A 66,417-nucleotide genomic window follows, 5' to 3' on the forward strand; every position below is an offset into this window, starting at 1 on the left:
CTGTGAAAACATCTGCAAAATGACCAAAAATTAAAGGCAGTCTGGTGCGAGAAGAGGGAATTTCCACGATGGAGCAAATGCTCTGCTGCTTGGTTGCCTTTCCTCTCCCTCTACCCTGCCTTTTATTTAAGAAGCAGACAAAGACAAAGTAAAATCCGCTTGGAATCCACCCTGCAGCTGACCCACCAGGGCCTCTCTCCCAGCCTCAAGCAACCTAAGCAATTGTTTTTCACACATTGCACAAGGGAGCAGGATAAATCCCACCATCGTATTCAATCACCTCTGCACAAACACCACGCAGGGTCTGAACTGCTTTGTCAGATCTGCCAGGCACCAGCTGGGACTCGGGTGAGGCAGACCCTTCTCCAGGTGCTGGCTGTGCTGGGACCTCACCTGCTCGCTGTGGTCTGAGAACAGAGGTGAACTCCCACTGCCCAAAATATCTTGGGAGTTCTTTGCTTGTCACCTACGGCCAGCACATACCTCAGCAACAAGCCTAACACAGCTTGTGCCAGACGTTTGGCAACTCCAAGATGCTTAAATATTTTACAACTAACTCAGCAGCACCAAAGGCAGTAGAGATCCAACCTTCCCAGTTAGCAGTCAGATGACACGCTTGCTGCTATATCTCTGGAAAACACAGGAGATCACAATCATTATCCACACTTATGAATAAAATATTCCTTTTATTTTAGTAAATCAACAAGGCTTATTTACACATAAAATAACTGTACATTGCAATTGAAAAACAGCTTGTGCTCAAAATGGTTAAAGCAAGTCACACACAGTCTGTCAGGAACACAAACAACCTCAAACCTCCCAGCGCCTTCGGCTCCCATCCTCTCCCAGGAAATCAGCTCTTTTTGTTCTGAATGATTTTCTGCTGATTCTCAAGACATTCCTTCAGCTTGTCTTCAGTGAGCGTCAGCCTCTGTTCCAGGATAGCAACAGTCTGCAAAATAAAACGAAAGCTGCTGTTGAGCTGCTCACCAAGACAAGCTACGTACTGTAGTCTCAATGGTGTAATAAAATGCTAATTCACAGGAGTATTTTGAGGTATTTCAGGGCTGTAACTCCACTTATCAGCATTTCAGCAGGGCAGAGCCCCACACAACTTCAGAGAGGAGCAGAAGCTGCCAGGCATGAAGCTTTCCTGCAGACAACACTGATCACCTGTTCCAGCACTCAGTGCTTTCAAACCAGGCTCTGCGTTTCCTTTCACGGACAGGTTCCGTCCTTCCATGTTCATGAGCCACCAGACACTGTTCTGCTAACGAGAGACAGAAGTCTGGAACAGTTTTGCCCAGTTTTAGCTTTGATATTGCCTCGCTGTTTCTGATTCTTTCCTCCTTTCCCTGAGTGCCATTGGTTTGATGCAATTAAAACACACAAAACTTGCTGGACAAGCATGATGACAAGCAAGAAAACCCTCCCAGCACAAGACAGTGCAAGAGGTGATGGAGTGGAACTGAAACCCAAAGTGGCAGCATCTACCCTCACCATAACGCCTGAATATTTTTGTGTAATCCAGTTACCCCACAAAGGAGTGTTACATCTCTCTCCTCAAGCTGAAGTCATCATGTACAGGATGCACAGGAAGAACATTTTAACCACGTGGCAATAAAAGCTTCTGCTGAAAACCTTTTATTGATCACTCCAAGGTAATCAAGGGACCTGGCTATGCACAACTGCTTTCAGCTTCCAAAGACACCAGAACAGCTGATAATAGGCGGTGATGATTTAATGCTTTAATATCCATAAACTTATCAGCAACAATCAATAGCTTCACATTTTGAGCATTTTTACTGCATAAATAACTTCCTGTGTTAAAAACAAAGGATGCTCGGATCCTTGGACTTTAATAAAGTAATTCAAATAAACTCGGACAACTGCTGTTTGTATAGAAGTTATACATAGAAAGCCTTTTAATAGCACATTTCGTAAGCACATCTCTAAGTGCCTGACAAAAGAAAGCAGGTCTCATTATCCCCATTTTACAGCTGGGGAAACGAAAGCACAAAGAGAGGAAATAGCTTGGCTAAGGCCACTTGAGACTAGGAAAAGTCTCCCATAAAATGATTCAGGGAATGAGACGAATGGGTGGCAGGGGGAGAAAGCAAGAAATAGTAAAAACAACACCAAGCACCATGGCAAAGCCATCTTGCAAGACTGTGTATCCACAACGTCAGAATATAATGCACCCTAGTTTTCCTTCTGTTCAAAGCTTATTTCTGCTTCACATGTACCACTGACCTGTGACAAGGCAGAAGTGCTAACTCCTGCTGCCTAATGCAGCATTGCTGCAACTGTAGAAAGCTTCACCTGAAAGAAAAAACCCTGCACTGCTTAAATATTCCTGTGGGCTACAGCATTAGCTTCATTTAAGTTTTTTCCTCCTCTATTGCCACCCCTCTGAGGCACAAAAACTGCAGTACACAGAGAAGCAGAAGAAAAGTTGTGGAGCTGGCAGGTGATGTCCCACATGTCCTGGAGCCAGCAGGAGCCCTCCCGTCTATTCAAAGGAGAGAGGAGAGGGGGAGGATTTCATCTTTTTCTTATCCAGCCATGCTATTGCCTAGTGGCTGTCCTACAGAAGTCAGGAGCAAAGCTACTCAGGGCAGAACACAGCAGGCTGAATGTCTACCAGGGGGTTACAGCAAAGATCCTATCCTGCAAACAGCCAGACAGAGAATGAAAAGCAGTAGGGATCCTGGCTTTTCCATTTGAAAAAGAACTAGTAACTCAAGACTGTTCGAAAAAGGGTCTCTGTGTGTGTGTGAAACATTGCATCAAATTTCCTTTAGAAAGATAATCAACTGAACTAATGTCCTGGTCACACTGCCCTGTTAGAAGCAAAGCCCCAGATTATTTGTGGTTCCTATATCCCAAGATTTACTGCCACCACAATCCTGCCATTACACACAGCACTGTAAGACTAAGCGCAAGTAAAGCAGATTTCAGAAAGCGCTGGATTTGTGAAAAAGCTGTAAGGAAAATGTTTATTGGAATGGAAATTGCTTGTAAGTATAAGCAGAAAACTCATAGTGAGTATTTTTTGGAAACTAAAAGTGGAAAAGTAGCAGTCAGAAGCGAAATCCAGGAAGTCCAAAGTAGGAACTGATGACTACAGTCCATTTAGACTTGAGTGTATGATGCCCAAAATACACAGGGCATCTGACATCCTAGGAAGGTAAGGGAAAGCACAAATACTGCCCAGCTGCTCTTAGTGCTATATTGTAACTTAGACACAAAAGAAAAGCTCCTTTTATTAGCAGCTGACAGTTTTACAATATTTCCATGTTACTATTTATAAAGCAAGTCCTTGTCGGTAGGCAAATTAAATTGCGTCCATTCAACTCCTGTATGTTTTTGCTATTGCTTTTCAGAAGATAACGAACCAAAAATTAAGCTTGATTCAGCGAGGATTCACTGGAGCCAGGCTTGCACTGGAGCTGTTTCTCTGTGGCAGGATCTGGGCTTCCTGTTGTGTCAGAAGCACAGCACATGTCTCCATTACGCACCGGGGAGTAAATGCTGGATAATTTATTAAAGTCCTGGCTCAGATCAGCAGAAGGGTAACAGCTTAGGCTTAAATGAGAAGAAAAATCTTTTTCTTTTTTTTTTTTTTTTTAAAAGGAGTATTTCTGACATTACAGTAATATCCTGAGCATCACTATGGACACCAGAACAGAATATGGAATTTTTCACACAAAAGAAAACTTACTTAAATCACTCCTACCAACGCTTCCTGCAACATTTGTCTTCATTCATCTTCGCAGACTTAGCCTAGAAAAAAACTGCTCTTCTCTTTGGAAACATGAAAAAGAAACTATGTAGAAGAAAGTAAGTTGCCTCCTATTTACTTTTTAAGTTCTAGGGAATATTCAGCTCCATCCTCCCCCAGGACACCTGAACTGAAGCACCCAATAGTCTTGATGACAAGCCCCCTATGCTATTCCTCCACGTTATTTTCACTCCCTCAACCCAAATAATAGCAATTTGTGACGCTGTTCCAAGATGCCTTCATCAATATATTTCCCTTAGTCCCTGTTATACATTTCCCTGTCTGGTTAAGTAGCTGAGACAATTTAAGAACCTCTAGCCGCAAGGTCGAGGCTTTTGCAGTGGCCCTGGGGGGGCAATCTGTCCTGCCTCTTCTGAGGACTAGATAAGGGAACCAGGTGCTAACTGAATGCCAACAGAAACCAGTTCTACAACTGCCAAAGGAAACCTGAAAAGCCCAGGCCAGAGCGAGCAAGCAGGAGGCCATCAGCAACCCTCTGGAGTGGTGGTGGAAGCCCCGGCCGAGACACCCACCTAGACAAAAAGCTCCTCAGTACCTAAAGCAGTACTTAACCTGGAGCGGGGGCAAGGCAGGCAAGAGCACGGGAACAACGTTAGGCTCACCCTGCTAAGGGAGAGCTCTGCAAACAAAAAGCTGCAGCTCCTGCCCTGCCAGCATGTGGGTTTTCAGTGTGCCACTCACACTGGCTTTGACTGAGGTAGCACACACACCACCATGGGGGGTGTAACACTGCTCCGGTTGATCCGCAGTACCTGTGGGATGCCCGAAAAAAGATGTATTGATACAACAGTTACTCACATCAGGTAACAACAACTGGGCTGAGCCTACAATGGACAAGCCTGCACACCAACTGCAAAGAAGATGAGCTTTTAGCCATGTGCAGGCGAAGTATTACACCTGCACTCCTATTCCCATCATCATTTCATAACATATAATCCCTCTTTTCCATTATCTTGAAGGAGGCAGAAGTAGCTTCCTAGCTTTACTTAAGTAAAGAAGATTCTTAAAGGTTTGCTCCCCCATTTTTACTAAGCATATGTTAAAAAAGATTTTGCAGAGCACTAACATACCAAGTAGCCCAAGAAAAAACTTTACTTCTACCTCTTTGGATTTCTCTTTCCAATCTGACATGTTAATTTATGAAGACAGCATTTTCTTTTCAATTTAACAAAAAACGCACCTGAAAAAGTATACGCAAGAAATGCAGAAGTTTAGAAGTTTCTGTGCACTCAGCTTTCCTAGTCCACTGTGTTAGTACAAAGAGAGACTTAGGATGCCTTTCAAGAGCTACAGTGAAGACTACAGATGGCCCATGGATTTGCAGAATAAGACTTGTCAAGTTTGACCTCAAGCTGCACACTTAAGAGCTCTGCCCTCTGTAACAAACAACGCCAACACTGGTTTGTTTTCAAAGAGCTAAATGCCCTGCTATAACTTCTTATGATTTTCCCCCAAAATAGTAATTTCAGAACCCATGTCAGTCCCAAACATGGCCAAGAAGTACAGCAAGTAAACTGCATCACAAATATGCTGCCTTAGCATCCAAGGGTCTCTCAGCAAGTGCTAATGAGCGGGTTCAGAGGTACCTGTGTACCTCTAGGGCACAAATTATGACACCTGGACCACAGACGGCTGCACAGCATTGAGGAGACCTGGTGGCGCTATATGGGAAAGCAAAAACAGCCTTGCAAGAAAGAAGTACAGCTGCCAACCTTCAGATGCACCAGTTAAAGCCAGTAATACGGACAAGAAAAGGTCCTAGTTACTGTATGCAGATCACTAACATGGTACCTCCAACACCCACCAAATACAGTCCTGAGCATAAAAGCAGTCCTATGCAGGAAGAGGAATAAACAAATAGCCAGGTAAATTAAACTTGGGAGCCCTTTCTCTAATGCAACATATGAAATAAACTACCACAGGAACAGTCTGCACTGAGGTAGCTCTACCTACCTTTCACAGGAAAAAGGTTAACTCCTTCCACCACCAGCAGTTCAAAATACCAAACGCCAGCTGCAAGATTAGAAGGCTCATGGGAGAATTCATGCAGCAAAAGCCACCGAGATTCAAGCATGAACCTGTCTGGTAAGAAGCAGCCTTTGCTCCTATCATACTAAGTTTTGCCCTGACTTGCTGTCAGCCTCCCTTCAGTCTGAGCAACTACACCTAGTGAAACTCAAAGCAGACCCCTGCTATTACTAAGCACGCTTAAAGCAAGCTAGGCTGCCCTCCTCCTGGGCAAATCGTACCTTAACACAGTTTTGAGACGGGACCTGACACAGCTACCGATGTTCAGTATGCTCTGAAGCACGTTCAGCTAAAGCTGGCAGTTCAGGCTCGCCAAGGACGTAAACCTCCCATCTCACAGTATAACCAGGTACGAAGCCTTCGCAGTTATTAACACTATGCATGCACGGCTCTCTGCGTGTCAGGACTAGCCCTACTGTAGTGGTCAAAGCCTTAATCTCAGAGATCAAATACATAATTAGGTGGTTTGTGGTGTTTATTGGTTTGTTTTTTTTAACATGAAATGATTTCTAAGAGAAATGATAGCTCTTCAACTGCTTAGACTAAAACAAGATCTGCTACCCCAGAGACATTTAAAGTAAGTTCTGTAGCTCCTCACCATCTCAACTGCTTTGAATGCAAACTCAAAGGTGAATTCTCACAAAACCTATTTGCATAGAATATTTCACACCAGGCTGGTTTACGGATAGCATATTGATTATTTCAGAATGAAGATGACAGCTCATCTAGTGTTTCAGTCTTCCCCTCAATCTTTCTTTAACACAGCATCATGAATTTTTCTGGGTTTACTTTGTAACACACTTCCAATTACACAAACTCTTGCATTTGTACTAGAAAATACTTGACCTCAGCATGGCTAGGCAGGAAGGTATCGGTCAGTGCTGCTGCCCAGCTGCTGGTCAGGAATTCCTGCACACCCCCTCAGTTTTTGCACATTCATCCAATGTCACTGTTAGGTCATAGGGATTAGGAATACATGACAATGCTTGCAGAAATCCAAATGCTAGCACTAACCCGGCCTCATCAGGATCCCTATGCAGAGCTCCAGATCCTAAACAGCCTCCATGTCTTGTTCTCCAGTGCACAGCATAAGAGCTCACAGTGCTACCAGCTCTCTTCAGCCAACAGACAGGTGCTACTCACAACACTTGAAAAGTAAAGGGTTTTTTTTTTTACATTTAGCAACCCAAAGCACTACAAGAAGGAAGTAGTTTTAAAAATCTGAAACCAGCATTTCCCAGCTAACCCCACCTTACTATTATTGGGAGGGCGGCGAGGCGCTGGCCCAGGGTGCCCAGGGCAGCTGTGGGTGCCCCATCCCTGGCAGCACCCAAGGCCAGGCTGGACGGGGCTGGGAGCAGCCTGGGCTGGGGGGAGGTGTCCCTGCCCGTGGCAGGGGTTGGAACTAGATGATCTTTAGGTCCCTTCTAACCCAAACCATTCTGTGATTATCAGCTGCCATCTCTCCAGTACGCTCCACTTTCTGTAGATGCTTGAATCACAGTTAACCAATCTTTAACTAAATTATAGGAGCAACTTTGGTCTACTGCATGAGTCTATTCATGCAGCAGACTCAGTACAGCAACGAGCGATCACTTGCAGTGCTCCTTGTGCTTTTTACAGTAGGAAAACCATACAAGAGTAGCTAAAAATTCTAGAATTTTCTATTTTGCCAGACCAAGCAGCATGGTCAATACCAGTATCACAGTGATCAAAGGGACCCTGGAGGACAGAAAAGGATGTCCTTTGTATTAAATCAATCCCGGCCACAAAGATGAGCCACAGGCTCTGCCAGTTTCTTCCACACAGTGCGGGGACAAGGCACACAAACCATCTGTAACTGAGCCTTTCCATTTACAGCCCTCTTACTAAAAATGGTTCATCACTCATCTCTGCTGCTTCTGTCTTGACAGTTATCCACCAAAGCTAAACTGATAGCACTTGCATCAGATCCTGAAGTTTCTGGAAGGAATAGATGCAGGCTTCTGCACAGGTAGGGGCAGCTTGCTTGGTGCAGAGCTCCTAGACCTCTGGGGCTAGACCAGCACAGCAAAAGGAGGCAGGAGACTTCAAGTTTCATCACACAGTATGAAAGTTATGATGAACTACAACAAAATATCCAAGCACATACCATGACAGCAACTGCACAGTATAGAGGTTAGAACCCCAAATGACTAGAGGTCTCCCCCAACCACAAAGACTTCAAAGACCTTCCATATCCTTCCCCTGACCTACCTCTGAAAGGATGCAAATCACTCTGCTGAATTCACCCAGCTGCTGGTACCCAGTGACTGAGTAACAATTTATATTTGTCTTTAAGGTCTACTTAAGAAAACAATCCTCCCCATTGAAGGATAATAGAAGGTGAAGGTCCTGTGGACCTCTAGAAAGATGATCAGCTGAGAATCCAGCCTTTAGACAGTGTCCTGCTAATACAGCAGTATCCCTAGAAGTTAATTTAATTTAAACAGTCTTAGAAAGAAAAAATACGTATTTGCATCGAGACTTAAGAGATTTTGTAACAAGCATATTTTTGAAGTGAATTTTAGAAAAAAAGTAGCTCTAATATTAAACAGAGGACTGGCAACAACCATGGTACTTCATTTGGTTTTGAGTGAGAGATCAAAGCTACTGTATCTCCAAGAGATGGCTTTGATTCATGAGAAATAGCCTTTATGTCCTTTAAATTAAGATTTAAAAGGCAAGCTTATCTGGCATTTCACAGATTTTTCAGATGGGAACATGTTTCTATTAGTGTTTTGGTTTTGAGGCCATTTATTTTGAAGTAAGAACGGCTTGCACTTTTTCCCCCGTGTGTTGGGTCCACCTGTAGCCAGTGGGTGTTCAGGGCTTGAGAGCAACACAGAAACCAAGTCATTTGTGTAAGGCAGAGGTAGCAGTGCTTATGACCCAAATGAGAAAAGAAGTTCTTCTTGACTTGTAACTACTTGAAGTCATAAAAGCATTTATTCTGCTAAACCAGTTGCTTAACTTACATTCAGTACCTCACAGAAGAGAGGGGCCACATTAATTCCTCACCAACATAGGCTTTGGAGACCACATCTCAAAACAAAACAAAACAAAAAAAAGACTAAAAAAATCTGCTTTTACTTGTTTTCTTTATAAGCATTGCACACACAAACATCTTCAGTTTTAATTAAGCAGCAACTCACTTGTATCCAAATCTTTTTTTATGCTAAAGAACTTTATTTAAAAAATTCTTCTCCTCCCTCCCTCTGCAATCTTTTCTGGAGTGAAATAATCCTTTAATCTTACATGAGCTTCAGTTCAGGCTTGGATTATTTTACATATTCATCAAGCCTTCTCTGTTTCACTGTTGTGTTTTCTCCCAGCTTAATGCAAGATTAGTTTGGGGAAGTATATAAAGCTGTTTCCTGTGGGTGGATTATCGCAGCTATTTATGAATTTTTATGCTAACCTGATTCTGAACTCTTTGTTTGGAGCAGACATCTTCCTTCCCATATAAAACCAGCAGCTTTTGCCTCAGTGCCCACTGCCCACCAGTGCTACAGATTACCAGAGTGAACATGGCAGCTGCAGGTGTTTGGAGCGAGCACGAGAGTACACAAATTTTTGAAGATGTCATTGCAAATGCAGGTTTTCCACTGCAGCCAAGATGGTCACTCACAGATGATCGGTCTTCTTTCAGAAATGCAGAAATTCAGCTGCTAGGGCAAAAATGCACTTGACCCAAGTAAACTCTTACTATGTGCTCCATTTTTGTTTCAGCCAAAACACGCCTTTCTGTTCCAGGAAGTTATCCAAGAGATAAAATCACCTTGTTTAAGGGAAAACTTTAATATTCAGCCCACCTCTTTATATAGGCACTGAGATACTGAGATCCAGCCTTTGATAAAAAAAATATAAATTGACAAACAATTTACATTTTCTTCCTTTTCACATCTCTAAAATGCCAGTAAAGAACAGGATTCTTCAACATGGAGACACTGACAAGATACTCTGCTGCAGGAAAGGTAGGAGCAAAGCATCTGTATTATTTATTACTCTCACCTTCCTGATTCCTTTGCCAGATTTGAACTGCCTGCTTTCCTACAAAGGGGCACAAGGGCATCTAAGTAATCCAAAACTACTGGAAATGACTGGCTTATGTCTGGATCCCAACTTCACTCCGTCCTTCAAGGCAGCAGCATTAAGCATGTGCTGCTCTTCTGAAAAAGGCAGTCAAACATTAACTTCTTTATTTGCACGTGAAGTATGGCCAAACACAAACCACATTTAGAAAAATTATCTGAAGACCCTTGTCAGGTCACATTAGACCACTTTCTTAGAAGTAAAACAAAAACGTCCTGACAGAGTTCTGGTGAAGAAGAAAAGAGGAAGGTTTTATTCAAAGACCAGTTTAAAGAAAGTTGCCAACACTTTAAAGAATGAAATAACAGCACAAAGTCAACAACATAAAAATGAAGCTTTATAAATCTGAGAGGGCCATATCTATTTGCTAGAGCGGTTAATGCTAGATGTGGTACCCAGCAGCCATGGGTTTCCTCCGACCCATCCTTCTCTAGTAAGCGCTGAAGTGCCGAACTGAAGGAGCAAGTCTGCTCAGGTGCATCCTGCTGCGCAGGGCACAACGCCTCAGCGCCTCTACTTGTGGTTGGTGCCTGGCAGGAAGAGACCCCTTAATGGAATAAACACAATCCTGCTGTCTCTAAGTACATGACACCCCACTTCATCTGGAAATCTATTGTCAACAGAGGGAAGGTACTGATAATTGGTGAGCGGCAGAAAATGCATCTTCAAGTGTGCGGCTCCGAACAAAGCTGTGCACTGGCAAGAGATGACAGACTTCAGCTGATGTCTTCCCATTAAATCTTCCAGCAGAAATTTAATGCATTTTCTCTCCTTTCCACTTTCACATCATACTACATTTAGCATGATAAACCTTGAAAGGATAGCTATGCAAAAAATACTAGGAAAATAAATCAGGTTTGTTATTTGCATGATTTCCTGAAGTAGTTTATCATAACTTTAAGTTTCCCTTACTGGTACATTACATCATGTTAACAGTGCTGGAAACTATGACAAAAAGAGCACAGGAACTCAAGGTACCACATCAGAAATATAACCAAGCTCCCATACAAACTTTAAATTCCTGAAAAACCTACGAATGTCTCTATCAAATAGAGGGTTTCTGGAAATATCGCAGGCACTCTGTCCTCTTCCTTTAACCCATATGGCCCTGCTTATGCCATGGGAGTTCTCTTTTAAACAAACAGCACTCAGGAATTACGAACTAATGATTTATAACAGCGTACCAGCAGCATCCTCAGCCCTCCTCCAAGAAAGGAAAAATACTGACATCTATTAGGTGTCTATTAGGTGACATCTATTATTTATGAAAGCTTTTTGTTCCATTTTCAAAGCAGCAGTGGTGTCCCCCTTCGACAAAAAGAAGTCAGCAGGCCCAAATCTGCCATATAAACCACACAATGTTGGTTTGAACCTGCTGCTAGGGAGCAGCACCCAGTTGTACCTTGGCAGAAATGGCTAGGAAAGACAACCAACGCACCACCACCTGCTGCTGTTTCAATTTCATTTGGATCTCTGCTAGCCATCTGCACGCTATGGCTCTTCCCAGTCACCAACTGCACAAAAGAGGGATAACAGGGGCTTTCAAGGTACCACATCAGAAATATAACCAAGCTCCCATGGAGCTAACGAACTATAAATTCCTGAAAAACCTACAAATCTCTCTATCAAACAGAGGGTTTCTGGAAATATCACAGGCACCCTGTCCTCTTCCTTTAACCCATATGGCCCTGCTTATGCCATGGGCAGCCAGAGCTGCATTCCCCTCTCTGTTACACACCATCAGCATTGGAAAAAACAAAGTTTAGCTATGCAAGCAGATGCCCTCCAGAGTTACCTTCCACAGCTCTGTCTCGCTACCTGCCAGCATCCCTCCTCTTTGAGGAACCTCCTCCCTTACTCTAGGAATAAGGGCTTCTTCCGGGCTCATTTGCTTAAGTTTGTTTGGTGTTGGTTTGTTTCGCTGTTAAATATAAAAACCTTGGCATGAAAATGAAGAATTATGAAACCATTTCAACGGTGCGTCAGGAACATCTACTTGTACAAATGCATTAAGATGGTGTTAATACAAAATACAACATACAAAGATTAGAACCAATGGGAAATTAAGTACTTCAAGGATGGCAAAAAAAGCTACAAAAAAGGTAAGAGGCTGCTGAATGCAGAGTTACTCAAGGCAGATTTTTCGTTTTTTACTATTTCAGGCCTATTTCCAATTTTATCCTATAACCTACTAATTTATTCCTCCCCCACTGATCTCAATTTCTCTTTCTGCTAGGTTTAAAATAACATTTGGAATTTTCTACAGTTACATCTTCAAGAGATGTTTGCATTGCTTATATCTAGTTTAAATCCCACACATACTGTTTACTGCAATATTTGCCTTCTCTAAACACCTATGAGGTTGAAAAAGAGACATTACACATTCATCATCAGAAGCGGGGATCTGATTTATGTAATGAAAGATAACGATCACATTCCAAACTTACTAGGGAGAGGTAAAAAGGGTAAGAAAGTATTTTGTGTATACACTGGGTTGCATTTTACTCACAAGCATGAGGGCCCAATGTCATACAAGATTTTTTCCTCCCCCCTCCAGCATTCAGCTTTTTAGAGATCACAGGAAAAGTGCTTTTTTGCATTTCTGCCAAATTAACTTAAATACCTTTTGGTTTTCACCCTACACTATTTCAGACTGTCTGTAGTCCTGGAATGTTTTTTAATCCTTCAGTCAGCCCTACTTCAATCCCCCAATGGGCCCTCCAACCCATCATCTCACACTTTTTGACAAGTACTTCTTCTCAAGAGCAGAGAGCTAACTCAGACTAGTTATTAGTACGTTCAATATCGAGTGTTCAAGACCTGCTTGTTCTGCCTCAGAAACAACACTCAAACTCACAGAAAAACACTCCCACACAGATTTTTCCATCCTACGACCACAGTCTCAGCTACAGGAGATTACCAATGTTTACTATCCCATGCTTTCTCCCTGCTTCTCACATACCTCAAAAATACACAATGAAATTCAGCCCTAGACAATAATCAGATGGTATTTCTTCACAGGAAGAATGAGAAGTTATTTAAACAAAAAACAGCTCTATCCCCACATTCTTAATAAGTAAACACATACTGTGATGATCACCATTAATGGCTGGTACTGTTCAAGCATTGCTTAGTGACTCTGAGGAAGAACTGCATGTTAACACTTCAGCAAGGGATTAGCTGTCTGCTAGCTGTGGGTGAAAAGCATGTTTCAGAGATGAGGCACAGAAGGGCCCAGACTTGTTGATGGGAGGAGAACACTGCAGAAATTGGACTGTGTAGGTGAACGCTGGGTGGGGGAGAGGAGCGGGATCTGAACAGAATTTACCTGGGAGAGAGGAGACAGAGATTATTCACCAAAAGAGAGTCCTACTGCCAACCACTCCTTTAGGCATCACTTTAGATAACTCTTGGCTAATAGGACAGGGTACCAGAGCTAGCTCAAGTAGCACTCTGCTACACTGCAGCATAAAGGAATTCGGGGAAGAGCAAGACGCAACCTGGAAGTCAATGTGAGGGAACTGACAGAAGCTGACAAGGATGAAGACAGATTCATTAAAAAAACTAAAAGGCAGAGGTTTTGAACTAGTCACACTCATTCCATGAAACTACTGCAAAACATTCCCAGTTCTCCCAGTCAGAGGTTCCCCTTTTATTACAAAATTAAACGGCAAACCATACCTGAGTCAGAACATCCAACTGTCCCATAATATGCTCCAAGGTAGTTGCAAGACTGCTCTCCTCCTCTTGCTGCTCGTGGTTCCTACCAGAATCCTGCATTTTTGTTTTCTTAAGATGAATACCACAATCCATTTCTGATTGCTAGAAAAATAATCAGACATAATCTGTTATTGAGATGCAAACAACTGGAGAAGGATTTCTGTTTCACGGAGGGTAAACAGTGAAGAACAGTTTATGTTGGGACATGCTATTAAAAGCAGGCAAAGGAGAAAAGGAATTGGTCTTGCCACAGCTGGAAAAGGAAAAGTTGCTACAGAACTTCTCTGCCTTCCCCAGGTGGAGGGTTTTTTCCTGGGTTCTTTGTGTGTGTTTTTGTTTGTTTTTAAATCTCCATCAGGAAAGGCAAACCTTAGATAACAATCTTGAAGCAATCCTGCAAGGTTAAAGTCTCATATGTGCAAAGAGCTCTGGCATGTTCATGTGGTACACAGGCATAGACTGTACAGGTAAACGAAGACTTACTGGAGCCACATAGAATCACTACATCCAAATTATAAGAATTAAGTAAGCTTCACAGAGGAGTCCAATTACTTCAACAGTAAAGTAAAAGCCTCTCTCCGTGTTTGGTAGTTGTAAGAAGGATGCTGTACCGCAGTTAAATTCAGCAGAAGCAAGATGTTCCAAGATGCATTAAAACAGGCAGCTTTGATTTAGTAATTTTAATTTTGTTTGTATCTTGAACTGGTTTTCCCTCCTCAATGAGGTTAAGAACAAGTTTACTTTGAAGTTTCAATTTCAACTGTTTTAGATATGCAAGCTCAAGTATTTCATTCTGAATAAATTAAGTGTTAAAAGCACAAATAGATCTCTACTAGAGAACTTATTTTTCTTTCCTTTTCTTTCAAACTGTTATCTTTATCTTTCTTCTAGAACAAACACTATTTGCATTATTTACTTGCATTACCACCAGAGGTAGTTCAGAGAAGTTTATGTAACTAAACAAGGTAGCCAACAGATTGAGCAATTGCAGATTTAAATTTCTCAACTTATGCTAACAGACAAGATTTGAATCTAAAGCCAAGATCACAGCCCTCAAAACATGGTTCTCCACGGCCTGGTGCAGCTCCATCCCATGCACTTACTACTCACATATATGACTGAAGTTTGGAAGTCAACAAAGCAGCAAGGAATTCTGACAGACTGAAAAATGGTCTCTAGAAGTTCTCCCACATGTGCTTTTTCTATGCAAGAAATGAAGAGTTGCTTCCATCTCCTCTCTCATATGCACTACTACAAATGCATTTCTCATCAGCACTGTACCGCTTTACCTGCTCACCTCTACATTTGATGCCAGCTGTATGCAGATCTGCAACTAAGCTGCAACAAGACCTTTGACCAGCTCAAAATTTTAAACGCAAAACTGTTTAGTGGGTTATGAAGATACATACACACACATGTATGTGCATACACACACAACAAAGATATGTATTTAAAAAATAAATACATATAAAAAACCTTGTGCTGGTGGGAGTCACTGATTCAGGCCACAGAAAGGCTCCCAAGGCTGAGGTCCAGCTCACCAGTTACACAAAATAAGCACTAAACAGCGCGAGGAACAGAAATGTGACTGCACAGGGAAGCTGGAGGTGGAGCAAGGAAGAGAAAAACAAAAAAAGGCCACAGCAGTAGTAGGCTCTGACAGGCAAATGGCTTGCTGCTGTCCACCGACTCCTAGTATGGGCCAACCACACCTCCTAGATCCTGCCAACCAAACCACCCTCACACAGCTACGCATCACAAGACCAGTTTCACACAAGGAGCAGGAAAGGATACACTTAACTGCTCCACAGGGATCGCTGTGCTATGCCACAGGCTTGGGATGGAGCTGGCTATCAGGGGGTAGCAGCCACACCAGCCTCTGCTAATTTGCTTCCTCCCACTTACTTGGATAATTTGGATTATCTGCAGGCCCTAGGCCAACACAGCCCACAGTCCAGGTCACATTGCACAGCCACGGCATGGGAGCCACACTCAAAACTACTCCTGTGCAGCCTGAAAGCCACATGTTGTTCACTGATACATTGATTTAATTAACTAAAATATGTTCTTGCAGAGATGAGATAAAGCCAGCCTTACAAAGCTTCTATTTGCTGTTTAAATTTAAAAGTAAAAACAATAACCCCCAAACACTGCTTTTCAATGGATAGTTAGCATTAAAAAGCATGTTTTCTCGTTATTTTAAGGCTGACTATTCTATTTTGATGATGTAACTTTAGGCCAGTCAATCATGGCACAGCAGAAATTTGAGTGAGCTAACACTGCATACAACCTGCACTTAAAAACCCCAAATGATGATGAGCTATCTACTTCAAAACCCATTAGAACAAGCTGACTCACAGAAGCAGAAAAATGACTGTACCAACATATTTTCTCCCTCTATCTTTATAGCATATGTCAGACAGCTTTTCATAAAAAGCTGCTGGGTTGAACTCAGTTGATATTATCTTTGCTCCAGTCCACAAAGTTTAAGAGTCTGGCATATTCGCAAGGGTAATACTGCAGAGATGTTCCCACACCCGATGCTTTAGGGGTCAGGTGATTCCTCATCATGTCAAGTTGAAGCCTGGGGCAGCAGCAGCTGTTTGTCACAGATGCTACATTCTGCTGATCAGCTCACAGGCTATGTACCACCTCCACAAGCAGTCAAGCAAGCCACCTCCACAAAGCCCATGTGGGTTCCTGAAGGTACTCTGAATGGTGGCGACACCCCCAAGAACAGAAGTATATCTACTTATAAAAACAGAAGCATGACAATATGGCATACTGCCCCATTTCAAACACCACAGCTGCCTGAAAGGTTCATTACAGCCCGTCATCAACAAGAAGACAACCTGTAGCTACAGCCTTCAGCAATGAAGTTCTGGGTTAGTTGATCTACCTAATGAGGGGCACATCCAGCCAGCAAATAAAAAAACCTATGTCAATGTGTCACGGAGTATGACTTCCAAAAGGGAGGCTTTCAAACTGACCAAGGTCTTTGAATATTCAGTTCTAGGAACAAGCACATCCTACCTAACCTACCCTGTCAGAGCAGGTGCAAAAACCAAGTACCCAACACGCACATCTACAGACAGCACTGAACTGCTGCCCACAACCAGGCACAAAAACTGAAGTCAGTTTGCTCTGGCTTCCTACTCATCCCACCCACTCTGACAGCATCAAGGTGCAGTCTGAAGTCCGGGACCTGTCCAAGCAGGCTTCTCAAAAAGGAGCCCTACATACAGCATTCAACAAGGCTTAAGCCTGGATTTGTCCCACACAGGCATGTCCAGGGCAAGGGGGAGCTCACTGAAATGCTGCACGCTCTCAGCTGGACACACAGGGCAACGCTGCAGGCCGTAAGCACGGCCCATCATGGACGGAACAGCAGAAGGACAACAGCAAAGGCTCCGCCGATGGCCAACTCAGCCAAAGCAAACACCACACTAGCGCATCTCAAAGGCACAGCACTTTTCACAGGTTTAAACAGAGCATTTGCATTCACCTGGATCAGATTCACTAGCCTAACTTCAGCTCACTTTTTCTGAAGAGGCTGAGGAGTCCAAGTAGGTAACTTGTATTGGCACTACCCAAAGCATATCCCGCTGCTACTAGCTAACAGAAGCCTTCTGAACACGGTAATACCATGGCCTTCCCACCACGGCGTCAAGGAGAAAGGCAGGGGTTGGGGTTTGTTGTTGTTGTTGTTTGTTTGTTTTTAACACTTTCAGGTTTTTCATGCCAGAGTCTCCAATTTCTACAGTCAAGGAACGCGTTGATTGCTAAGAAAACACAGCCAGGATTTCACAGGGCAGATACTGAGGTAGTTTATAAGTATCCTAAATCCAAATGGACACCCAGAATTGTTTGACATTCATTTTTAGAAAGCTGCCAAACATCCTGATGAGCTCAAACATACCCATCTTCATTAAAAAAAAACTGGAAAGAGACTGCTCAGAGGGACAGGTCGTCTGCCAAAGCACACACCTGGGCTTCTGCCACAGCTCAAACCCAGCAGGGACACACTGAAGCTGTGTTACAGAAGCAACCAGGCTGCATCTACCGCATCATTCGTGCAATTGCCAGATTTGACAGTGGTAAGCATCACTGTGGGGTCCTTCAGGGGAAGATTTGCCCTTTACATTTTAAAAAGAGGGAAATGCTTGGAAACTTTCCCTTAACAGCCACACTACAATTTGTACTTACCGCTACCTTAATGGCCAGTACATTTGAAAGGAAGCGTGCACCTAAGTGAGGAAGAACTGAACTGTCCCTAGACTGAAACCTTTTCAAATTTTGTAAAAGAGGATTAAAGTCAGCCACTGCTACTGTCCATAAGAATGAACAAGAGAACCTTCAAAGACCAAACTACAGCCACCCTTCTCCTAACAGCAACCTGTATCATGTGGTGAGCCAGCCACTAGTGATTTAAATTCTAACAGATTTAAAAAAAACACTGCAAAAATATAGAGTCCTGAAATACACACTGGCTTTTTGTCAGTCTCAGCACTGATGAGCATCATGATTACAGAGAGACACCTGTACTCCTGTCTGACTCACCTGCAAGGTAAAATGCTAGCTGAATCCTGGGGACAGGCATCAGAAACAATGACAGTATTGCAGAGGTATTATTTATTTTAGTCAAAGTTCAAGTGCACAATTTATTTGGCAAAACCGAATAAATGTATTTGCCATTAAATATCTTATTACAACATCTGCGTATTAAGCACTTTGTGCTATAGCAAGAAGCAGCTGAACATTAAAGGAAGAATAGATGAGCAGTTTCAGAATACAATACAGCTCTCAGTGACAAAGGGAAAACAGAAGTGATTTATTTATAGCAACCACTTAAAGACAGCACAGTGCAACTACTTGGGGGAAGGGGAAAATTAAACAGCCTTCATTCCAGAGGTCTCTTACAGAGCCTCATACAAAAATTGTTCTGGCTAAGCAGCATACTTGCCAGCTAATAGTGCTAATCGGGGGTGAGGGGGGCAAATATTAACTACACAACACATGCACACCTGTAGTAAAACTGCAAGGGATAAAAAAAAAAAAAAAGCCATTTTGCTTTCTAAATGGTGATACTTAGAAGATATATTGACAGGATAACCACCTACCCGAATTTCACACCTACTAATAAAAAGTAGGATTCTTATAATTCAATGCAGAGGAAATATTTATTTTCCCTTCTCTTCACCTCTCTCCACTGGAAGAGAAGAACTGAGCAGTGAGAGGGGGGCAGGTTCAGGTCTACTGTTAAGTCCCTTTAAACCAATTTCCACAGTATATCTACTCTTTAGGGTTTGTTTGGTTTTGGGTTTTTTTTAGAAAGAATATGATATTATCAAGAATTAATTTTCAAGTATCTAGAAAGACGGCATGCCCTTTAAGCAACACACACATCTAATGTCTTCAATTCCATACAGACATCCAATTTCTAATTCACAAAGTGCAATTAAATTCACTGCCTGAGCTGAAAAAAAAATCCCCTAGAAACAACAGAGGAGCAGAAATCTCCCAGAGGTGGCATACACTGTTTATCTGGACCCCAATTCTACTAATCCAAATGAGAGAGAAATATCATTAAAAGTCTTCTATTTCAAGGAGTCATTTTCACCACAGGTAAAGTGATATTTTAAATGTGTTCCCAGAGAGCAACAGTGACATCCAGTGGAAGCATATTAGTTTCAAGGTAAGCTCCACAGAAGGTCAGATGGAGTACACCATGCTAGACTGGAGGACTCATTAAAAACTGAGAGGTAACCTCATTTCTCCCTGCTACACACAAAATTTCATTGACTGAACACAGCTCTCCAAGGACAAGCACATTTCTCTGACTGGAAAAGCATCCCCTCTTCCAGGTAGCACTACTGGAGCAATCAATGTTCTTTTAAGACTTGCGTTACTCTACATCTACTGTGCAAACCAGCATAGTGCAACAACTAGAAATAGGATACAAGTTAAATTAGCTTTGTGAAACAATTTATAGGACCATTCATCCCTGCTCACCTCTTATTTCAGGATTTAAGTTGCAATAATGGACAGGTATTGGGGGGCGGAGGTGTGTGTGTGTGGAGAAGAGAGGTGAAAAGAATGTTACTTCCCTTTTATCTTTGCTTCACACGGAAAGGTAAGTTGGGTTAGATACGCAAGAGGCCAGAAATTACTTAGATAGGACCCTTCTCCCTATTGGTGCTACTACAAATACCAAGTTAAAACATTAAAACTTGGCACCCATAACAGCCGTATTTTGCCATAAGCCAGTAAATATTAAGTCTGCGATAACCCCAAGAAGAAATTGAGTGAATAGGTATATCTCAAACCCCTCTAAATCCTCAGGCACTCCTGTGCCAAAGCCTAAGTGAACACCTGGCAGAGGTGGGCGGATGGACTAAGGTTTGTGTATTTTAAGCGAAGCAGCATCATACCATCCCGCTCTGCTGACCAAACTGCCAAGAAGCAAAGAAACAGGGGTAACAGCTAACGGCCAGCTACAGTACTCAAACATGCATGAAACCAGCCTGGCTAGACACAGAAGGCTGCACTTGGACTGACATTTGTATGTGCTTACAGAAATAGTAACACCTTACCACCGCAAGTGACACTTTGGCAATCTGGCCAAGAGCAGGTCCTAACCCTGCTCCTGCCTGCCTGCCAGCAAGGAAAAGCTGTTCCTCTCCTCTCCTGTGTTTCAGTGACCTTGCTCTTTGGTTCACTGTCTGTTGGTCCACTTCACTTACCTCTACATTCTGTGTCACTTCTAAACTGGGACAGACATTAGTATCATGGCTTTCAAGGTAACTTCACGTGACAAGTATCTATGCAGACTGCTAAAAGCATCCATGCTACATGCTGTCCATGCTCTTCAGCTGGTTTATGCTGAGCATCATGGCATCAATTGGTTGTGTGCCAGCTGAGATCAGGCTCACTGTTTTTTGTGCTACGTCATCTTTGTGTTATACAAAACATTGAAGGAAAGTAGATCCCCTGCACAGATTCCCAAGGACGAGCATATCTGGCACCGGAAGAAATAGAAGTCACAGTTCCTGATAACTTCTGGCAAAGGGGATTGCCACAACCCAAAACAAGTAAGGAATATAACTCTACACAAAGCTAGGGTTTCCAAATGATTAGTAATTAATTCAATACTACATTAATTCACAGTCTTACTAAGGGAAAATGATAGAACAAGACAGAACAACTACCTTCAGTAGTCCCCTCCTTTCCAATTCAAGTTACATTTTAAATACCTAGGAAGCCCTCTACAAACATTGAGGAAGAACGTGAAAGTTTTGCTTGTATTACATTTCCAAAAGCACAAACAGCATTGCTGTGATGAGTGAAAATCAGAAACAGTAATGCCAGACATTGAAAGCCCAGTGAAAGAGCGCACAGACAAGTAGAACGTAATGACTACCAGCAGTTTAAAACATAAAGCAGGTCTGTATTACTTGAGAAGGAAAAGCTAAGGGTAGTCTTCAACATCTTAATTTGTTTTTTCCTACTTTGCTTAAGCATTTTACCTCTCTTAACCAAATTCTCCCCTCCTATCATTCCTACTGTTTTGTTAGGAGATATGATGAGGTCTTCCAGAATTTAGTACGGAATAAACAAGCATTGTTGCACGGGTGATGCTCAGCTGGCTATCCTAACACTGGCTCCTGGAGACCACCAAAAATCTCAAAGGAACAGTTTTGTGTGGAAACAAAACATGAGAACCATTGGTAAAAAATTTCACCAAGAATTGAACTACTGTTCCCTGGCCCCATTTAAGATCACTCTTGGGAAAAGCTCCCAAGAAAGAGCAGCCAAACACCAAGAGAAGCGTTTATTCTCAGCCTTGGGTTATCCAGCTACAGGTTTTTACACCAAATGCAACAGTCTCCAAGGCAAGAAGCAAAACAGACAGTGATCTCCTGAAGTGTGAACAGCTTCCAGCTCATTTTCTTCATCAGAATAATTTGCCTCTTTCTGATGAAATTGGTATGTATATGCTGTGTTACATACATATCATTTGCCTGTCCGTGTATGTTACGTATAAATAATGCATGCTATGTATACATACACATATGTAAAGATATGCAGACAAACATTATAACATGCTCATTTGTTATTACTCTTGAAGTTTGAATTTCAGCAGAAAAATTTGAGATCTTAGAAACTATTCAAGCTTGAGCTATCTTTTTCCATCTCAAAGCTGACACAGAATACCAGCTTGGAAAAAAATATAAATCTTGCCTCCATCTCTCCTCTTTGAATTATGACTCAAGCATTAACACAAGCCACATACAGCAGCAACCTAAGTGGGTGAATTTACATTAATTAGTCTGAGTGCTTAACTTAAAAGGCAATTTTTATTCTGACCAATAATGACTTGTCAGGACTTGCCTTATTGTTCCAGAGCCTTAAAGAACAAATCCATTTGCTGTAAGATGACAGAAATTAAAAGCTGATCCTCTTACTTCTGCAAAAAATCTTGTCAAACCAGAATATAAGGGAAAACAGTTGTAGCAGCACAGCTGCTCCCATCCACTAACAGACAAGGCTGTTGGTTGTTGCAGTCATTTTTAGTCTCTTGGAAAGCCAAGCTGAGGGTGCCTATAACCCTGCCTCTTCCTCTCTCTTAGGTCCTTCATCAAAATCATAAAATTCTGATAAACAGTCTGCAACAACGGTAGGAAAATGTTAATGCACAAAATCAGAAGACATAAGCTTTCATTTGTTTGTCATGCACACCCTTCTCCTTACATCAACCAGATCAAGAGAAAAGCAAACCCAAAAGTTTCAGGGGAAAGAGCAACAACATATGGGCAAAACCCATTAGCTTGTGAAAAATTCAGTTTCACATAGCAACAACCAGAAAAAGTTGAAATAGAGTATTAGAGGGCTAGCCATTAACAGAGGCTTCCCAGAGTATCTTCCAGAAAGAAGCTCTGCTGTTAGCTGCTTGCAAGGTAGATACTCATTCAGTTGAGTGAGAGAAAACCATGTTTTTTTCCTCTGCCAGTCAAATAAAGATGCAAAAAAAATCAGTGAGACCAGCAGTGAGGCTCCACAAAGAGCCCAGTTAACCAATACATCTATCCCATTCCACTAAGATGAACTCTGGCATCCTGTATGAAGAAACCTGGTACTGTTACTACACTGTATTCTCCAGTGAATTAAAGCCAGGCTCTAGAACTCAGTTGGATCAGCCTTTCAAATGATGAAACCGAGGGGTTGCCCCACTGAGGGCTACCCACAAAACAGATGATGCAACCCTGATGCCTTCCTGCCCGATGTTCTGGACTGGAACCAGGTTATCTGTACCAGAGTGAAGGAGTTAAGATAGGCCTGTAAACACACAACGTAAGGCCAAGTTTCTATCTCTTTTGCTAACAAGAACATGTGTTTATAAATGAATGGGCAGCATGCCCTTTCTGGCCCTCATTAGCCATAGTTCCTACTAACCATACTACCACAATGGGCAAAATTACTATTTTCCCAAAGTCTGAGGATGCTGAACCAGGGAGAAAGAGATGTAGCAAACATTCTCCACTAGCCAAGCTGGCTCACCATGGCAGCTCCCTTAGTCAATTAAGTGTCTGATACCTGTTGAGGGTTAGAGTTCATCCCACTCTAAATCTCTGGTTTCCAGAAAGATGAATGGAAGACACCACAGGAGCACGCTTCTTGCACAGAAAGAACTACTAGCTGCTCTTGCTAAAAGGAGGACGTATGCGATCAAAGAAAATGACATCCTTCTGGCTCTCCGCAGGTTTACAAGCACAGCCTCTTCAGCTGCAGGCCAAAACAGAGACCCAGCTTTGTCCACACCCCACAGGAGGGAGAGGAAAGTAGAAGCTTTTTCCTCTGTTCCTGTTGAACCTCTGTCTCCTTACAAATCACAATTACAAGATCACGTGTTGCAACAGGCTTACATGAGCAGGCTTCCTTCAACGAACAAAAAGTGACGGTTAGGCAGCTATGGGTAACCATCTGCAGCTGCACTGCTTGTGAAGGATGGGGGGAAGAGCTCCTGAGCGTCCTGTGATCAGTCACAGTAAGTCTCCTACCGATCCCTATAAAGCTTCTGCTTGGACAGCCAAGCAGGGTAGAGAGCAGTGGAAACATCCTGAGCACTCATCACACTGTTGTTCTTTTAAGTAAATAATCTACCTACTTATTCCAAGAGGAAGACAATCAAGTACCACGCTAGCTTCCTGGAGTGGGAACGCATCCTCTGAAAAACAAGGTGACAAGCAGATCAGAAAAAAATAATCATTTTGCAGACCACAATTATCCTGAAGGCTGGATCCCCTGCTGTTGAATACAGGACTCCTCCCTTACAACACTTAAAAATAAATAAATAGAAGGGGGTGGAGGAGGTGCAAATGACAACACACATCCACATCCAATTGCAAAAAGTTGCAGCTCTGTGCAATGAAACTCCTTCCCAGGAGGGGATTTCACAGCAAGTACAAAAAAAGAAAGGAAAAAAACACCCATATAGAAGTATTCATAAGTATTAGCAATTGCCAAAATTAGAGATAGTTACCAATTTGGAAGCTAAAAGGTCAAAAAAAGAAAAGGCACATCTGGCCTATGAGTAACTCCAGAGGAATTTATTTACACAAGGAATGAGTGGCTGACAGAATGAACTGCTGCAGTCAGCACAGAGACCAGGGGCTGAGCACAGGAGGCACCCAAGGTCACCAAACACAACACAGAACCAGCAAAGGAGAGAGGTGGGTGGAGGCAGCTGGGGACATTCAGTTATTGGCCTCAGACAACTTTATGATCGGATCACATTTTTTGGAATTAGTCTCCAATCTTATTCAACAGAACTGTTTTGGAAAAATTGCCACTGAGGAAGCAAGCATAGTCCAATGGCTGGAGAAAATTTTAAACCCAGCAGTGCAGAAAGAGGCCTAAGTGCCTGTCAACTGAAAGATGCATTTGAAGAGTCACAGGCCTCTTAAGTCTTTTCTGCTAAAGTGCTGCTCCTCCCAAGCTTCACTTTGTGAAGTCTGCTATGCCATTAGCTTTCACATTTGTTAGCTCCACAGATAAGTACCATTTAACTTCAGAGGAGCTAAAGATATTTAAAACATCTGTGCTCTTGAATTTTAAAAGAGCAGAAAGATTTCTTGGCAAGAGAGTGACAGAGGACAACTCTGCACCTCTGCCCATGTCTCCCAAATTGCCCTACCAAGGGATTACCTGCTTTTGACTCTGTCTGCACACGCACTCACGTGAGCAGGTCTCCCAGAGTCCTACCAGCAGCTGAAAACTAAGCTGCATATATTTAAGTTACATGGTTGCAGAATTCACAACTGAAGTGGCAAGAGAAACACTTCCCATCACCTGTAAGCTTATGTCCTGCTGTACCTATTACCTCTCTCACCAGAAAACCCCTAAGTTTGAGACAAACAGACTACACACAACCCTTGCAGACTCTGCATTTCACTCTTTTGGACATCTCAAGCTCCCACTCCCCTTGTTCAAGACAGCTTTGCCACTGCAACACAAACAAGCTTTCAAGTATTTTTCTTTAGAAAGCTATATGCTGAGGCTTAGACTGAAGTCTCCTTAACAGCCTCCCTCTTTGCAAAGTAGTGTTTTGCACAGTTACAGCATACCTAAAGAAAGTTTAAGTTTACACTCAGTAAAGAATCTTTATATCAATTAATATTTCCTATTTTCCATAATTATTGCATGAAAAACGGTTTACCAACTTGGCTTATACTACCATGTTTTTATTCCTACTTTGCAGTGTCCAGGTTTATCTGAGCACCCAAGCACTTTCTAACTGTCCATGTGACATCAACTGTTCAGCGTCTGCTCATAACACTTGACCATACGTAGTTTTCTTGGAATTAGTCAACAATCGGAGCAAATCTGTCTCATAATGAAACGAGTGTTCTTGTATACTCACACCAGCTGTAACTGCATGTACGAAGCTTTGCTTGTATCTGGAAAAAACCCAACCAAACACCACAAACCCCCAAAATAAAACACATTGCCTGCCCTCTCTGGAAAGAGCAAATTTTATGATAAATGCTCACTGATTTATCATCAATCTTACATAGATTTGATATGTTGTGAAAACATGTCCTTTGATCTGATCCTGCACAACTCTTCATATAGACAGAAACTCATGCTTACAGTGACTGACCCCAGAACAAGCATAAGAGCCACATGCAAAGTCCATACCTCCTATTCTGACTTTCCCTTAGGTCCTCACCACTCAATATCACAGCTTAAAGCATGAATTTATTCTTACCCCTTGGATTCTAGTTCAAAGCGAACAAATCCTTGTATGATCAATATGCAGGACTGTAAGACTTCACTTCTTCCCATCAGCTTCATACAGTATGTACGAGTGCTTGCCCTTCAGTTTTCAAGACAATTCTGCAACACTTAATAGCAACAAATGCTAGCTTATAATTTAAGAGTAAGCATTTATTCCAGAGCTACTGTAATTCTAGTCTAACATTTGAAGTCTCACAACCATGCTAACAGGTATTTATAATTCACTTCTGGCAGCTTTAGTGTTTTATCAGACTTTTGTGTCTATGCTTTTACACCATAGTCACGACTGCAATTCCTGCTCATCATGAGCTTCTCTTTCATTGGCATTAGCCCTTGAATGGAGCAATTTCACTTTCAAAGCAAGCTGCATCTCCCAAGCCTCATATATTTACAGAAAACACAAGCAGGTGGGCAGAGCAACTTTGAAGTTCATGCCTATTGTTGCAAACAAGCCCAATACCCTGATTCATAATGAACTTTAACCAACTGCCTGAGAAACCAGCATCTTCTAAAGTCTCCAGTCTCCCTCTGCCCATGGAAGTGAAAATTGTTTTAGAGCAAGTTTGTTTTCAAGCTCACCAACCTTGACAATGTTTCATGCCTCTTTCATCCCACAAGTCATTTAGAATTCTTTTTTCTTCCTATTCATCTTCATGACAAACTAGTTTTGATGCCTGTGTTCAGTTATTCTTTAACACTTGCATGTTAGTCTGACTCTCCCCATGAGAAACCAGATACTAAACAATTTTTACACAGCCACTGTTTTGATTAGTATTTGTGTTTTCACAATGTTTAAGAAAAAAAATTATACAACTACACATGAGTGCATAAGCTCTCCTTGGAAAAATACTCTGACTTAAGTAAAGGGAGAAAACAGATTAAAGATGTGTCAAGAACCATGCTCATGTGTTTTAAGGGTACCAAAACCAAATAACAACTTATCTACCCGTTTTAAATGTAGTTACATCCCAAAATGTCTGCAAAATCTCAGTATTACTCAAGAGAAGAATCCTAGCAAGCTAACACAGCAGTAGAGATAGATGAAGCAGCTTCACTTTTCATTGAAGGAAAAAGGAACCTTGGCATGAAATCAAGAGCCACAGGTGGCAGTTCCAAGCCTGATTTTGATGGGAAAAATAACTAATTTCAACTACACAAAATCCACCAAAATAAGTACTTCGTTATTAAAAAGCAAATGTTTTGCTCAAAACAAGGAGGAACTGAATCTATAGGGAAATTTAAGTCTTACAGTAAGTTGTAGCAGTGACAGTACTCTTTAAGAGTCCAATATAATACAATTCTAAAAGATGTAAGTAATGAAATTCAATTGAAAAGTAGACTGTCATGAATAGACAAGTTATTATGGAGCCAAGGTCTCTATGCTCAGGTTATATTTAAAATTGCAAACAAAGCCATTTTCAGAGATATCAGCTTCTTTTTAACAGCAAAGAACATGTCATATCAATTCTAAGTTTAAACTTAACATATGGTATTCAAAACAAGCTCTCAAACTACATTGTTTATTCTTCCCCTTCTAACTTTAGCAATTATAACTGCCTTAGCATTAAAGCATCGCACTCCTAATAACCTAATATACAAGGATAGTGAGTACTCATTCCATTTTACATTTCCATTCATTTTACATTTCCATTCTCGTGAAGCATAGGGAGCTTTTAGATGAGACCAGGTACAAGCCCCAGTATGGTATATGATCATTCCTGTAAAGGGCAGCCACAATACAGCTGATCCCCTTAAAAAAAAATTAGACTATATTGGCTTTGACAGCACCAATCAGACCATGTGACTTGAGACAAAAATCGAAACTCCGCTCCTTTATAGCGGGTCAGAGCTGCATCACACTTACAAGGCAAAACAAAGTTCTTCACTGCATAAAAGAGAACACATCATTGCACTGCATCAGCAGACTTAGTCAACTAAGATGCTGGTGTCAGCTGTGCCAGCTAGCACCCAAGCTCTCCATTGCAACCAGCTTCACCCCTGCTTTTTAACCAGGGAGAATTTTACTGTTGAAAGCAGACAAAGTCTGAATTTACAAGTCTCTATTCATGCTCCTAGCTAATTTGGCAGATCTAGTGGAAGCATCATTTGTGCTATTCAGACCAAAAGGTAACATCACATTTGCACAAGGAGTAAACAGGAAGAGTCCCAGTGACTATCATTCAGTTTGATCTTCTGCAAGTGGCACATAACTCAGTAACTTTCCAACACTTTTTGTATTCAGGTGGCACTGCTGGGATCAGCAGCTCCCATGCCGCATGCCCAAGCCCAAAGGTTGCATTTGGGTAGCAGTTCAAAACACTCGCTCCTTTGAAGTAATTTAGGTTCCCAAACCAGAGTATGTCTCTTCCACATGACTCAGCACATATTCACTTTGCCCTCTGCAAAAACACAGCACCTGGTCCAAACCAATATATTGTACCCCAAAGAACACGTGGTGCCCTGTTTCCCATAGGCTCAGAGCGTGAGTAGAGCAACTGCTTGTCAACCAGCACCACATGACACGGATTTGCCTGTCAGTAGCACAAACTGTTGGTCCCAGCTGCATCTATTAGAGGTTTTGACAGGTAAACCCTCTTCCACAGGGGAATAGTTTTGTTGCAAGGTCAGACGTTCAGGGTGGTTAGCTGCTGTTCAAGGGTTTTGTTCAGCAGCTACCTTCAATGCACATCTTAAAAAGTTTTATAATGAAGAACTAAGTTGTAGAAGAGCTCAGGATTTCCTTCTTTTCCTTAAGTTACTGGTGGATAATATGCTCTAGTAATAACAGCAGTACAGCTGGGGACAAACTTACCATAATCTCCTATTAGCAGCCACCTCGGCTACACTATTCAAGCCATTCCATGGAACATTACAAACCAAAAAAAGTACTTCTTCCCATAAAAGCTTTCTTTGTGCTGTATCTCAGCCCAGAATTATACTATACAATATCTTAAATTAAAGCAGATAAAGTTAGTCCAGTTCAACAGGCTAATAAACAAAGAAGTCACTGGACTATTAGTTTCATAGCCCACATAAATTTACAGTTAGAACACAGGAGACGAGGAAAAGGAAGAAGTGTCAGTTTTAGCCAAAACCAGCAGAGGATCAATAAACACTTTTACCTCCTCCTTCCTTATGTGATTGCTTCCTACCAGCCTCTCCCACCCACCTAGCACTAATATCCTCTGGTTTGTTTGCTTTCTTTACAGAACACTCCACATAGTGAGGCATCATTTAGAGCTGCAGACTCAGATCCCATTTATCACAAAATACTATGGCTATTACAACACCTCCAGCAAAGGACTGAATACATATTAAATAAAAACACTACTATGTTTAAGAAAGAACATAAGTTTAGTAGCCCAGAAGTCTTAGAAGATCTAAGAGATCTAACTTGGAAGATCTAAGTTGATAAGATTAAAGGCACTGCCACAGAGCAACAGATGCTGGCTAGAAGCTTATCTTCCAACTGAGGCAATGACACAGGCGTAAACACCCGGATTCACAAACTGCTTTTTAGCTTACAGCTCACATTGAACAAGATGCATCAAAAAACAGCCACAGTAATAACATATTTCAGAATCCTGTAGGTATTCTCAAATGTATCAAAAATATCCAAAGATTGACAAGACACAATATGGACATTTCAGTGAAGCATCACCATGCGCAAAAATTGTAACTCACACAGGCAGGAACTTCAAAGGGTTACTCTTGTAATAGCCATGACATCCAACATCAGCATTACACTCAGATCAGTGCATCATACTGAATTACTTGGTTAGTGGATTTATCCATTTGATACAGTCAGAAATAAGATGTCTCTTAACACATGCTTCAGGGAACAGAAATGATCGAATGCCTCCAAGTATTTAGGAAAGAAGCTCCAGTACAATACACCACCTATTTCTTATGGGGAAGTCTATGCACAGATTTGTCTTTGTTGACTGTCAGTGAAAAGGTATCATGAACAATATCCACTTCCAGGACTGACGCCAACCTAAAGGAATCATATCAGCTAGCAAAACTGACTTCACCTGTTACATCTGTGCTTTTTCTGTGTGGGCTATCATGCAAGCCTACCACAACTTCATACACACAGGCTGTTAATAAAAAAATGCATGTACACATGCACGAAAATTATTTCCCTTTTAAAATCATTAAATGTCATTTTCCTGTAAAGCAAGTACAGTTAAACAAGAACAAACAATACAAGATTGGTTAAAAACAGACATCTTGCAGCTCAAATAAATATCAAGGAAAGATGGTTCTATTGTTAACTGCCTGAAAGAGTCACACTCTTTGAAGCTGAAGCGTACTGAAAAGGAACTCTACACGATTTCTGTGTGCTGACCTACCAGAGCGTGATGGGTCCCATCCACACTAGTGCCAGACTTCTGTGTTTTCAGTACATCACCATAATCTGCCGCATCAAAGTTAGTCTTCCACACCATCACCTGCAGAAGAAAGCTTCTCTATTAAAATTTTCCATCTACGTTTGCTTAAAGGTCAATTTTGTCAACAGATCAGCGAAAAGTCAGCAGATGCACACAAAGTTAACCTAAGTAAGCTTTGCCATTGATTAAATTAAGGATGGTATTTGTAAATACATTACTGAACACAGACATAGCATAACCAAGTTCTCAATAAATGACGTCTTTCAACATTCTTTGGGTCAGGAACATCGTGAAACTAGACCTACCTAGAGAACTCCAAAGCAACATGCAGAATACACCATTAAAACCAAAAATATATTAAAATACCATGCTTAGCATTACAGCACTTATCAGCCACATCCCAAACAACTAGCCACTGGTTTATCATGAGATTCATTCACAGGAAAAGGAGAGTTAGCACTTTGAGACTAGCGTTAGAGATCTTGAGCTAATTTGTCAGCTGCATACCAAACTCAAATCCCACTTACAGGCATCTTCTCTCCATAATGCAGTATTTATTTCAGAAGAGAAGAGAGGCCTCTAACACATAAACCACTTCAACATATCAAGAGCAAATCTATGGAGTAAAATCCATAGCAGTGGCTCTACAAGTCTAAAAAAAGTTTAAGAGCAATCAATCAACTATTTCAGAAGCCTGAAAAACACCTACAAACCCAGCCAGCTCATCTTGGTTATCAGAAACATCAGTGTTTATTCTTCACTTGCAAGTTTTCATCCCTGCTTCACATGAAATAAAAGCATTTTTCTTTTGTAGTTGCATAGTTAACCAACAAGGGCATTCCATTGTGTAACAGAAAAAACTGAGGCTCTTTCACTGTATAGATTGTCTCTTCACAGCTAGCAAAGGTGCTACTACAAAGATAGGCACTGCCACCTAGTCTAACCTGGGGGTAACTAGCAATGCAACACAGCTCAGTTGACAGAAAAGCAGATACTTACTCAGACCACTACTTTGAGTTGAAGTTTGTCCACATCTTCAGCAGGGCAATTCACACTAACTGTGTTAAAACCAGCATATATTTGCAGCACAGGGTGCAAATGGCACCTCCCAATGCCAGCAGGCTCATTGCAGTTCAGTAATTATGTGGTTTTAGATAGGTTACATGTCTAAATCACCACACAAAAAATTTTTTTTGACCTGTAGTGATTTTCTTGATTATTATTTCTCACATTTCTCTTGGATTCAGAACACCAGTATTCAGCTTTCTGACCATGGCAGGAGGGTTGGAACTAGATGATCCTCCAGATCCATTCCAACCCAAACCATTCTATGATTCAGAGAGGTCCACTCCACTGGAAAAGCTTCTCGTAAATATACAATTGGCAATTTAAGAGTAATACTGGTTTTAATACATACATATATTGTATGTTTTCCTCCATGCATGAAAGGAATCACTGCCTGCATTTTCAGAAACAAATCTGAGAGAGGCAGCTCCTTCACAGCAGCTAAGAACAGGAGAGCCAACAGCCACCCTTCCCAATACACATGTTCAGAAACACACAACCCTGAGCTACAGTAGAAACGCTGCCAAAGAAGTCAGTTATGACCCCATGCCACAAACGTACCTTTACAAACACCCTCCTGGGGAGGCACTGCCACTCAGCATTTCAGTTTAACAATACCAGCCAATACTCTGCAACGAGCATTACTTTATTCAAAGAAATCCCAACCACAGCAAAGACAAAGAGGGAGCTGATTAAAAAAAAAAGCCTTTTGAAGGAATCTACGCAACAGAGAAACATAGGGCAATACATCCTCTTAAACTAAAAATGAAACAAAAAGTCAGCTTCTTGGCTATGTCTAGAAATTTAAGACAAAATTTCTGAAGTTTGCTATCAAAAATAAGTAATAATGAATTACTATAACTGCAACCTCCAGTGAAATCAGGGCTTTTAAGGAAGACAAACACCAAAAATGCATATTTGTGTTAGATGAGCACTCCAAGAGCAAACCTTAATCTAGTGACCCAATATAATTTTGTAAGACAAAAAACCCAGATGTATCTCTTCAAAACAGTGTGTTTAAAGCCTTAAATAAAAAGCAGTCTTAAAGCAACAGGATGACAAGCTATGACACCTATCTCGACAAATCTATAAAATGGAGTTAAAATGCAGCACCTCGTGAAACTCAGGAACCACAACCCTAGGACTGGTTTCTTCCTCAATAGTATACAACTGAAAACATACATTGTGTAGAGAACCCAGCAAGTCACTTCAGCATGGTCCAGACATACTGGGTACAATTTTACTTTCCCCCACTGACAACAGGAAACAAAGTCCAGCAGCTTTTAGAGAAATGTGTATCTGGACTATAACTCAGAACCAGAAGTAAAAGGAAGAGATCTCCCATCCTGTCCCAACTGCTTCATTAACAAAAAACCTTTATCAGCAGTACAAGACACCCAGGCTCTAAGTTCTAGTGTACACACCAAGGTCAGCAGAGAAAAGTCCAATTCTGACCCAAAAAGCTGTGCAACTGCAGCACTTGTACAGCTTTGCACCAGGCTCCCATTAATAAAGAGGCCTACAGCCTATATTCACATTTAGTCAGACTCAAAACCATCTGATCCCAGCCGCTGGAGATGGCTTAGCCCACAGCATCTCAAGTAAGACTGAGGACAGATCTGTGGGAGGGAGGAGAGCATTAAGAAACATGAAATACAGAGCACTGTAGACCACTGGAACCTGGAAGAATATTCAGGGGAAGCATCCCTGCTTGCCTGCCTTACCCTTACACCTGTGTCTCAGAACTAGCCAGTGGCAGATCAAGAGATGATCCAACAGCACAGCCCGTGATATTCCAGGTATCTCAACACAGGCATTTGCACACCCCTCTAACTTATTCCCCAGCAGCAGATGCCTCAGAAAGGCATATAACGAGGGCCGTGTATAGGGCAATATTTCCTCTGCTGTACATACCCGTTCCCAGATAATGCAGCTGCAGTACTTCCTCAGTAAGAAAAGTCTGTTTAACATCTCTCACTATTTTTGTTTTCTCTTTCAAAGCAGCAAGATACCAAGAAAACAGTAACAACAAGGCACAAAACTAATGAATTGAACTAGTAAGATACCTGCTCATCAGAACCTCCAGAGGCAAATAAGTCTCCAGCTCTTGAAAACGTCACACAGGTAGCTGGCCCCTGCAAACAGATTGAAAAGACAGGTTTAAAAAAAGTGAAAGAAAACAAAGTGTTATAAAGCTCCATTCATTACAGCTTTACAAGGCATTTCTCACTTGACAACAGTAATTAAAGGCAAAATTTAAAAAGCTCTTACCTGTCTGGTAAGTGGGCCACAATTAACATGCTAAGCTTGGTGGCACGCACTTACCATTTCCCACATTTTAGCCCCCAGTTCAAGACACCCATTTTTCAATATCCATGGCCTTAAGACAGAGACAGGAACAAAGAGAGTTTTACAGCTTCAGGCTTTTCCTTGTTCCCTCTCAATCATTCATTCTCTCTTCCCTTTAGTACGAGAAATTTACAAAACTCCTGTTTATTAAATGCGGTGAAATAGTTGAGTTTTATTAAATTCAGCCTTCAGTTAGCCACCCGATGGAAAGGTTTAAAGCTGAAAAGGAGGTTTAAACATACAGATACACACAGAGCAGCACCAAAAGGAATACTGAAAAATACTGTTAGACGTAAAAACGCTCCACTACTGACATTCTAAGCATTCATGAATCATAAACCATGTCCCATGAAAATTTAAGTTTTTTAAAACAAATTTGAGGAGTGATGAATCCACCTTTCAGGCTTCAATTGCCAAGCCCTCAGAATCCACAGTTTCCAAGCTCCTCCTCACACCATGAATACTAGAACCACAAAAGGAAAATGCACTAAGCCAAGATTTTCACATATTCATGGAACTCCAAGGACCAGAACTTCAAACATTACACAGAATCTTCAAGACACTGACACCACCAGAGAGCAAATTTTATGGACCTCTGTGTGCACCAGATTCACCATGGAAAACAGCATCTTGTCTCCACATGCTTTCCAAACAGCCTTTCTTTGAAACCACGTAACTGTCACTAAGGGGCAGCATAAAACACATGACTGATGATAAAAATAGCCAACAGGTAAGGCTACAGGCAAGAAATCAAAGAACCAGTTTTATCACTAAGGAAAAGGCAGGGGGCAGGGAGAGCAGTTGGTTGGTTGGTTTTGTGTGTTTGGGAGGGAGGGGTGTGTTTTGTTTTTTACAGTTCTCACATGCTCTGCAATATATTTCCAGGGCAATATATTCCATACAAACTGCTCACTGCAGAAGACCCAAGGCTTAAAGCTCTTGTTTACTACACCGTGACCTAACTTTAAAACATGCCTGACCAGCTATCAACCAAAGCAATCAATTAGCATCAATTAATTTAGGCAGGGTTACAAGCATTTTAAGTCAAAAAAACTGCACAAGCAGAATAACTGAATGCATAAGATTCAGTATTCAGAGCAGAATCCAATTACTCGTTTTATTCGAGACTTGGCAGTCAAGAAGCCCACAAAGTTTTCAGTACAGGAGAAAGAAAAAGCCAAGGCTGAGGAACACTGATTAAAGGAACAGGTCACCCAATGGCTGACAGAGCAGCATCAGCAGAGTAGACTGTACTTGTACATCAGCTTCTATATACTGTATTCTGTAGTATTATCTAGAGTTTTGCAGGAGGCAGCTATTCTCTTTGGATACCAATTAGCTGGACAAAGTCAACACGGGGGGGACATCCAAAGGCATCAGAAACAAATCAGAATCACTGCTTCAAACCCCCTTACATGTGAAGCATGTAGCCAAGCAATGACAGAGGCCTCAAACCAAACAGGCACCTGCAGCAGCACAGGAGAATACAAGCAGCAAGCAGGCACCCCTTACAATACCATCGTCTGCCATCCTTAAGCTACAGCCTAATGATGTATGCAGGCTTATGTTAGCTGTCAGGACTTTAACTGAAGAACAGGAGGATGGCTTAAACTGCTTTTCTCTTAGTTTTACAGAAGAGATGCCAGAGTTAACACATCCAGGATCATTTTCATACAGCACAGGCACTTGCATTTTGAAGAAGCCTCGCTCTTAAAACAAGCAAGTTCTGAGAGGCTATGGTTTCTCTCTAATGGCGCCGACTGCTGAAGTACAGCTTGAGTAAAAGCATGCATTTCACACCACATGTCTATTTTAATACATTTTCAACCTTTCAGAAAGCACAGAGGACAACGCACATGGGGAGGATGAGGCAGGCGCTCCAAGATGCAGTTAAACAGCTGAGAAACCGTTAGATGTGTTCAAGTGCAGACACAACAGACAAACTGTTCTGCTTAGAATAAACAGCTGAGAACCCTGATAGTGAAGTTTCATGTCAGCTACTGAACCCATTACTTTGCAGTCTGTCCTAAGCCTGAGCTTTTGCCCAAGCTGAAATAGGCAAAGGCAGCAATGAGCATTTCCAGATGCTGCCTATGGCCAGGTTTGCTGGGAAAAGCAACCTGAACTAGCGACAGGCTGAAAAAACAAAAAAACAACAGAACAACAAAAACCCAAACCCACAACAAAACAGCAACCAACCCCCTCCCCCCAAACCATAAAAAAACAAAACTAAAAACACAGCCAGAAAAGCTACAACCACCACCACCAAACCCCACCACACAAACATACACCTCCTAACAGGAGTTACCCTCTTTCAAGATCACCTATCTCGGAAGGCAAGGGAAGAAGCTTCTCACCTTGTACCAAGGACAGACTATGCATTAAGAGTTCACATCTTCCCAATGGAAATTGCATGGAAATCTGAAATCCTGATTCTTTCTGGCTTCCCTTCTTTCTCTCCTTTGTAAAAGTGAGCTCATTATTATGAACCCTGAAGGTAGACAAATACCCAAAGATTGCACTTGGGTAAGTACCCAACTCTATCTGCAACCCGTGTCCCGCAGCCCCATGTGCTTTCAAACGTGCTGGTGCAAGGTTATGCCAGCAAAAGTACAGTCCTAATGTGGTCACTCCCAGTGTGAAGTTTTAGCTTCCTTAAAACATATTAAGGTATTTCCATATTATCATTTCACCTGCAATGATTTCAAAAGGGTTTGAGGCCTTCCAACAGCAACATCTCACTCAAGAGATCTTGCCAGAAATGACCTAGTAGCAGCAATTTCAGAATGCATGCACAGTCATCAGTGTGACTAAGCTAGTTCAACTAACACAGTGTTATGTAGTGCAGATATTTCAAATCAAAGTCACCGCCATCAATCAGCTGAGACAAAACGTGCTTCTGCCTTCTATTTCCACCCACCTTCCCCAGCAATTCAACCCTCTGACCACGCTGTCAGGAATGGAGACTAAAAATATGCAAAAGCAAAAAACAAATAAGCCATAAGAAAGGGCAGAAACAAGTACATAGCCAGAAATCTCCACAGTGGTGAATACTGCTCAAAGATAACAGAGCTGAGTATACAGAAGCTGCACTGACTATAATAAACCAGTCAGAGTCGGGAAGGGTGGAAAAAAGCTTTCAAGACATTAAAACAAAGTTCAGGAAGAAGCAGAAGTGAGGAATACTGGAGAGGAGTGATATTTCACAAAATTATTTTTTTCCAACTAAATATTTCAGTGTATTTAGACAAAGTTTAGCACAATACAAATCACATTGAAACAGGCAATGAAGTGACTCCAAAGTCATGGCATTCTGAAGTGAAAAAAAGTTCAACAAAACATATTCCTCCCAAAATCAGAAGTGATACCAAAGACTGAATGTACCTTTATAAACTAAAGGGGGAATAAACAAGTCTATAGACACAACATCCTCTACAGATTTGTTGACATAAATTAAGTGAAAAGTATTTTTGCTACATGCTTACAGCACTCTTCCCTGATATAACAGGTTTGCTATAGCAACATACAAATAATAGTTTGCCAAATACTCTCACAATTTAATATAAACACACAAAACAAAAATAAAGTTACACTTGCCAGTGATTAGACACAGCCTAACTGCCATTTGTTCCAGGTAAGCATGGCAGAGATCCAGCAGATGCCTGATGCAATCCTGGACAACGTGTCCTGAGACTGAAGAATTAAAATCTTCCTTCAGATTTTTTTTTTTTCCCTCTGTAAACTTACTGTTTGCATCAAAAGTGTCAAAAAGGTGCAGCTGTATATTCTATACAAGTTGTAGGGAGAATTTTAAGCTTGTCTCCCATGCAACTAGAACACGTGAGATGCAGCAACCTTCTAAAGGATCACTTTATTCTCCTCTTCCTGTAGCAGGATACAAATGCCCTTCTATTAGTATTCCCTGGGTGCTCCAGTTCTGCATCCTCATTGTGCTAGGTGCTAGCATCAGCCCCCAAATTCCTACAGCTTCTTACTGTAGATTAAACAGCAAGCTGCAGAGAGATAGGAATGGACAATGAGATACATCACGTTAGCAATAAGGAACATTTCTATTTAGTCCTCAGCAATCCAACATGAACACTGCTGAGCTTTTGTGCATGTCAAATAGAGTTTGAAACTACTATAGTAAGGGAGAATGCTGCAGAAAGTTTGAGGAAAATACAGAAGAGAGCAAAAAGTCATCCACTGGAAGTGTTGAGTGGGAAGAACATTGCCACTAATCAACATTCATCCCCTCTAGTTAAAGAGGGGTACCAGGCAGGGAGGGCATAAGCCCCAGGGAGCCTTGAAAAGGACAAATGGCTCACACACTGGATGCAGCAAAGAAACTGGAAGGAAAACGGAAGCCATACAGAAAGAATGATAACAGGATCAAACCTAGTCCTTCGCAGCAGCATTCTCAATGAACAAGATACAGGCAAGGTCAGACAGCCACACCATGGTAGCTGAAACACCTGGTGGCACGCCAGTCCTAGCTAAGAAGGGTGGGGCACAGCATGCTACATAATCTAGTTTATGTGCAGACCATCACCCAACCCAGAGACAGAGATTATACCTTCGCCTCTTTTTCCCCCACTTCCTACAGAAGGAAGCTAGTGATCACAAAGCCTTTATTGCCCTAGCAATTCACAGGTGGATCAGCTTACACAAAACGTTAAGTGTGAGGTTCAGAACTATGCTGAATGGCTTGAATGCATTCATCACCTAGAGAGATGGGATCTCAAGCCAGGACACAAATTACAACACTGAACAAGTGACTGGCAGGATGCTAAGAGCATCAGTAACAATTGACACAGGGATGACAAGAGACAACAGGAACAGCATCCCTGAACACAAAGCTTTCAAAGGTGGAGTTAAAAATAGATTTCTCTGAAATAAATACTTAAGAGAAAGGCCAAGAGTTTAGTTTGTAGAAACGGAAATATGCCTGGAGGAAACAGTCATAACCGCATGCAGATAGCAGATGAATGTGTACCATCTATAAATAATAAGCAGACAATCACAGCAAAAGCCCTCCTGAACACCATTTCCACTCCCATAGAACTGCTGGAGGACAGAAGGCACACTATTTCAAGAACAGCAGGGCCAAGAGCAACAGTCAATTCAAGAGAGGCCAGACTTGCAATCTTCAGCTAGGAACAGAGCTAACATTTTGGCTTCAGCATAACATAAGAAACAAGAGCCAGGCTGGAGAGGGTCCAGGAATAAACCTGAGGAGAGTAGTTTAATGATGCACAGTCTGCACAGTGAAAGGAGAGGCAGAGGGGAAAGTAGCTGGAGAGACAAGTGGGGCCAAGGATGCAAGTAGATTTTTTTCTTGTTTTATGTTTTAAATCCTGAGAGAAACTAACGCATACCAGAGAAGAGCCAGGTAAAAGAACAAGGCGTATCTAGAGGATGCAGAGAGTCAAATTAAAGGAGAGCTTCCTCTTCCACTGCCCACAAGGAGATGTAAAAGTGGGGAGATAGGAGCCAGTACATTCAGTCAAACTGTCCCTGAACAAATTAACTAGTGCAAAGAGAAAAAGGAGATACAAGCGGTGACAAAGTCTGAGAAGCAAATCCAGCAGCAACCATCACACTGGGATCATCAATTCAAGGTATAAAAGAAACAATAATAAACAGAGCAGTCATTGTCACTGTTCACAATGCTCTCAACTGCTTCATGGCATTGGAGAAGGCAGCAAGTCACACTTGGACAGATGGACACTGAAATGACAGAAGGTAGAGGTGCAAAAGATGCAAAGAGTAAGTGATCAAGACAATTAGGAAAACACCAAGGGCTGGTAAGAAACTCGATAAATGCATTCAAGTGCCAAAGAGCACAGAGTCTGAAACAAAAAGGTGAATGTCATGTGTCTTCCACCTATCACTTCGTTCCAGCAGCAGAGAAAGCAGTGAAAAGAGTTCAGTGAAGACCGATACAAACTAACAGCCCTCTTGGTACGGTGGGAGTACTGAGCCTGTATCCCAGCATCAATGATGAACATGCAGCCAGGAAATCCACAGCTACGAAGATCTATTCAATCTCATCAGAATAGGTGAAAGACAATAGCAGAATACTTAGTAGGAAAAGAAAGATAATGCAGAGAAGACGACAGAGGCAGGAAGAAATACAAAGGGCAAGACTGGTGACAAAGTTACACCCACTTTGGTACGTATCCTGCAGAAGAAGCATCAGACAGAAAAACCCCAATCTTACAAAGAGATAAGAGCTAGGAAAAAAAAGTAGCTACAAAAGCATGGATATTTGTTGTATTTTTTACTAACAACACAGATATCCCAAAGATGTGAGAAGGGGAAAAGGTGTCAGTCCTGTTATTGCACATTTGCTAACGAAGAAGTGCAGGACAGCACCAAGTATTGTCCTCAAGCAGGGACAGAGTGCAAAGCTATAGGGACTGCAGAAAGAATCCACATCTCCAACAGTAAGGAGAAGAAAAATGCTTAGATTAAAAAAGCAGATTCCTAAGAACTGCAGAATGAGAGTGGTAACACAAAAGGAGAGAAAGGGAGAGGAAAAGGGAACCAAGGAGAAAAGCACTGGGGACAGAGACGGCAATGGCAGCAAGAGATGTTTTCACACAGAATACCTCTGACAAGAAGTCAGAAGGATTCTCAGTCCACTGAACTTTGAAAAATACCTGTATTACTACACAGTGCAAGACTGTCATGCCTGCACCTTCCTTCATCAAGGAGTAAGGGCTACAGCTAACACAGGGAAAAATGTATACTGGCACCCTATAATGAATCTTGGGTAGCTTTTTAAGTCCTGAAAGCTTCAGTTTAAAAAAATACCAGGGAAGACTAGAGCACTCTTATTTCCTTTTAATACTCAAAACCACTGATCTCAAATCAACTACTTACTATTTGCAACACACCTTTCTCTCCCTTTGTTGGTCCAGTTCTGTGCAGCCCTGAGATGTCCTCACATCGTTCACAGAGGACTAGGCCTGCGTGGAAGTTTAACGCCACCTAGGTAGAGCTGGCAGCAGACCGTAAAGGAGCACATTTGTTTCCTGCGCACCTGCTCAGAAGCAGACAGCATGTATGCCACCCAGGTAGGTAGAACGCAGCTACTTCAGGGTTCAAGTCAAGCCTGCTTAGAGAATCGTAATTTTGCATTTTCTGTCTTCCTATTTATAAACATAACCATGCAGATGTTTTCTAAATATTTACTGAGAACTTCCATTTCACTAAGGAAGTCAGTCTGGAAATGCTTTAACCAAACCACCCCAAAGGGCAGACAAGCACTGTGTACATACCTGCTCTCCTCTAGCAACTCTCCGGAGGTGACTTATGAGCCCCAAAACATTCTGTTCCCCAACGATGATTCAGTACCAGAGTTGGACCTACATACCAACCCGGTGTCTCATCTGTATGGAATTAGGCAAGAGTACTTCACAGCCTGAAGCACTCCAGAACTAAAATATGCAGCACAATACAGAATGATACTTTGCAGCTGCAAGATGTCAGCTCCAAGCTGCAAACTCCCGTCTCTAACAATCCTTCTGCTACGAGGGGGCCAGCTACATTACAATTAAAGACAGCAATGTAAACTTGGCAATCCTCCCTATGTAAACTACAGCTAATCAGCTGCTAACAAATTCCTGGCACTCCAACAGTTGCGTCAAAGTATGTCTTAAGGACATTAAAGTTTTTTTTCCTTCAAGTGTCCACTCGCATGCACCCTTCCCAGAACAACATAATGGCAGACCGCTGTCAGAGCAGGAACAAAGTCTCAACCAGCATATTCACTCACCCACACGAAGTCACAACTCAAGAATGTCTTCAGAACAGGCTGTTCATTTGGTGACTAACCTATAGCCCTCACTTAAAAAGGCAAATCTACTTAATGACCAAAAAAAATCCACACCCACTTCATTTTTAGCCACTTTGAGATACTGGCAGAAATCACAGTGAGAATGGAGGGGAAAATAAAGCCCTCAGCACTAAGCAGCCTGGGTTTATCTATGAGCAAAGCAGTCAAAAGCTGCGGCCAGTGCAGCAATCCACCCCAGCAGCTTCTGGTAAAAGCAGGGCTTGTTGTCACTGCCAGTTGCTTACTGTGAATGGAGCACAGGTTATCATACCTTATTTTTCCACTAAAAGTGTATCTGTTACATCAGGCATCAAAAGAACTAACCCACAACAAAACAGGACATGCCAACAGAGGGAATGCCAGCCAGGGCTATGCTAGAACTGGTTCCACTGCCACCTTGGCGCAATACCCTCAAAGATGACCAAAAAGCACAACCAGCCACTTTCATACTTCTGCTTGTTTCCAAATTGAAGGAGGCAAAATCCCACAATGGCAACTACCCTTCAGCTGTTCCACTGTCAAAGCATTTCCAATACCAGTTAGATGCCTAGGAAAGAGTGGCAGAGGTCCTACTGATCTGAAACAGTGGGGGAGGGGAAATATGGAGCTTTAAGTTTACTTCTGAACAGATGACTCACAAATCAACTGTTTCATAGAAGCCCTGAGTTAAGTACAGCATCAGCCTTAATGGCCTTTCCATTATCTAATTCTGAAGACCTCCACCACCATAGACAGTTTTGGACTCTCACTCAAAGCTAAACTCTGTGGGGTGTTTTGTGCCGCTGCACTCAGTGAGAAGCAACCTACAGCTCAGAAGGGAGGAAAATGGAAAGCAGGTTCAGCTTCCTGCTGAACAATAACCAACCAGGCACATCCCTTCCTGAGGGAAGGTTGAAAGGTGCACAGATCCACTGTCTTCCCACACTAATCCTTTTCCAGAACACAAAAGACAAATATGAAAACAAAATTAAGACAACAGTTCGAAGCTTTGCAGCCCCAATCTGATAAGAGTATCCACTTAGTCTAGTTTTCAAAGGAAGAATGTTCTACGTAGTTAGGGTTTACATGTTAGGATAACCAGGATTTGTTATCCTCCCCCCCATTCTTTTCAACATTTGAACCCTTCGGTCAGTTTTAATCACATCTTTCCATGAAGTAGAGTCTTAAGTATGAGGCTGTCCTGTTTTTCCATTATTATTACAAAAAAGGAGAAAAGTTTATCAATAGACAGCAAAAGAGAAGTTACAGAACAAACTTGATCTTTCCAGACATCAGACAAGGCAGTCACTAAAAGCTACTAGAAGCCAGAATTATCAGTTTTCCAGCTTACACAGCTACTATTATTGCCCAGAACCATGCCCATGACCCGCAACAGCTTCAGGCTGTTATTTTTGCTGGCTAGTTTTGATGTTGTAAGACTCAGCCCCCATTTTAACAGAGATACAAGTGGGTTAAGAATTGCTGTTCTCTGTCCCTGTGGGAAGGGAACCTTTAAAGCAGGTCTGCTTTTTTATGCCTTTGAGCCCCACTCAGCATGAACAATGAAATTGGTCTATTTATTTTCATTTAACATTTAAAAAGAGAGCCCCAAGGTTTCATATAATTAACCTTACAAGCAACACATCCAGCAGCATAATGCTAATAGGCCAATCAGTTAAACTTAACTAACCAGAAGCATTTATCACCTTCAATTATTTAATTCAGTCCATTAACAAAATGGAAACATGTTCCAAAAATCACACCCCAAAATGGATTTCCTCCATTAAGTCCTTAAGTCTCCTGTCAGATGAACAGCATTCACCTTCACAACACTTACACCAGGGGGCCAAGTGTTATTTGCACCACTCTAGAGGGGGAGACAGTCAGAGCTGCACAAAGAATGCATGACAGACACAGGATTAGAGTCTAGGGCATAGCTCTGACTGTGCCCCTTAGGTCTCACACTTGCATCCTCAGTACTGGAGCTCCCTTTTTGTCTTGCTTTCTCATGCTTTCCATTCCTGCCTTACCTCTTTCCTTCACCCTGGGCCTCCCCTCCAAAACAGTGATGATCTCAAAGATTATTAGTAGTACTATCATCGTAATTTTATGCAAGAAAGTTTTCAAAATATTTTTGGCCATGAAGAATTAAAGGCTCAAGCACAGATCTGCCCAGTTTGTTACGGGCTACACATAATGTGTAAAAGGCTTTGCCTCACCTGGTGACCATGAAGAGTATACAGAAGTCTTCCTTCCAGCAAGTCCAGAATTTTAAGAGTTGAATCATTGGAAGCAGTAACCAGATAGTTTCCAGAGGGGTGAAAAGACAGACTGTTTACCACTGCACTGTGCACTACAGATGGAAAAAACATATATAATAGTCACTGAGACCAGTTTACATAAGCCCAAGGCAAAAGAATAAAATAAAGTACAAGTACATTCCAATTTTCTGTTATAAAGTTCAACAGGAAAATTATCATGGGAGAAACATTCCACAAAATCTCTTCAAAGCACTGGCGAAGGAGGGCAGTACTCAATTCTTGTAAAAATAGGCACTACTTTATTGAAAAGAAAAAAGCTTTGCCAATTATTCTGGGAGATTTAAGGCTACAAAAGCTTCCAGCATAGCCCCAAAATGTAAATATATGCAAAGTGAGCTATATGATTCTGTGAAAGAGCTGGACATTGACAAATTTTACTATTGTGGATCTGTTCTTCTCGCTCTCAAGTCATTCTAGAATAAAAACTATATGCTGGTGCATTAAGATGATGACTGAAATTACAATGAAAGAAAAACTGAAGCTTGGCATTGCACAGGTTCTTCTGTTTTCCTACCCAACTCTAACCAGGATTGGGTTTAAGAGGAACTAGGAAAGAAGAATCAGCAACTTGAAAATGGACCAGTATAAGCAGTATTTCTTCAGACATCCAGTTTGACTCACCGAAAATTTAAAACAAGTATGAACAGACAAACTATCAAGGGTATGAATTTCCAATAAATTAATCCTTCCTGTATGAAGATTAAGAGTTATTTTGAAAAGAGCTAAAGAAAACGCTCTAGCAAAAAAGTCAAACTACACTTAAGTTCACTGTAACATTAAACATCTAACTAATGTAGGGCTTTTTCCCCCCTCCCTGAACTTCTACAAAACAGGCTATTGAACATATTTATTTATGAGAAAAAGCAGTACATTACACATGCATAGCTTGCTGAGCATGTCTGACATTAAAGAATACTAAGACTATGCCTGAAGAGGGTTTTAACTATCAAATTATTCTCAATTATACTCTGTGTCCTCCAAATGCCCTGGTATCTTGAATCTACTCCTAGTAATACATCCCCTTCTCAACTAAATTTACAGTCCCTTGAGAGTCTACTGTGCATTTCAAATCCAAACTGCACATCAAAAAACCTCAGAATAAATTCTGAAAGACAAAAGAACCAATTTTTTCTTTCCCCCAGATGTTGATTTTAAGCAGAAATCTGAAATAATCTTGTTCAGTTGTAAAACAGAATGCATCTACTTTTGAAACTCTCAGGAACACGAGATACCTCAGCTTAAGTTCTGAGAACAAGTTCTTGACCTGTATGACTAAGAAAACACCTTACCACAGGTAACTTCTGAACAGTTACTCTTGTTGGTGAACACTGCTTCTACCACACTGCTAGATCTTCCTGTGTCTCCCCCAGCCCTGTACTGTACTATGTATTAAAGGATAAAAATTCTATGTGGAGTTTTTCCCCCTGAAAGAGTGCCAAATACATTTATCCTTCGAAAGTTTTATTCTGAATGATTTGTAATATTCCTCACTCCATTAGTGTCTATATATTCAGGTAAAGGCAAACATATTTTCTTGACTAAGGCAAGTCCTGAAAAGAATCGCACAAATTAATATATCCTCCAAGTTCCAGACAGCAAATAAAGTATTTCCAGCTTCACCAAAAAACCTTTTCATAACCAAAAGAAATCACACAGACTGTGGCTGTATAAGCAGTCACAGCTGCTGCATCTGAGGAGTTCCTGGCTGTCATAAGCTCAGAGAAAACTTCACCTCTCCTCTGTCAAACCAGCTCATACCTCCCACCCGACCATTCACAACACCTCTGCAAAAACTTGCCTACATGTCCTGCAACCTCAGTTGATTTCATCTGGCAAACAACAAATCCGGTGCAGCATGAGGTGGCATCTCCCAGTGACTTGCTGCTACAAGCCTACCCTTCCACTAGCCAAGCCCTAGAAAAATAACAGTCAGGTAAGGGACTTAGACTGGGGGGTTAACAACTAAAACTGAGTCATGCCAGCCTACAGAGTGACTGAACATAACTGTCCCAAGTCTGACAGTACTAATTGTATGTAAACAGTGAATGCAACACCTTAGTAAACACCAGTGAGAAGATAAATTAGGATGGACTTGAAATAATCACAGTCCCTAGCAAAGGGAGAACTGCTATCCAGCCCCATCTGAACTGTGTAAGAGTACCAACTGTTCTTTTTAAACACAGTTGTTAAAAAAAAAAAAAAAAAAAAAAAAAAGCTGTTTTCAGATCTGCAACAGAGGTGCCCCACACACAACTTTGCACAGGGCAAAAATGTCAGGTGATAAACATCAGCCATTTTTGTAGGGGGATGATCTGCTGTACGAAAATATTAGTGCCAAGTAGAAGACTGAATAAAGCATCTGTCTGTTCTGTACAGTAAGCGTGACCAGAGCATACTTTATTTCGCTAAAAAAAAAAAAGGAAAAAAAAAAAAAGAAAAAACCCCAAACTACACACTACACACAATACAAAAGTTTTGCAGTTTGCTCTCTACCTCCAACTTTCCTGGAAACTTTCTTGTCCTGGCGACAAGAGCAACACTACTAAAAGACTAATCAGTTTTGGAAAACAACTGGCAGGGCTACTCATCTATTAACTCCTCCATGCAACTTAATCTTTAAAATGGATTCCCTTGACATGAGGCAGCTGGAACCAAAGGAAAAGATGCCATCTAGTGGGACTGAGACAGCAGCTTCATATAGGACAGCCACAAAGCTAAACCCGGTTTAGCCAAAAGGCACGGGTATAAACCCTTAGAAGACTGGGACTTAACAAACACATCTCCAGAACACATTAAAAACGCATCAGTTTGCAGCCACAGGTGCATGCAATGAGTGCATGCAGGTACCACTGCAATTGTAGGTCTCTTTGGCCTTTATGACTATTTCTAGTTCAAAGTTTAATAGACAATTAGGATTTATATAGTAGCTGTTAAAAATAACACTCATAACAGGAAAAAGATCTCTTCAATAGCAAGTGTGTCAGACTAAAATGCCATTCAGTAAGGGTGGGATACAGGGGAAATGTGTAATTCCAAGACAAAAAATAAACCTGGCAGCCAAACCTAAACCACACTAGATTCAGACAATTTAATAGCAGTAAGTGGAAAGCAGGAAGAGACGATTTTTTGAGCCAAGTTATACTGTGGCTGGAAACACACTGCAGATCTTGCCACTGTTGAAAAGCTGATAAAGTAGGTTAAAGGACAATCTGACACTGTTCAAGTATTTAAACACACTACCTATTTTAGCAACAAGACTTCAAGAGGGCATTTCCAACTATTGATATGGGTCACAAGTTAACAATACTTATTACACAAAGAATTACACTTCAGTATTCATCGTTGTAATTGTACCAGCTCTATACTGATGACTTGGAACAGTCATTAGAAGGCTTGATTTCCATTGGATCTTGTTAACTATCAGAGAACTGGGAGTGATTCTGAGTCCGTAAGAATAACTGAAGAAATAAAAAAATAAATCACATTATATGAGAGTTCAAGGAGCTCAGGCAGGATTCCAACTGAAGAATAATTCAAAGACTGCTCAGCTTGACTACGCAGGGAGAATACACTTGAGAGGACCACACCACAAGCCAAGAATAAAAGCACAGTGCAAGTCCAGGAGACTGATGCTAGAAGTAAGGAGTAAGAGTTTATTTTTTTTCCTACTCAAGAAAAAACCCTGTTCCAATGATAGTGGTGTCACCATCAGTGCTTAATAGTCAGATCAGATGATCATAATAGTGTTTCCATCTATATGCAAACAGCAGAAGAACAGCCCTCTACATACAGAACTACAAAAGCATTCTGAAGTTATTGCCAGACTGTTTCTATTCCACAGCAACCTCTTTTTGAGGAGCTTTTATTTTCTTTTTTATGGAATCCAAATGACTTCCATGATAATAGTTTCTCTGCAGACAACCTGCATTTGCTTTGGGATGAGTAACCACCATCGCTCTCATCTACCAGAAGTGGTCTAGTCTTTCACAGGTTGCTGTGAAGGAAGACAAACCAAAGAACTCTGCTCCTTAAACATCACTCCAGTTTCTCTGCCTTTCTGTATCAAGGGAAACTACAGAACTTTTACTGAGAGCCTGTAAATTCTTTCGCCACCCTGTGAGTAAAGGGATACACAGTCAAAAGCACCTTGAAAAGTGATTCTTGTTACGTAAAGCCAGCAGAAGCTTTAATTTAGAACTCAAAAACTAACTTGTAAAGTTAGCAGGAATCAACCACAAGCTATTTTACTACGTATTTTCTGCCCAGCATTCAGTTGTGAGGCTGTGGCAGCAGGAACCGACAGTATTTGATGCGGATGGCAGAAAGAACACAGCAAGCTCCAGCCCAGTACCTCTGATCTGCTTTACTAGCATGCCAGAAGCAGTCTTTGTGAAAAGTTAACAAAATTAAGTTTAACAAGCTATCTATAGTGGAAACAGTACTTGAGAATGCATGGATTTACAAAATACTACAGCAGCCTTAAGAATTGGTAGAGTAAAGGAAAGAAAAGCCTCATTTAGGCTCAGGAAACTAATATTCACAAAACGGGACAATCAAACTCACAAGGAACTTGCAAGGCCAGGAAAGCACATTTTTCGTACCCAGTTCTACCAAACAGCAGCACTAATCAGTTTGACAAGAACAGGTAATGGCAGAAGATGCCATTTGGAAAGGGGTGGGCGTGGAGATTCAGACTCCTAAATATAAAAACTAGCTAATCCAAGGACAAGCCGATCTGGACAAGTCATAACAAGGTCAAAACTAATTCTAGAAGCTGAAAACCAGATAATGCAGGAGGAACCATAAACAAGGATCATGGTATAGAAATGCAATTGATTGATTTTGGTTTTCCTCTTTTGTTAACTTTTCCTAATTTTCTCACAGAGAACTTAACCTTTTGCTTTGCCGGAATGCATCTGACTTGTCCCACAGGCTTATACAGAGGCAAAGACCACATCCTTTTCACTACACATCATCTCAAAATCAGTGAATACGAACCAAGTGGCATCACAAATAACACCCACGCACACCTGCAACATGGTTGCAGCACTGAGGCTTTTTTATGGTGGATAGTGGAGGAGAAATCAGAATAGAGTTGGTTCTCACCAACATGTGAGAATCAGTCTTGGAGCGAACACAAAACGAAGCATGATATTTGGTGAAAAAATGCTTCCACTGGCAGGCCTAACCCAGTGCCTTTCTGGAAAAGCAGCAGGTGATGGAGAAACAGTCCTTGGACTTCAGAGCAATTCATATCAACACATGGAAAGGTCCACCTTTTCTAAGATCTTAACTTGCCTTGATAATGCTGAAGGAGTCTATTCATCCTAACGTCCCACACCTTCACTGTGTTATCTGTACCAGCCGCAGCAATGCATGTACCACTGGGATGAAAATCCACATGATTCACAAACCTGTAAATTGCAGTTAAATCCAATTGTTTACATTCAACTCTTGCTAAAGATCAAAAAGATCTTTTCAAGAAGGGAAGCTACATCATGGTGCATTGAATGCTATGGAAAGGAGATAACCTGAAAATGTATATTGCTGAATTCCTCTTAAGGCCTTGCTTATAATCCTGCAGTCTATTTGGTGTATATCTAAGCATACTATCTTCAATGTTTAGCATTTCAGGTGTAGGAGCTATAGGTACAAGCCTCCCAAAATCTGATGGATCCAACTGTCACAACAACATTTTAAAGTGTTCATTTAATGTTTGCATAATATACATCTTTACTAAACAGGATTTCTAGAGCGTGTACAAGACTGAACAGTTATTTTTCTTCTGTTAGGCTTAACTAACTTTAAGGTGGAACTTACTCAATTTGTGTCTGAAATCGTATGTTGCCACTTGGAAGGTAGTGAGACCGAGACCAAATTCCTTTCTGGACCTGTATGCAATCAATTTTTATTTTGACCTCAGAAGTAAAGTAAAGCCTTCAGAACCTTCAGTGAAGAGCACCTTTTAACTCCTCACACAACCTATGCCAGAAATTCGATAAAATTAATTATCCTTTAAGTATTCCTGTATCAAATGCTGAGGAAGTTGACATATTTCAACAGGTTGTTTGGACAAGCTATATTCTTAAGAGCACTCAAAAAAATAATGCTGTCTGCATTTGTGTATTACTTGGAAAGAACACAACTTTGTACTTAATTCAATGCAGCAAGAAATTAGGAAGAATTCAGTCTCAGTTCTCTAAGGACTTGCTTTGTGTTTCTGAACAAATTAATTTTTGCTGTGGCTCAATATTCTTGATGAAAAAAAATCCCAATTCAACAGCTGTTTTTCTGTTACACAGTGTTTTTTAGAATAACCTTGTTATGCAAAAATTTGAGGTTGAAACAAAGCAGTCAAGTACCAATCTACCAATACACTTTTGCTCTTTTAATTTACTTTGACTCAGAGCGAAATAAAAGAGCTTAACATAGCTAGAAGAAGAAATAAAGAATTTAAGCATCTTCAAAAACAAACAAGCATAAAGAAACTAAGGCTAGACGTGCTGGACAGTTACCAAAATATAACCCTTCAGGTTCTAATCTGGGGAAGTCATAAAAAGGTCAAAGCAATACTGGAAGCTCTTTTTGCATCTCATCCTCTGCTGGCTGCTTTTGTAATAGATGCTAATGACTTTTTAAGAGGTAGAAATGATTGCCAGGACAAGGACTTTCGACCATAGTCAGAAAACCAGGTGTACATTCATCAGACATCTCTGTTTCAGAAATCTCAAGAAGGCTGGTCCCCATGCACCACCAGGTACTTACCCCCCATGCTCACAGAAGGAGTGTATACATTCTCTGCTGTTTTTATCCCACAGTTTGACAGTTTTATCATCACTGGCTGAAACTATCAATCGTCCATCAGGAGAGAATCTAAGATAAGAGTTACAGCAATTAAGAAAATCCCCCAAAAGGTGTACAAGGTCAACTGGTTTTGGCCAGTTGTCAAGGTATGTTGGTAAAAACACTTTGCTCTTCAAGAAGTCACGCTGGCATCAGTGAGACTAAAAATTCAATTGCTGTAAGTTGAGAGAGAGAGAAAAAAAAAAAAAAAAAAAGCAGCTTTAAGACCTCAAACCATCCCTAATTCCAAAAGTACATAAAATAACCCTCAGGAAAGTCTTGAGTCCAACTTAAGACTTCCTGTCCTCCTTGCTTCAATTTAAGCTTACCTCAAGTTGTTTCTCTACCTTGATTCAAAACAAATCCTACCTTTGCAACAAGCATTCAGGGCACTACAGTTGCTCCCAAGGTAAACAGCTGCAGCAGAAGATCAAATATCATTTGAGCTCCTTACAAGAACATATTAAGCTTCTATCTCAAAATTTCACATACAAGACAGATCAATCCCTCTCTTCAGAGACATACATTTTGCAGGATCAAGACTTGAGTCCCTAACTAGAGATCATCATCATACATACTGCAAAAACATTCTTTCTGCTCTGTAGGCATCTACAGTACTACTGCCCACCACCGCATTCAAGAACTACAACGAACTTTTCACCTACAGAGAAACTGTGGCTTTATCCTAGATGCATATAATGCTTAAAAACTCAGCACAACTGAGATGGACAACTGAAAACCAAACCCAAGACAGTTACCTGGAAATAATGTTTTTATTATGGCAACACTTTCAGCATTTTGGAAGGAGCACAGGTATATAATTTTTAACAAGAGGAACGACAAATCTAAAAGGAACTAAGCTGAAATAACAATTAATCTCATTTTGCTTCTGTTAGCAACTCCAAGATGCAGAAGCCTTCCTACCAAGTAAAACCGAAACAGAGAACAGTCACAAAGCAAGTCTCTGCTTGACAAAGATCACTGAAGAAACACAAAGAGGGTACATAACTATTACCCAAAGGAATCCCCCTGCAGGTTAGCAATATATTTCAGTCACTACACACACCTGAATTATCCTGAATAGAAATGTGTTAGCCAAGATCGTGATACTCAGTCTCTGCCCCATCTCTGTGTGTCAGAAAGCTGTACTTACCTGGCACAGCGAACCCAGTTTATGTGTTGACTAAGTGAGAACAGAAACTTCTGCCTGTGAACCGTCCACACTTTGACTGTTTTGTCATCAGAAGCTGTAACTAACGACTGGCCATCGCTGGAGAAATGAACACTTCTTACAGTTGCTGTATGAGCCTTGAACACAGTAGATTCTCCTTTGCTATACAGAAGGAAAGAGCACTTTAAAACTGTACAACAGGGCAGCAAGGACAGTATGTACCTGAAAACACAAAACTTCTGTATGCTGAGCAGTGCTATTAATGACCACTTCTATGGGTGCTGCATGTGCTTACATTAGGAAGAAAACACTGATCAACCCCAAACAAACTTACACTTCATGAGCTACACAGACTACATAGCTAAAACCAGTTGGTCCAGTTCAACACTCAAGTCCAATCCAACAGGAAACAACCCATGTTTCCTATAAAGGGGCAGAAGAAGGTGCTGAGGTTCTGTACTGTTACCAGGTCTTTTGCTGCAAGGCAGGTGAGGAGGGAGGTCACAGTTCATCTAGACCAGGGGTCCTCAAACTTTTTAAACAGGGGGTCGGCACGTGGATTAAGTGGCAGGAAGTCATCTGCGGCTGCTTGGTTTCACCACCACCACCCTCCAGTGGGGGGGTTCTGTAAATACTGGGGGATGGATTGAGGATCCTGGGGGGCCGTATCTGGCCCATGGGCCGTAGTTTGAGGACCCCTGATCTAGACAGAGCCAAGCAGGCAACCGCCTTCACAGCTGTTCCTGTAATGGCCCACACTCCAGCTGAGTGCTTGTGATGAAGTATCACAGAAGAAATAATACAAGTGAATTCAGCATGCCTGATGTTGTACAACTTTGAGCAAGCTACCATTAACCCAGCCAGACAAGACAAAAGACAAGGTATTGTTATTCTTCTTTACTCATCACTTCCAGACAAAATGCAAGAGGCATGCTCCTGGCAAATAAACACAAGGCTTATTTAGAGATCCAACGTGCAACATATTTATAGAGATCCAACAGGTATATTTTGGACCAAGAGTCCCACATATCTCCAGTACGTACTAGACTACCAGCAGCTCCACACTCACAGACAGAAGAGAAAAACAGAAAAACATGGTGGGAGCAAATCCTTTCCTCCCTTCTCCATTAGAATCTAACAGGCTTTATACTGAGGCTGAGGACTACTAAAACTGTAAAGGCCAAAAACTCAAAAATAGTACATATCTTCCAGCAATATTCCCTCCCTCCTCAGAAAAGGTCAGAGCTGCCTAATTTTATTTAATCCTTTACCTGCCAGAAGGCAAGGCACAGTAAAGGTTACTTCTCTGGAAAGTTTTCTTTCTGTCCAAAACCACAGAACATACCCAAGTCTGATAAAAACTCATGCAGAAACATGAAATTACAAAATGCTGTCAGGATGGCTTACAAAAAACAAATCCCAAAGCCAGAAATCCACACACCAGGGTAGTATTAGCTCCTTTAGTAACCTATCACCCTTGAAATGGTCTGCAAGTTTCAGGTTCTTTGGAAATAAAGTCCTGGACCACAGACTACGGGGCAGCTTCTCCTTTCCCTCTTAATGACAGTGCAAAACTGTGAAGCCAAAGGTCTCAAACCTGATTTAACATCTTCGTTGTTGTATTTAGAGAAGGTAAATTGACAAAGAAAACTAAATAAACACAGATTAAAGGTGCCATGCACCAAGGTATCCACAACTAGCATAGCAATAACCCTTTCCACACTGGCCCTTTTCTGACATGACAGCTACAGGTGCAATTTCGACCACAGAACTCACATGCCTAGGCAACCAAGACAGAATCACCCAACACAAGTTCAGTTTTCTCACCACGTACCAGACCCTTCTTAAAATGAGTACATTAGCTTTTAAGAAATCTAACAAGTTTGCACAGTAATTTATTTTCAGCATTGTGTTAGCAGCACAGCCCTGAAGATAGCAAAATGACACCATCAGCCTCTTTCTTAATAGGAGGTTAATAAGCAGCACGGTTAAATTTTAATCATAATCTTCCTTGTGCCTTTTAATGATACATATGCTAACATGTCATTGTGGTAACTCCTTCCAAGAAAGTTAAATTGAAAACTGAAATAATTATAATTTAAACTGGAATCTGCAAATTTTAGTTCTATTTCACTATAAATTAAGATATTTAAAGCACTTTTATCACAGATTTTAAAAAGTTGCTTTCAGAACCTATCAGTTCCACAGCAGAGATTACTATGGCTTAATAGATCATCAAATAAAGCTTCCAATGGGTAATCATAACCATAAGAACTCATCAAAAATACACAACTAGTAATGCTTTCCCAGGTTCCTGAAGCAACAAGTGCATTTTAAAGTTGGGGTACGATTTTTGTGTGGCTTTGTTGGTTCTGGTTTTTAAAAATCCCTTTTATTTGCCAGGTCTGCTTCTGGACACAATCTTTTAGTCTTTGACAGCAGCAATTTACAAGCTTACAAGGAAAGGAACCTCCAATACCTTTTTATATGCCTGTCCTTTCAGAAAAAATAATCCCACTGTTTAGTGTGGGAACCAAGAGACCAGAGGAAACACTAGCAGTTGCTTTTCTGCATATTAGCTGAAAAAATCTCATTACTTGCAGCAAGATTAAGTCTTCAAGCAGAAGTTCTTCAGCAGTCTCCTGTTTGCATTGTATTTCAACTAATGTGTTCCATTGCTGAAGACATACAACTTAAAACAATGCACTGCAGAGTAAAACAATAGCAGTTCACATTTCTCAGCCAATGGCTGCCAAGGACTTGACAAATGTTAACAAATTAAAGCAATTAAACACTACTCAGAAATGCAAACTTCATAATTAGGCTGAGGTACTGAAAACAAATTTTTGTTAATGACATGCAAGCTCATGAAAAAGTCAATACATAATCCAAAGTAGTCTTTTACCTTAGTAATATACCATCATTTACTACCAGTGGAACAAAGAGTTACCAGTTTTAGACCAAGAAACAAAGTTTAAGGACACCTAATCATTTTGCAGACAACTGCAAGCATGCAAGCTAGCAACCTCCACACTGCTCACAGAACAGGTTTTTCCATCATTAAACCTCCACTTGTGTTTCAGCATCTTGTTTAACACTGGTAGAGAAGCAAAGGATCAATTTGCTAAGCGGAAAGACAGACTGGGGGAGAAAGCAGAAGAAAAATCCAGCAGCTCACCACTGATTAACTACATTAGCATAAGAAGTTAATACTGACTTTACAAAGGGTTTTAGTTTTGTTTCCAATGCAATTTCAAGATCACATTACCTCTCCGCTGCTAGAGCTGTCACATAAAATGGTTCTTCTTTCCCTCAAACAGATCCCAGTCTCATAGCTGGAGAACCGCTATCAAGAAGCAAGGAGAAATCCTAAACCAGAGTTCAGGAAGAGACACAGAAGGGAATAGATACTTACATACTGGGAATCCATAAACGGACTGTTTTGTCTCTAGAGCCTGAAGCCACCAGGTGACCAGAAGGTGAAAACTGAACACACATCACCGCATCTTTGTGGCCCACAAAGCGATAGGCTCTCATCTGAGGTTTCATACTCCAGATCATCAGGCAGGAATCCATCGAGCCACTTGCTGAAATAAAAAGGAAAAACAAAACCACACAAAACCAAACTTGGATTAGTTCTTCTCCAATTACACTGAAAGTACATTTCACACTCAGTTCACCATCACGGTTTCCAGCAATCTCATGTACATTGTCCTTGAAGCTTCACCAATGCATTGCACACTATTTCATTACTAATTAAAAAAAAAAATCAGTCTTGCATTAGCTTGGACTGACAATTTACTTCCAAGAGTCAGGTCACGCAACAGCTGCAGAGGCAAAAGCCACAAAAGCTGCAAAACTTCTTTGAAGTAAATACACACTAAGGAAACACATAGAAGGCCTGTGAATGAAGGTTATTTTCAGCACTTTCTTACTGGGAAGCAGGGGTAGCTACCAGCTGCAGCAGGTTAAATATCAAGTAACATGCTACAGATTAAGCAGAGAAGCCCTGTGACTTGGTGACTTAAAGGCAAACCAGCTACATCTCCCTCCATCACCGATCCCTTGCTTCAAAACATTGATCAAAGTCAACTGAGCAGTTCTTAACAATATATAAAAAATACAAGCTTGCAATGCAATTAGAGCAGTGTGCAGTTTGCTACTAGTTAGCAGGATTTGATGGTAGTCATGAGAGGCCTTACGGAACTATGGATGGTGATGGGCTTGCTCCATCTACTGACACCCACTCTGCCACTCATGCCTACTTCTATACTCAGCTGTGGGAATAAGAAACAACCAACCAACAATCACCACAACTTACCCTTACGCTTGGGCTTCTAAGAAAGCGGTGGAAGAGGGCAAACGCATGCTCCAAAGACTAAGGAAGAGAAAGGGCTGGAGGGAGACCCCAGAGGGCAAAGATTCTACTTAGGGGAACGTGGCCGTTCCCCAGGACACATGCTTCTTTTCCAGTATCTCCCTCAGCAACCAAGGCAAAGGGTCACTTAAGCAGAAGGCAGAATTCAGGTGCACATGCCACATGCATGGAAAGCACAACTGACAACTCCATGACACTGAATTTCATACAAACTACATCCCCCTCCCTTATCTGACAGGAGCCATACCAGTCCCTGCCAAGAACACCAGGCAACAATTTTCCCAAATGCAAAAGTAAATTCTGCTTCAATCTAAAACTCCCAGGCTGCCCAGGTCCCATCGCTGACTCAGTACAGTGAAAACTGAATGCTGCTCCTACCCTAAGGCCCGCTGTACTGCGTGAAGTCTGTAGCACTGGGGCCCTAGCAATCTGTTAAAGAGCAAACATATGCCCATGGCAACTTAAAAGTCTCAAACAGTGAGAGTAAAAATACCCCTTCAAATCAATTTTAATGCCTACATAACAGAAAAATTTGTAGATTTTCTACAGGCAAATATAGAATATTCACGTCTTAGCCTGCCAACAAACCCAAGCTGCACCTGTATCTCTCTACCCAAGCGGGCCATATCTCCAGGGAGATGAGAAAAAGACAGACAAACAAAACCAAGAACAAAACAAAACAGAACAAAAAAACCACCACACACATCAGGTTCTGACATGGCAGTATCATAATTCCAAGATTTCAGTTCATTAATGTTACAGCAAAATACCAAATAGATTTTGCTGGAAATGCCCTTCTAATTCACAGTCATTTCAACACGAAAATAAGTCATCTCTCTTCCTGCTATTGATGTAGGATTAATATATGCCCACTTCAAACATAAACATTCACTATGCATGTCCTCTAAGGGGAAACAAAAACCCTTACATATTTGTCAGTTCAGTTGTTTTTATATTTCATACAGGCAATATCTGTCCTTAGAGATATGAAAATTTAAGGGGAGACAACTGTGTAAAAGTAGATTGAGCACACTGCCTAGTGTCAAGAGATTTGTACATTAGTCATAACTACACTAAGTCATTGTCTGGCAAGGATATTAAGTTGCAATATCGCAGCTTCCCCAGGACTGATGTTAAAAAATTCAAGGGAATTAATGCTCTGACATCTCAATAAAGCACTTCAGTATGATATTGCTTATATGTGACTTGTTGGCAATGACTATTATCCTCACTGGATTGGGCAAGCAATCTAATTGAATAAAAAGACTGCGTCCTCTAGGTTTGGTTGTTTTATTGCAGGGGACAAGGGGCAATGGGGAAAAAGAACTAGAAACTCTCATAAGACTCAAGTACACACAACTCATCCAACAGTAACTAAAAAAGAGAAAAGTCTTAGAATTTGTTCCCTTTCTTACCTGATCTCATTGACTAAAAATATCAAGAGCAATTATCTCATGGTGTAGATGGAGGCAGCAAAGGCCCCATACTACTTCTGAAAGGCCATTCAAAAGCAATGCTGAATTACATTCAGAGCACCCTCACTAAACAGAGAGACGCACTGACTGTATAGTTTTAGGGATACACAAACAGAATCACAGACACAGAGCAATCTCCAGCTCTGCAAGGATGCAGGAAGTGGGCAGGAAAGATAGCAGACAAAAATAAAAACAGCAGTAGGGAGAGAGGGGGTCCAAGATGCATTTGATTCATCTACATTTCCTTGCAGCTTCCAGAGCGTTGTGTAGGTTGCAAGATCCAAAACAGGATTACTACCTGCTAGACTGCTGCATTTCAATTTACTCATGCCTACTGCACGCACTGCCCACCAGGTGTATTGCCTCAAATTATCATTTCTGCAAGCCAAAGCAATGTCCACCATGCCACACAGACTGAACAGTGACTTCACAAAAAGCCAAACCCCTCCCCAGTTCCTACGCAATGCACACAGTGGGTTACTGAATAGCAACTGGGACACAAGCCTTGACATAAGCACAGGCAGCTGTCTAAAGAGGAGACAGGAAGATAGAGAAGAAAAAGTAAGGTTTTACCTTAAGCTGACTGCATGGTAAAGCCAAGTATGTGAAATGATAAGCAATGGTAGCTGTCCCTAAAACTCTAGCAGGATGCACAAAATCTGCCACCCCTCCAGTTCAACAATAGCATTTTTTTCAAAGCACACAGAAATGTCCATCCTGAAATTCTCCAAAATCTCTTCACCACAAAAACAAGTTCTTTGCTGTTGTAGAGTTCAGTACCTCCACTGCTCCCTCCATTTAACTAAAACAGAAAAATTCTATCATCTGACCACCAAAGCACAAAAAGACAATTTACCCAGTTGTTTCTTATTGAGACTGAAGTCCACGCTAGTGACAGCATCTCTGTGGCCTTTGAAGTGTCTCTCCAGGGACGGATCTTCCTAGAAGACAATAAGGTTCAGACACTATAGATTAAGAACCACCTTCACACAATAAACTCATTTTATTTCTACAAGTGAACCAAGCCATATATTCCTCCCACAAAAGCTAGGCAGAGATAAGAACACTGCACATCGCAAAATGTGAATTTCATGTGTATTGACAAACCTTAAAAGAGGCAAATTATCCAAGTTGATAACCCCCCTGGATCTCAGGTGGTTTGTATGAATCATTCATGCATCTTTACAACATGCTGCTGGTACAGAGATCCCAAAGCTGACTTTGGAACATATCAGCCATGTCAATGACCACCTGAGCAGGCAGTCAAGCTCAACTTCGTTCTGACAGCTGCTCATCTCAGCAGAGGTGCAGCCAAGAGGCCACTGTTTGCACATAAGGCACAAATTTGCAAGACTTAACACACCTGTTGAAACAGGCAAGTAGAATCAGAATTGCAGCACCACAGACTAACCCACTACCCTTTCCCCACGTCTGGGGAGCACAGCATGTCCCTAAACAGCACCTTGATGCAAAGGCCAAATAAAGCCTGAGGTCAAGGGAAAAAACAACCACAAAGCCACTGAGAGAACCATTACAAGAGGTTGTAACACTTGAAAATTGTCCAGACTTCAGAACAGGCTGATCAGCCTTCAATCGCTTCTCTCCTACACACAGCGTCTGCCTCCCTGGCAATCCCCACCACAGCCTGCCCCTCCTTCGGGCTCACCCACCGCCCCAGCCTGCTCAAACAAGCGCCCAGCCCCAGAATAACGGCTGACCTCCCCCCGCAACACCCACACCAGCCCTCCCCAGATGCAGAGCTCCCCTAACCTGGACCAGTCCCCCCAAGCCAATCCCAGCCACAAGAGCACCCCAAACCCCAGGGCTGCCCCCCAAACCCCAGCAGCATTAAGCTCCCTCCAGCCCAACTCTGCCCCCAGCCCCTCCCAGCCCCAGCTGCTTGATGCCACCGCACAGCCCGCACCCAGGGAGCCGCTGCTGCACGGCCCAACCTCAGCGGCACGAAGCGCCCCCCCAAACCCAGAACTGCCCCCCAGAGCCTTCCCCTGCACAGCCCGGCCCCAGCAACACCAGGCGTTCCCCCCCCGCGCCCTTCACCCCCTCACCTAAAGCACCAGCCTCCCCCACCCCCTCCCCAACCCTGCACCGCGCCCCACACCAAACCCCGAGCCCAGGGTCCCCAGGCACACCCCCCCGAGGCCACGGCCCCCGCTCCACCACCCTCCCAGGCTCCCGGGGGCTGCCCTCCCCCCTCAAGCCTTCCCCTCAGCGGCACTAACCCCCCGGGCCGCCTCAGGCCTCCCCCGTCCCAGCTCAGCTGCCGCTAAGCCCTGCAGCCGCAGCAGGCCCCGGCCCGGCGGCCCCTCACCATGCAGCCGGCGGCCATGACGCCCCCGCGCGCCGCAGTTCAGTTTCCGCGCCTCCCGGGCGCCGGAGCAACGGTTCCTCCCGGCAGCGGGCGCCGGGCCGGAAGGGGCGGGGCGCTTCCGGTTGCGGGTCGCGCCTGGGCGCTGAGGGGCCGCCATTACCCCCCGGCGGCCGTCGCCTCATGGCTGGCGGGCGGGCTTGGCTGGGAAGGCGCCGCACAGGCCTCGCTGTGAAAGCCAGCTCCTCTGAGCGCGCTGGCCCTGCCCGAGGGTGCGCACCGGCGTTAGGAAAACCCCCTTCCCTCGCTGTTACGTTACTCGGCCTTTAAGAGCGTGGAAGCATTTTGGCTTTATGATATATGTTAACTCACGTGGTACGCTGCAGTGTAAGGAGGTAGTGAAGCTTTACTGGAGTCTCTGGTACTGCTCATACTTCAGTAAAATGAACTAAAGGATGGCCCAGCGTAAGGCCTGTGCCGTGCAGAAGCTGAGAGCTGTCTGAGGGATGAGGGATACCCCTGGGCAGCTGAGGGAATAGCAGCATCCAAACCTCTCTGACACAGCTCTGAAGCCCTTCCAGCATCAGCGATGACTCCAGAGATGTCTGGATCCATAGACAAGCAGCAAGAATACTGCAGAAATAGTGGCTTTGCAAAATTTTCCTATGACTGGTCAAATAGTATTGTACCTAAATGCTTGAAGGATGTAAGGTCCCAATGTAAAACCACATTTGGGCCTCACTGGCTGGGACACCTTGTGCACAAGTAACTGTTTAGCCTTGTAATTCTAGACTTTGTGCTCTGACCTCTCTCCTTGGTCAGTGCAGGTCAGTTGCAAATTTTCATAACGTAGCACATTGCCCACACCACTGCCAAAACAGCTTTTTTTCATCCCATTATGCCTCTTCCCAGCATAGCTGTTAACACATCAGCAGGAGGTGTGCTTCCTAACTGTGCTGAAGTCAAAGAAAAGCAGAAATGCATGTAATCCTCCTGCCTGCATTTTACAGGCTCCTTGTCAGACCATCAAACGTTGCGTTCCTTCCTCTTCATCCTCTGGGCAGGAGATGTTCCAGTTCACTGTATCTGAATCACTCCTACTTTGTTCATAAATGGAGAGCACTTGCTTGTTTGGAGGCCTTGTGACTTAAAAGTTGAGGATTTTTGCAGAGACTTCATTCTACTGTGGGTTTTGAATTGATTATTTTCCAATTATTAAGGAACTGACAGCTTCATTCAACACATGGGGAATCCTCTAGCTTTTGTTCCAGCACTAACAAAGGGCTGCCAAATTACACAAGTCTGTCTTTGTTGTTGAAAACTGCCTGCCACCGTGTAGGGCAGTGGATGGCCTCTAACATGACACTTCTCAGAGCGCAGCCAAGCAATAAGGAACTTTACAAGATATATTTTAAGCTCTGCTGAAGTTGAACCAGAAATTATTTTACTCCCACTCCTAATCAACAGCAAAAAAGGAAAAGAAGTTTTCCCTAATGTGAATCAGCCCAAGCAATCAAGCTCTCCAATTCTCAGAAAGCAGTCGGTCATGTATTTTGTCTAAATGCATATTTGTGCCTTTTCTAGCTTCCCCCCCCCCTTTTTTTTTTAGATTAATGTCTCTAACTGAAAAGTTAGAAAGGGTTAAAAAACATTTGCTTTCTTAAGGAAAAGCAGAGTCAGGTGGAATGCCTGAACATTTCAAACCTTTTCCTTATCTACCAGGATGTTTTGCTCTGCTTAAGGTCTGAACATACCTCTCCCACCACCAGTTGCAGCTTTTTCTCACCTAAATCAGCCAAAAGCATCAGGCCAGTCTCAGCGTGTGCTGGCTGCACCCATAGCAGTTGTGCCTGGTCCCTGGGGACAGCACTTGTGCCTCCCAGCACCTCCATGCCAGATTCCAGTGAAGGATGCAAATCCCTGCTGAGGTTGTCATCGGTGGGAGGCTCTGTACACTGCTGCCAGCCCACAGTCAATGCCCACACATTGCCTCTGGAGCCTGGGGACACCCCTCGTGGCCACCACAAACCTATACTAGTGTGATCCAAGCTGCCATGGAGCCATGAACACAATCCCATGAATTGGTCTTCTCAAGAAAACCATCCATCCTTCTCCCTCCTGCACTGCCATCCCATGGTTGACAGTCTGCTCGTTCAAAGAAACACTCTCCATTTCCCCCTGCCCTTTGAGTTACTGAGTCGGAAGAGATACATTCCTCCCTCAGACATGGCCTTTTCTGCCCACATAGCTATGGATCTTGGATCTACAAATCTGAAGCAGTTTCCAGCATCACCTAATCTATTCCTCATTAAATTCTTTATCATTTGACTATTAGCTTTTCTTTCTCTGCACAGAAATAAACCAGAACACAGAAAAGACACTAAACATGCTCAAGATGCTAAAGAAGCCCTGTACGATCCATTTTAGAGAAATATGAAGTCAGAAACATGTTGGGGTTGCACTCCCACTTATAAAAGCAGGAAATTGGAACATTTGTTTTTATTGAAGGATTCCACCGCCCAAAAAAACTCCAGCCCACTTTCTAAACGATACACTAGCAGCTTCTATGGTGGCCATGGATGACCACTTACCAAGTACTCAGCCCTAGGATGCTGCATAATACCAACAAGCAGAGGAAACAGCAGCCAGTTAGCAAGACATTCACGCTTGCAGCAGTCCACAACAAATGTCAAAAGAAAAAGAATTAAAGAATATTCATGCCAAGGTCTTTGTAAAAAAAGGGTCCCTCAGGACCAACAGGCACACATCAGGCCTTGTGGTAAGAGGACAGGGTCCCGAGATAGCCCAGTTCAGCCAGGGCAGCACTGGCCAGACTGTCCCAGCATCCCAATATCTTTGTGGTATTGTCTGCCCTGGATTTGGGCTGTGTGGGATTTTCCCGTTTCACCGAAGCCGTGGCGCTGGGAGCCAGCCCCCTCAGTGCTCCAGCCAGGGAGGACTCAGCCCATGTGCTGTCGCCCCGCCACAAGCAGCAGCACCCCGATGTCACCACAGCCTGAAGAGGCACGGCCAGCAGGGTGGCTCCTGCTTTGCTTCAGATGACCACCCGAGGGCAGGCTGAGGCCTCCTCCAGCCTTCAGTTTTCTAAAGATGCTGAAATCAGCAGGGAAATTGGATAATTTCATTAAAGATGAATCATGCCAAACTAGCCAGCTGCTTTGTTAAGACTACCATAACTCTGGGAGAAAAAAAAGTGTTGAGCTAGCCTCTTTCAAATACCACATCCCAGCTTGCAACCTAGATATTTTATAGTAATTTTCAGCAAGTCCTTCCCTGGTGTTATTTGTATGAGCATGAATTTGGAAGGGCCCAGAAGCCCCAGGATCTGCCACCTCCATCTTCACAACAGAGCCTTGTGTTGCCAGCCCTGCCAGGGCTGCGGTCCCTGCACGCTGCAAGACAGCACGCAGCCACATTGGGCAGCAAAGCTACGGCACAGCATCAGACCCACCCAGAATTCAGGTGGGTCATTCTTGCATGAAATTACAGCTAACCTTTGACTTCAAGCCCAATTCAGAAAGCCCTGAACTTCTCGCTAGAGTGAGTGGGTCTAAGTTTAGCAACTAAACTGAATGTTTACTGCTTCTGTATTGCAAAGTGCAGTTCTCACGTGTCCTGTTAATATTTAAACTGCTGAGCACACCATTCTTTATACATACTTTTGCAGTTTTAAGAATATGACAACTGAGGGACAGCATGCTAAGCTTCAGAAAGCCACGATGAGGCTGTTTTCCTGGAAAAGCTGAGGTTCTCAATGAGACCAGTGGTGGGAAGAAGTATTTGCCATCTACAGAGGAAGCACCAAGAGATGTGGAGTTGGTTAAGGCAATGCGCACAAGCTGAGATGGAACCAGTGGCCTCACCCAGGTCTCCCAGTTGCTATCAGCACTCTCAGAACAAGGTCATCCTGTCTCCATGACCACCATGATCCCAGCATGGGCCTTCCACAGCTGTTTTGTGTCCCATCCCAATACAGTGTAGAGATGGAGGCAGTGGCCTTGAGCAACCAACCCTGCAGTGCTTTGGCATATGTCAAGCCTACCAGCTGGGGTGGGACAGCCATCCTGTTATTGCCCCTTTGCATCTGGAGAGCACAGCAGGGATTTAGGCTGCCTAAGCAGACAGCTACAAGGAGCCAAAAATTGCAGGTGAAGATCAATGTAGTCCAGAGATTTGCTGTCCGTACTTCCCTCATTGCTGCGGTGGAAGGAGGCAGCTGCAGACAGTTTAGGCACTGCAGAGGGGACCAGGTCCACCAAGGAGCTCAGCTGATGGCGGCGACATAGTCCCATTGCTTCCATGGGGAGGTGCTGCTTTACGTCAGCTGAAGATGTAGCTTGCTGCCACCTCAGTGATTTTCTCTCTTACTAATGACTTTGTCCTCCCATGTGTGCCAAACCTGTTTATTTATAGCCCACGATTTTTTTCACCCACCTGCCTTTGTGCTTATTACCCTTTCTTACAGAGTTAAGAAAAAGGAGAAAAAAAATCTTTTCCTCAAGTAAATCTCTCACTGACCTAAATGCAAATTTGTTCAAGCAAATTCAGAGAGCTTTGGTCCTGTGTGAGTGAGAGGGGAAAGGGGAGGGGAGCAGACTCTGCTGCTATCAGAGTGGATCTTTACTGCTGCGTAACAACTAGGCAATGAAGCAAAAGCCACGGGAGTTTAAAGACAAAGCTCAGCCAAAGGTCATCTGGCTGTCCTAAGTGCTTGTTATCGGAGCCCTGAAAAGAGGGAGGAAGGTGCCATGAGCTGATTATAGCAACAGCGGGAAGAGGCTGACAGGGCTGGGGGCGCCTGTCACCCTCCTCTGCACTCAGCATACAGGGGCTCTTTGCTGTTGTAAAGCAAAGAGCTGGCAGAGCCTGGGCTCTGATGCTGCTTGGGCCACTAAGAGAAAATTTGCATGTCTCAGATCTGAAGCATGGTCTACGCAGAGAGCCAGAAAGCGCCCCGTTAATTGCAATACCTTATTTTATTTGCTGCCTTGCCTTTGCAGGTGATTTGTACTACTTTCGCTGCTCATTCCTATAGCTGAAATGGTGAGGGAAGGGGTGACAAGGGGACAGGGACATGCCCTGGAGTGGCAGAGGCATATACTGGTACTCCCTGTGTGAAACTATACAATTCTTCAGCCATCGACGAGAGGTGAAAGGAAGGGAGCTCATATGTGCCTACAGCTTCTAGAACTGGCTTAAAGGAGGAGAAAGAGTCAGGAGTGAGAAATCCTGGCAAGCTGGATCCAACCAGAATCCCATCAGCAGCTTCCTGGTCATCTATGAAGTTGTCTCTGACCACTTATGTTGGTTCTGGCATCTTAAGCCACTGTAAGATCTTTGAATCTGTTACACAAATGTAGGTCAAACCTACCTTTAAAATATCTCCCAGTACAGGTGGCCCCAGCTCTGTTGATCTTGCTGACAGAGGGCAGGCAGCTGCTTTCAATTCCAGAACTTTCCCTGCTGTTGCGTGCAGGGGTGAGCAGAGTTCAGACTTCACTGAACTCACAATTGCATCAACCCAGAACCCAAAAAGCACAGAGACTGGTACTAGGAAATTCCTAGCTGTGTTCACTGGAGTGAAGCTGAGGCCTTTTGGATGTGGAGGTCATCACTTGTGGGGCATGTGCCCAGCATCTGCAGCCGGCAGGGGCATTGCCACACAGACCCTGGCGCTGGGGCAGACCTGGTCAGAGCGGGTAATGCTGCTCAGTACAGCACCACCCACTTCATAAACCAGAAAGGTATTATCAGCCTGAACAGTGCTAGAGCAGCGTGCTTTGAGTTCATCTCTCTCCATTAGGCTGCTTTCCAATCAGCATTGATCACTGAGCTGGAGCACATTTGGCCGTAACTTTTAATCCTATAATCTTGTCAAAAATCTTTGTCCCAAAATATCCAAAATCCAGATCCTCCCTCTGCAGATCAGAGAGGGGTATCAGTCTGCCCCTGTTAAAGGGTATGGAGTTTCCACGCCAAGTATTACAGGGGAAGAGCCAAAAGGTTCCACACTCATTCATGCCAAGAACAGGGTGGACAGGAGGATGTTGACCTTTCTAGACGAACTCCAGTCAACGGCACTGAGTTTGGTCAGCAAGGGCAAGCACACAACCATCTAATCCTTCTAAAGCTTAACGGTCCCAGTGGCCTTGCACCTCCTGAAGACCTGTGGCATACAAGGCACGGACTTTGAAAGGATTACGAAGCGAAGATATTTATTGTTAGTTACAGCTTTTATAAGTGCATACTCTGTACATGTGCTGCTGAAAGCATTACTATTGGTCACACT

General features: G+C 42.4%; 1 protein-coding gene across 3 annotated transcripts; it reads right to left on the minus strand.

Annotated features, from left to right (window-relative positions):
* Positions 1 to 666: 666 nt before the first annotated feature.
* On the minus strand, positions 667 to 60,223 carry POC1A (POC1 centriolar protein A). Of its 3 annotated transcripts, none has more exons than XM_055708524.1 (11): positions 60,022 to 60,041; positions 58,638 to 58,722; positions 55,344 to 55,515; positions 51,911 to 52,090; positions 50,680 to 50,787; positions 49,213 to 49,328; positions 43,813 to 43,946; positions 33,489 to 33,557; positions 30,319 to 30,417; positions 13,628 to 13,768; positions 667 to 952 (listed from the first exon to the last, which is right to left on the minus strand). In XM_055708524.1, the coding sequence occupies exons 3-11, from the start codon at positions 55,502 to 55,504 to the stop codon at positions 854 to 856; spliced, it is 1,107 nt and encodes a 368-aa protein (XP_055564499.1). In that variant the 5' UTR covers positions 55,505 to 55,515; positions 58,638 to 58,722; positions 60,022 to 60,041; the 3' UTR covers positions 667 to 853. The 3 variants fall into 3 exon arrangements, with proteins under 3 accessions (XP_055564499.1, XP_055564500.1, XP_055564498.1); XM_055708525.1 differs by lacking the exons at positions 667 to 952; positions 60,022 to 60,041 and adding exons at positions 959 to 13,274; positions 60,111 to 60,223; XM_055708523.1 differs by lacking the exon at positions 667 to 952 and adding an exon at positions 959 to 13,274.
* Positions 60,224 to 66,417: the final 6,194 nt, after the last annotated feature.

Source organism: Falco cherrug, chromosome 4, assembly GCF_023634085.1.
Source record: "Falco cherrug isolate bFalChe1 chromosome 4, bFalChe1.pri, whole genome shotgun sequence".
Lineage (NCBI taxonomy): Eukaryota > Metazoa > Chordata > Aves > Falconiformes > Falconidae > Falco > Falco cherrug.

What these genes read in the sequence shown, in the direction of transcription:
- POC1A (XM_055708525.1), bottom strand. An exon ending in TCTCAATAAGAAACAACTGG is followed by an intron (nt 55,516 to 58,637) that starts GTAAATTGTCTT and finishes TTTTTATTTCAG; the next exon opens with CAAGTGGCTCGATGGATTCC. An exon ending in AACTGGGTTCGCTGTGCCAG is followed by an intron (nt 50,788 to 51,910) that starts GTAAGTACAGCT and finishes CTCTTATCTTAG; the next exon opens with ATTCTCTCCTGATGGACGAT.